The sequence below is a fragment of the Microcebus murinus genome, chromosome 10 (assembly GCF_040939455.1).
Source record: "Microcebus murinus isolate Inina chromosome 10, M.murinus_Inina_mat1.0, whole genome shotgun sequence".
Classification (NCBI taxonomy): domain Eukaryota; kingdom Metazoa; phylum Chordata; class Mammalia; order Primates; family Cheirogaleidae; genus Microcebus; species Microcebus murinus.
The window spans coordinates 54,137,871-54,206,283 of NC_134113.1; the positions used below are offsets into that span (position 1 = coordinate 54,137,871).

Genomic DNA, 68,413 nt, shown 5'->3' on the forward strand with positions numbered 1-68,413 from the left:
TAGGGCTGGAAGAGGCCTTAGAGAGGATCCTGTCCAATTCTCTCATATTGCACATTTGGAACCTGGAGTCTGAGGAGGAGAAATGACCATCTAAAGTTAACATAGCCTATCTTCTGTTTCCCTATATTAATAACATGTCAGGAAAGGACACAACATAAAAAGAAAACTACAGACCAATATCCCTTATAAATATAAATGCAAAAATTTTCAATAAAATCCTAGCAAGTCAAATTCAGTGGCATATCAAAAAAATAGTTACAACCAGGGAGGCTTCATCCTAGAGATTCAAGAGTGGTTCAATGTATGTAAATCTATAAATGTGATTCACCACATAAATAGCAGCAAAAACAAAGACCATATGATCCTCTCACTAGTTGCAGAAAAAGCATTTGACAAAATTCAGCACCCTTTTATGATAAGAACTCTTAACTCTTAGATATAGATGGAACATACCTCAAAATTATAAAAGCCATATATGAGAAACCCATAGCCAACATCATACTGAACGGGGAAAAATTGAGAGCATTCCGCTTAGAACTGGAACCAGACAAGGTTGCCCACTGTCACCACTCCTACTCAACACAGTGCTGGAAGTTCTAGATAAAGCAGTCAGGCAAGAAAAAGAGATTAAAAGTATCCAAATGGGCTGGGCACGGTGACTCAAGCCTGTAATCCTAGCACTCTGGGAGCCGAGGTGGGAGGATCACTCAAGGTCAGGAGTTTGAAACCAGACTGAGCAAGAGTGAGGCCCTGTCTCTACTAAAAATAGAAAGAAATTAATTGGCCAACTAAAAAAATATATATATATAGAAAACATTAGCCAGGCATGGGGGCACATGCCTGTAGTCCCAGCCACTTGGGAGGCTGAGGCAGAAGGATTGCTTGAGCCCAGGAGTTTGAGGTTGCTGTGAGCTAGGTTGATGCCATGGCACTCTAGCCTGGGCAAGAGAGTGAGATTCTGTCTCAAAAAAAAAGTATCCAAATGGGGAAAGAAGAAGTCAAACTACCACTCTCTGTTGATGATATGATTTTATATTTAGAAAATCCCAAAGATTCTGCCAAGAGACTCCTGGAATTGATAAATATTGTAAATTCAGCACAGTCTTGGGTTACAAAATCAATGTACACAAATCAGCAGCATTTCTATACACCAACAACAGTCAAGCTGAGAATCAAATCAAAGACTCAATACCTTTCACAATAGCAACAAAGAAAATAAAGTATCTAGGAATATATTTAACTGAGGAGGTAAAAAACCTCTACAAGGAGAACTATGAAACACTGAGAAGGAAATCATAGAGGATGTAAACAAATGGAAAACCATATCATACTCATGGATCAGCAGAATCAACATTGTTAAAATATCCATACTACCCAAAGAGATTTACAGATTTAATGCAATCCCCATTAAAATACCAATGTCATTTTTCACAGAGCTAGAAAAAATAATTCTATGCTTTGCATGGAACCAGAAAAGAGCCCAAAGAGCCAAGGCAGCCTTAAGCAAAGAGAACAAATCAGGAGGCATCACTTTATCAGACTTCAAGCTATACTACAAAGTTATAGTAACCAAGACAGCATGGTACTAGCACGAGAACAGAGACATAGACCAGTGGATCAGAATAGAGAACCCAGATATAAAACCATCCTCATATTGCCATCTGATCTTTGACAAAACAGACAAAAACATACACTGGGGAAAAGAATCTCTATTTGACAAGTGGTGCTGGGAAAATTGGATAGCCACGTGTAGAAGACTGAAACAGGATTCACCACTCATAAAAATTAATTCACAATGGATAACAGACTTAAACCTAAGGCATCAAACTATAAGAATTCTAGAAGAAAATGTTGGAAAAACTCTTATAGACATCAGCCTAGGCAAAGAATTTATGAAGAAGATCCCAAAAACAATCACAGCAACAATAAAAATAAATAAATGGGATCTGATCAAATTAAAAAGCTTCTGCACAGCCAAGGAAAATATCAATAGAGTAAATAGACAATCTACAGAATGGGAGAAGATATTTGCATACTATACATCTGATAAAGGGCTTATATAACCAGAATCTAAAAAGAATTCAAGCAAATCAGCAAGAAAAAATTAAACCATCCCATTAAAAAAGTGGGCAAAAGACATGAACACAACCTTTTCAAAAGAAGATAGACTAATGGCCAACAAACATAAGAAAAAATGTTCAAGATCTCTAGTCATCAGGGAAATGCAAATCAAAACCACAATGAGAGGTCTGGTGTGGTGGCTCATGCCTGTAATCCTAGCACTCTGGGAGGCCAAGGCGGGAGGATTGCTTGAGCTCAGGAGTTTGAGACCAGCCTGAGCAAGAGCGAGACCATGTCTCTACTAAAAATAGAAAAAGTTAGCCGGGCATGGTGGTGCATGCCTGTAGTTGCATCTACCCAGGAGGCTGAGGCAGGAGGATCGCTTGAGCTCAGGAGTTTGAGGTTGCTGTGACCTAGGCTAATGCCACAGCACTCTAGCCCAGGCAAGAGAGTGAGACTCTGTCTCAAAAAAAAAAAAAAAAAAAGCACAATGAGAAATTACTTAACTCCAATGAGAATGGCATACCCAGGTGTACCTAAATGTTTATAGCAGCACAATTCACTTCACAGTTGCAAAGATGTGGAAACAACTCAAGTACCCATCAATACATGAGTGGATTAATAAAGTGTGGTATATGTACACCATGGAGTACTACTCAGCCATAATAAAAATGGTGAACTAACATCTCTTACATTAATCTGGGTGGAATTGGAGACCATTCTTCTATGTGAAGGATCAGGAATGGAAAAACGAACACCACATGTACTCACCATTAAATTGGAACTAACCAAACAACAGTTATGTGCACATATGGAATTAAAACTCATTGGAAATAAAGCAGGTGTGGGGGAGAGGAGGGGATGAGTAAATTCACACCTAACGGGTACAATGCACACTATGTGAGTGATGGGCACACTTATAACTTTGACTCAAACTGTACAAAAGCAATTTATGTAACCAAAATATTTGTTTTTTTTTTTTTTTTTTTTTTTTTTTTTTTTTTTATTTATTTTTTTGAGACAGAGTCTCACTTTTGTTGCCCAGGCTAGAGTGAGTGCCGTGGCGTCAGCCTAGCTCACAGCAATCTCAAACTCCTGGGCTCAAGCGATCTTCCTGCCTCAGCCTCCCGAGTAGCTGGGACTACAGGCACGCGCCACCATGCCCGGCTAATTTTTTTTTTTGTATATATACTTTTAGTTGGTCAATTAATTTCTTTCTATTTTTAGTAGAGACAGGGTCTCGCTCAGGCTGGTTTCGAACTCCCAACCTTGAGCAATCCGCCCACCTCGGCCTCCCAGAGTGCTAGGATTACAGGCGTGAGCCACCGCGCCCGGCCAATAACCAAAATATTTGTATCCCCATAATACTTTGAAATAAAATAAAATTTTAAAAATTAAAAGATAAAAAATAAAAAAGAAGAGAGAGATCACAGCCAATTTTCCAAACAGGCCAGTTTACATTTTCAATGGGCATGATAATGATAATGCAGTTCCTTCTTCTTTAATTCTTACACAAAAAAGGTAGCCTAAAGTAACCTGATGTTGTTAACTAATCAGTTATTTTTCTATTGCTCTGTCTAAAAGTAACTAATAACATGCTTTGTTCTTTGCTTCTTCTTTCTTCAGCTTTTCTCTGTCTATAAAGGCAATCTCTTTGGCTCAACTCATTGAAATACCTATTCCAATTTATGGAATGAGCTGTTGCCCAGTTCTAGAATTGTGAATAAAGCCTACTGATATCGTTAAATTTAAAAAGAAAGGGCTGTGGGGAGGGGGGAAGGAAAATAAATTAATTAATTAATTTTAAGGCCAGGCGTGGTGGCTCATGCCTGTAATCCTAGCACTCTGGGAGGCCGAGGCGGGCAGATTGCTCGAGGTCAGGAGTTTGAAACCATCCTGAGCAAGAGCGAGACCCCGTCTCTACTACAAATAGAAAGAAATTAATTGGCCAACTAAAAGTATATAGAAAAAATTAGCTGGGTATGGTAGCACATGCCTGTAGTCCCAGCTATCTGGGAAGCTGAGGTAGCAGGATTTCTTGAGCCCAAAAGTTTGAGGTTGCCGTGAGCTAGGCTGACGCCATGGCACTCACTCTAGCCTGGGCAACAAAGCAAGACTCTGTCTCAAATAAATAAATAAATAAATAATTTTTTAAAAAACCTTAACATGTTTTTAGTAAATTCTGGAAATTTTTAAATTACAAATTTAGATCAGTTTCTGCCTCTCCTCACTCAGTAATTTTTAGATTCATAAAGATCTGTTTACATAAAGGTTAAATTTATATATTTTCTTTTCTTTATTTATTTGGAGACAGGGTCTCGCTCTGTGGCCCGGGCTAGAGCACAGTGGTGTCATCATAGTTCATTGTAACCTCAAACTCATGGGCTCAAGTGAGCCTCGTGCCTCAGCCTTCCAAGTAACTGGGACTAAAGGCATGCGCCACCACCCCTGGCTAATTTTTAAATTTCTTGTAGAGATAAAGTGTTGCTATGTTGCTCAGGCTGCTCTCGAACTCCTGGCCTCAAGCAATCCTGTGTCAGCCTCTCAAAGTGCTAGGATTACAGGCAGGAGCTACCTGGCCCAGCCTATAAAAATTAAACTTTTGGCCGGGCGTGGTGGCTCACGCCTGTAATCCTAGCTCTCTGGGAGGCCGAGACGGGCGGATTGCTCAAGGTCAGGAGTTCGAAACCAGCCTGAGCAAGAGTGAGACCTCGTCTCTACTATAAATAGAAAGAAATTAATTGGCCAACTAATATATATAGAAAAAATTAGCCGGGCATGGTGGCACATGCCTGTAGTCCCAGCTACTCGGGAGGCTGAGGCAGGAGGATCGCTTGAGCCCAGGAGTTTGAGGTTGCTGTGAGCTAGGCTGACGCCACGGCACTCACTCTAGCCTGGGCAACAAGTGAGACTCTGTCTCAAAAAAAAAAAAAAAAAATTAAACTTTTAACTGTCCACCCAAGAAAGAGATTTTTCCCAAAAAAATTCCAGCAGGGGGCAGCAAACTTAAATATATATCCCAAGGTTTAAAATAACTTTAAAATGCATCCTTCATCTCTAATTTTATCCACCATGACCACTTCCAACAGTAACAGCTACAGCTACAGGCATTGTGTATGTGCTATGTAGTATTTACCTCATTTAATCCTCACAACAATGTATATCACTTAAGAGTTATATATTAATGTTATCCCATTTCATAAGGGAGGAGATTTAGAGAGCACAAGAAATTTGCCCAAGGATCAGGAAACAAAACGCCAGAATCTAAACTGACGTCATTACAACTACAAAGTCATTAAACTAACATCTTGCCTGCTTGAATATGAGGTAGTAGCAGGTAAAAGGAAGAAAAATAAAGACATTTTATCATTGAATTAAATAAAAACAGAATCAAAAATACTATTATTATTAATATATATTTTTGATCATCTTCAATTGCTTATTAGGTATGAATTTTACAAACATTATTCTATTAGCAGTAATGGTGGAGCTGGAGAGTGTTGCACCTTCTCGAAGCTGCACGGCCGAGAACCACCAATAGTGTGGTGGAATTTATGGCCCTTTCCAAGGCCACCACTCTTGCCCACGCATCTTGTCAGCCCATGCATCTCCCTGTGTTTGTGTGCCGGTTTGGTGACCCACTGGGTGTCAGGATTTCTTCTGACAGCTTTATGGAATGGATCAATGATAACCTCCAAAAATTTGTATGTGAAATCTTCACCAATCCAGTAAGAATTCAGGACTCTTAGAACCCCCACAGTGTTGTCCTCATCTAGCTCACTCCTCGGCAACAGACTGAAGGTTTCAAGCAAACTTTAGCTGGTTAACACCATGATGGACAGCCTTGCCATAGGTTGCACCCTTAGGAACTGGGCAGTTGTGGCCATCATGGGGCACATGAATCCTGTATATGACATAACCTTGCTTGGCCTTGTATACCAGTCTGCGTGTTTTATCTGGCTGGGTGGGGCAGGGAGCCCTGTGGAGCCCAGGGAGCTGGCGGTATTGCCAGCAGCAAAAGCTCAGAAGAAAGCACATTACATCGGACTGCTTCTTCCTCCATAGCTCCTGGATGTACTTGTATTCATCCATCTTGGCTTACCTGATAGCTGTCGCCAGACAGAAAGGTAATATATATATATGTTTATATATATATATTTATATATTTCTATTTTTATATATATATATCCCCATGCTTAAAATGACTTTAAAATGCAAGAGAATGCATCCTTCATCTCTAATTTTGTCCACCACGACCATCTCTAACAGTAACAGCTACAGCTACAGGCATTGTAGTATATATATATATATTTTTTTTTTTTAATTTTTATTTTTAATTTTTATTTTTTTTTTTGAGACAGTCTTACTCTCTTGCCTGGGCTACAGTGCTGTGGCGTCAGCCTAGCTCACAGCAACCTCAAACTCCTGGGCTCAAGCAATCCTTCTGCCTTAGCCTCCCAGGTAGCTGGGACTATAGTCACGCACCACTATGCTTGGCTAATTTTTTCTATTTTTAGTTGTTTTGGCTAAGTTCTTTCTATTTTTAGTAGAGACGGGTTCTCACTCTTCCTCAGGCTGGTCTCGAACTCCTGAGCTCAAGCAATCCACCCACCTCAGCCTCTCAGAGTGCTGGGATTACAGGCATGAGCCACTGTGCCCAGCCAATATATATATTTTTAATGGAGACAGGGTCTTATTCTGTTGCCCAGGCTAGAGTGTAGTGGCATCCTCATAGCTCACTGCAGCCTGGAACTCCTAGGCTCAAGCAGTCCTCTTGGCTCAGCTAGCATTTTTATTTTTTGTAGAGACAGGGTCTTGCTATGTTGCTCTGGCTGGTCTCAAACTCCTGGCCTCCTCTTCTCTTTTATATATACACTCACTCCTTTGATGATCTAAGCCAATGTCATGGCTTTAGGATGTATATCTGTAGCCCAGATCTGTCTCCCTTGAAATCTTGACTCATTTCCAGCTGTATACTGTTCATCTCCACCTCCCTGTGGAAGTCAACATGTCAACTTAACATAACTGAAAACAAACCCTGATATCATCTCCCTCCACTCCTGCCCCATTTGCAGCCTTTTGCATTTGTTGATGGCAAATCTATCTCTCATTCACTCAGGCAAAAACTCTAGAGTAATTTATGACATCTCTTTCCCTCTCCTGTGAGGCTTTAGGAAATTATTTTGGCCCTATCTTTAGAACATAGCCAACTCTAGCCCCTTTTCATCACCTCCTCTGCTACCACTCTGGTCTGAAACTTCATCTTCCAAAGGCACTATTACAGTGAATATCACCTTAAGATGTCTCCCTGATTCTACCTGCGCCCTCCTATAATCTATTCTCAATACATCAACCAAAGTGATCTTTCAAAAAATTAATCAGGTCACGCTACTTCTCTTTCTCTATACACATCGGCTCCTCATGTCAGAGTGAAAGCCCCAGCACTTGCAGTAGCTTGCAAGGAGGTAGAAGACCTGCCTCTTGTTTCCTCTTCAATGTCATCTCTTACTATTCATCTTTTCCAGCCAGCTAGCCTCCCAACTCTTCCTTCCTGGAGCACAAAAGGCTCACTCTTGCCTGGAGACCTTGGCTCCAGCTTTTGGGTATTCTGAGACTACTCTTCAGAGTTAACCCCTTCAAGTCTTTGCTCAACACCCTCCCCCACCCCCAGCACTCTCATTCAGCTTTACTTTTGCTCTATATTTTTCTATAGCATTCTTCACTTTCTAACATATGATATATAACTATTTATTATGTTCATTGTTTGTGCTTCTTTCCTATCCCTCTATAGAATATACACCCCATGAGGCAGAGATCAGTTCATTTTGGTCACATATATATTCCTCAAGCACCTAGACGCTGTGCTAAATATATTTGTGGAATGAATGAAAAAGTTGACAAGCTCTAATAATTAGGACTAAAATTTAACAACAGACTAAAATGCTAGTTATTCCAACTTTTAGAATATCCTCCTATGCAATTTTTCAGTGCTCAATAATTTTTTTGTTTTGTTTTTTGTTTTAGAGGCAGGGTTTCTCTCTGTTCCCCAGGCTGGAGTGCAGTGGCATGACACTGTGGCTTCAAACTCCTGGGCTCAAGCAATCCTCCCGCTTCAGCCTCCTAGGTAGTTGGGACTACAGGTGTGGATCACCATGCCTGGCTAATTTTTTTCATTTTTTTTGAGACATAGTCTTGCTATACTGCCCAGGCTGGTCTTGAACTCCTGGCTTCAGGCAATATTCCCACCTCAGCCTCCAGCTAATAAGCATTTGATGAACAAGGGAACTATGCACTGTAATTTGAAAAGGAGTCCCCACACGTTTCCACAAGGGCCATTTTGTGTGTGTGTGAGCTGGAGTACATTTTGAGTTCTGCCTTTTCTGTATCCAAAACCCATTTTTTGTTTCATTTTGTCTTTCCTACTTCAGGAAAAAGCCCTGTAACTTCTATTCTGTAGAAAGTTCATTTTGGTTCCTCAATATTTCCACAAACTCTATCTCCCAAAGGTGTTTAAAGAATATATGATCTATCACACTCGAGCTTCTATCTAAAAAAAAAAAAAAAGAAAAGAAAAAAAAAAAAGAAAAGAATATATGATCTAAGATAACATGATGAAGTTGCAGAGAAACAAAAACAACACCAATAAAGTAAAGGATGCTTCTGAGAAATAAACTTTTGCAGAGATGGTCTGAGAGGTATATTTAGTAAGAGGCAGTACAAGTTAGTGCTGAAGAGCAGTCACACCTAGCTGGGTTCTAGCTCCTCCTCTTCCACTGTGTGACCTTTTAACTATTTAATTCCACTGAGCCTTAACTTCCTCATCTTTAAAATGGGGAAAAAAACTCACAGGGCTTGTCCTATGGATGAAATAATGTGAAAAGCCAACTATTCTGCATAGTAAGCAATCAAAAAATGGAAGCTTTTACTACAAAGAACTGAAAATTGCTTTTGCGCCTACTGGGAGAAGATTGTTGTTACAAACCAAAACAGGAGTTAAGTAAAGGGGCCAGGAGTGGTGGCTCACGCCTGTAATCCTGGCACTCTGGCAGGACGAGAAGGGAGGATTGCTTGAGATCAGGAGTTCCAGATCAGCCTTAGCAAGAGACCCCTCGTCTCTACTAAAAGTAGAAAAAATTAGCCGGGCGTGGTGGTGCGCGCCTGTAGTCCCAGCTACTCGGGAGGCTGAGGCAGGAGGATTGCTTGAGCCCAGGAGTTTGAGGTTGCTGTGAGCTAGGCTGACGCCAGGGCACTCTAAGCCGAGTGACAGAATGAGACTCTTGTCTCAAAACAAAAACAAAAACAAAAAACGGAGGTAAGTAAACGAGTAAGAAAAGCAGCCAAAGAGGTGAGAATAAGGGCTCAAGGCCCGTTTGTAGTAATTGAGGTCTAGGGTAGGGAACAGGCCTTCTCCCTGGACACCCTCAGCTGCGAGGGGAGCGGGCGCCCGCCGGCTGGGTGCCAGGCAGCTCCGGGACTCCGCGGGGCAGAAGCGGCGGCCGGCGGACCCAGCGCCGGCACCTCCCCGGGCGCCCGGCGGGCGCTGCAGGCCTGGCCTTGTAGGGAGCCGGGCGGCGGCGACGGGCCGGGCGGGCGGCGGGGGCGGGCCTCCCTCCCCGGGCGCGGCCGCCGCCCCCTCCCCGGCGCCTCCCCTCGCTCGGGCTGCGCCCCGCCGACGCCCCGCGCCCACCGGGGACGGCGCGGACGCCTCGCCCTCCTCCTCCTCCCAATCGCCACCTCATCCCCTTCCCTCTGCCCCTGGATGATTCCGCCCCTTCCCACTTCTGGTTCCTTCCGGAGAGTTTGGTTTGAACTTTTGAATCCGCCAATCGGCACCGCGCGCTCTCGCCCTCCCCGCCGGCCCGGGCTGCCGGGCGTCGGGCCAGCGGCGGCCGGGGCGGGGTCCGGGCCCGCCCTCCAGACACGTGGCCCGGGACGGGGTATATAGGGCTCCCCCGGGCCCGCCTCTCCCTCACTGCTTCTCCCCCGGACTCCTTGGCGGTCTGTTAGTGGGAGGTCCTTGTTGCCGTCCCTTCTCCTCCAGCGCCGCACAGCCCTCCAAGGCCCCGTCATGGTGAGTGGGGCCGGCCGGTGGCGGGGGCGGGCGGAGTGGGCGTCCGACGGGCGGCGGGGCGTGCGGAGCGGACGGCTGCCCCTGCGGCCGTGCCCGAGACGGCTCCCGACGGCTCCGGGCTCCTCCGCCCAAACTGGCTTCTGGTGGCCGGGCAGAGAAAGCCGAGTTCACCGGGCAGACCCCGCTTCGGGCTCGAAAATGTGGCGCGGGTTCTGCCCTCGGTGGAAATGGAAAGCCCTCTTGATCCTAGTGAGAGGGCTTCCCCGCCAGGGCCCGCTTCCGCCCTACGAAGGTCGAAGAGCCTTCTCATTGACCCCCAGGAACTTGAAACTAAAAGTCTGCGCTCCCGTCTCCCAAGTGACCTCACCTTCCCACTGCCTCACACACTGGCCTGCAGGACCTCGTGCGCCCGCACGGACGGCGCAAACACTTCCTGGCGCCCCCTCTCCAGCGCCCTGTGACTCGCTGCTGAGTCACCTGTGGCCGAGCTCTGGGGAGACCTTCCAGTTGCACCAATGCACCTGAAGGACGGAAGCGGGCTCCTCCTCTGAAGGGAATAATTAACTGTCACTTTGTGTGATCCTGCATTTCTAATGGGAGGTTTATAGCTGAAGCTTTCTACTCAAGCCGAGTTTTAAAAACAAGGCCATAAAAGGATGTTTTCTTTAAAAACTACTGAGTAAACTAGTCCTGACAACGAATTCTTAGGTTCCGTTTTCAAGAAACGTGAAATTATATACAACTTGAGGATTTTCTGTATAGCTTCCAGAGGTATTGAAAACAACTTAGAGAACATCTATGGGAAGGTTACCTAAAAGAAACCATGTTTTTAAACAAGTATTCATGTATCAAATGTTTCAAAATAGTATCTTAAGAAAGAATACAGTCAATAGTTACTTGACTGGAGACTCCTCTGAGACTACCACGGTTATCAAAAATATGTCTGATTATAACAACTTCCCTATGCTTTTTACCAAGCAAGACCAAAAAGATAACTGGTAAAAATGTGATTCAGAAAGTACTGGGACCGTTGAAAGGGCAGAGAGCAGCAGCAGCAGATCAGTTTAGGCAGACACTGGTCACATTGGTGCATTTCTAGGAGAGACTCCATCACCGATGCCTCACTACATCTCCCAGGTGGCCAGGGGAGTGGAGGGCAAGCAGTGGCCACTGGCTTTGCCAACTAAGCTTCAAGAAAGCAGTTTAGGCTGATGAGCAATGGAAGAAAAGTTGGGGGCTCAAAAGGTTTCAGTAGAAGAATCACTTTATAGAATGAATGGATCTTCTCAGGTCCTTCATCTCCTTGGGCCTGGTGCCCTCGTGGACAGATACCTGGTTCTCTCCAGCCGTTTGGGGCTGTGGAGTTTCCAAAGTCCAGTGAAAGGTAAACATGATGCAATGATAGATAGTTATGGGCTCATTAGAACAAACAGCTCCAGTTCTCCCACAGCCCTAGACCTGGGCGAGTAGACACAGGCAATAGTGAGCTTGCTGATGTGGTCAGAAGACCTTGATTGTTTTATGGGAAGTGTGGGTGGAAAGGAGGTGATCATAAGTCAAAGATTGTGAATAATTGGGGTTTTTATGATCCTGAGTTATGAAACTAGGCCCTTTGAAAACTTAGCTAGTGTTTTCTTTGACTTGTTTCCTATTAGTGGCTTTTATTTTTTTTTTTTTTATTTTTTTTTTTTTTTTTTGAGACAGAGTCTCGCTTTGTTGCCCAGGCTAGAGTGAGTGCCATGGCGTCAGCCTAGCTCACAGCAACCTCAAACTCCTGGGCTCAAGCAATCCTCCTGCCTCAGCCTCCCAAGTAGCTGGGACTACAGGCATTCGCCACCATGCCCGGCTAATTTTTTGTATATATTAGTTGGCCAATTAATTTCTTTCTATTTATAGTAGAGACGGGGTCTCACTCTTGCTCAGGCTGGTTTCGAACTCCTGACCTTGAGCAATCCGCCCGCCTCGGCCTCCCAGAGAGCTAGGATTACAGGCGTGAGCCACCGCGCCCGGCCCTATTAGTGGCTTTTAAAAAGTATATTATTGGGGGGGGAAATGTAATGGGAGAATTTGGTGTTGATATTTTGAAAGTCCTCCGCCAGTCTCCAAAGTAGATCATCTGACTTATGACGAAATACAATGAACACCTTTTGTTTCCCTCTTAAGTCTGTGGGTACAGATTCTGTATTCATTGCCTTATTTTACTAAGCAGGAACAGGTTTGGGGAACTTCTAGGTGATCATGTTCAGCAAGTACAAGAAAACAAATATTTCCTCATAATCATTAAATTTTTGAAACCATAGACTTTTTTCCATAGTGCCAGATATATATCTACATTTTACTGGGAAATAGCTAATTTCTAATAGCTAATTTCTTAAACTATCAGTAAAGTCTCAGTAATACTTATAAGCCTTTGTTAACATATCCCCCCCCTCCCCAAAACTTGTTGGTGGTGAAGGAAAAATGTTCTTCCTAAAGATTAAATTCTTCCACAGGGTTAAAAAGCTGCTTCTGACCACAGTTTTCAAAATACAGCTAACTGCTGCTTATCTAGCATTTTCTCCATGAGTCATATGCCTGTAGTTTGCTGGTTTAAGCTGGTTTTAAAGGGGAGAGGGACACTCTTTTGTCTTGTAAAGAATAGGATTAAAGAGGGACCAGAATGAGCTCAGTAGTTACACAATCACACAGGGAATGAATCAGAGCTGGAAGGCGGAATTTTGCATCAGTTTAAGGAATCACTAGGCACATTTCCCAGGAGCTGGGGAAATATATTGCTACAGAGCAGCTTATGTCATTCTAAAATGGTAGAAACCCAGCCTTGAATATCTACTGTGGCTAGAAAGCAAGGGTTTGGTCTTGCCTAATAGTTCATTAACATATCTTTGGTTTTCCAGAGCATTTTCTCTGAATTAGGTCTTTAACAAGGATTTTTGCTTGTGAAATAGTCCCTGGGCAGGAGTGGCCTGCAAAAAGGTGGTTGTCTATCTTGAAGGTTAATTAGTCACTTAGGTGTGAATCATTCCTAAGTGTCTATCTGATGTGTCATATTCTGACATTTTCCTTTCTTCCTTCCACAGCGTGAGTGCATCTCCATCCACGTTGGCCAGGCTGGTGTCCAGATTGGCAATGCCTGCTGGGAGCTCTACTGCCTGGAACACGGCATCCAGCCCGATGGCCAGATGCCAAGTGACAAGACCATTGGGGGAGGAGATGACTCCTTCAACACCTTCTTCAGTGAGACGGGCGCTGGCAAGCATGTGCCCAGGGCAGTGTTTGTAGACCTGGAACCCACAGTCATTGGTGAGTTGACTTTAGTAACCCAAGTGAGATGGGACAGGAAGTCTGTCCTGGGGGCTCCATTGATTATACACACACAGTGTCTCCACCATCCCCCGCCAAGGCTGAGCAGGCCAGTGCAGGTAACTCAGTGATGGGTAGCTGGTTTGTTTCCCTTTTCCAGACGAAGTTCGCACTGGTACCTACCGCCAGCTCTTCCACCCTGAGCAGCTCATCACAGGCAAGGAAGATGCTGCCAATAACTATGCCCGTGGGCACTACACCATTGGCAAGGAGATCATTGACCTCGTCTTGGACCGAATTCGCAAGCTGGTAAACACAGTATTTTATTTAAAGTGGAGTGAGACTTCTCTCCTGTAGTTTTAAGGTAGACCAAACTATAAGGTCCATTCTTTCATCTAAAATGAGATTTAGGCTGCTCACTAAATAAACTAAACTTCTAAACCAAATGGTCCTGGGTTATGGGACAACTATGTGGTGGGGGTAATTGTTCTTTTGCCTGTTTGCTTCAAGCGGAGACACCCCATTTTCAGTCATCTTAGTCTCAATGAGTTAGTGGCTGACTCCTACAGGGAACTAATTGGTCAAACTCATTAAAAAAATAATCTGGGCTGGTGTCTTATGTTAATAGAGAAAGTTCAGAGGACAGGAAGCCAGTGTAACACTGACTAGAAACAGCCACCCTGGGAATTTCCAACAAAGCTGAAAGTGGAGTCAGGGGAAAACTTCCTTATGAAGTGTGCTGTTCAGATCATTTTAATTAAGAGCCAGGTGATCAGAGGACGCTTTGGTCCTTAGGCATGTGGGCAGCTGGTAAGTAATTAACTAAAAATTAAGCATGAAGGTCTCCGTAGAGTAACTTGTCAGTAAAATCACATTATACTAAGCCTAGCCACAACTGGTCTATTCTAAAAAGAATGGTCTTGCATCATTCATGGCTTCATACCTTTCTCAGATGTTTATCATAGTCTTCCTAGCAAAAGTGGATTAGTGGTTCCTATGCCTGGAAATTAAGCTTCACCTATAAGCACTGACTTGGAAATCAGGACCTGCCTTTAGGGACAAATAAACCTAGTAGAAACCATTTAGAGTTCTGGAGTGAAGTTCATTGACCACCAAAACAATTATATTTGTCCTTGGTGTTATTACTGTGTCCACAGGTGGCTTAGTGGATGTAATTGGTATGTTGGAGTCTGCCTCAGACATTGATCTCATGTAATTACTCAGAGTAGGGACCCACAGGATAAGTGAACTGAGAGGTCCTTGGAGATTGTCCAAAAATCTCTGAGCACCTTGGAAAAGTAAGGGTTGTCAACAGGCTGCTTTGTCTGAAAGGTCAAAGTCATCCTTTCACAGAATAGCAGCTTGCTAGCCAAAATAACCCGGCAAGGTGGAAAGCCCCAGTGATCTTAGGTCTTGACCTGAATTGTGGGGGAAAGTCACCTTGCCCAGAATGAATAAGCTTCCCATTACCTAATGGCATATCCTGGGTGCTTCCTGTGCCAAGCCCTATTCCAAGTACTTATTTAATTCTCAAGAACCTGTGGTAGATTACTATTTTAATTTAATAAATGAGAGAACTGAGATAGAGAAATGCATTTGGTCACAGTCACCCAGCAAGGAACTGGTAGAGCCGGATCCAGACACAGCCTGACTCCAGTACCAGGCTATTGGAATTTGGCTATGTATTCCAACTTGGAAAGCAGCTATCAAATCTTTGTAAGATACCTATTGTCCTGGGCTGGTGGTCCTGGGCCTGCCCCTTGGTAGCTTTCCAGCTGATAAGGAACTGCCCTCTTCTATGGCCAAAGCAATGGCAAAACTCAGGCCTTGTATCTGTTCCAGACTTTGTGATTCCTCTACCTGAGGAAATGAAAATACTTTTTAGATAGTCTTTTTAGCAGATTTGTTCCCCCAAGGAGTTGATTATAAAAAGTTTTTCTGAGTCACTTAGCCCTGAACAGTTCTTTATGACTGTTTTATTACAAATATTATTCAGAAGAATTTTAAGATCTCTATCAGTGTAACCATGGATTCCCAGAAATCCATTGCAGCTTTCACCAAATGTCTGTCAACACTAAAAACTCTTCTTTTGCAGGCCGACCAGTGCACAGGTCTTCAGGGCTTCTTGGTTTTCCACAGCTTTGGTGGCGGAACGGGTTCTGGGTTCACCTCTCTGCTGATGGAGCGCCTCTCTGTCGATTACGGCAAGAAGTCCAAGCTGGAATTCTCCATTTACCCAGCCCCCCAGGTTTCCACAGCTGTAGTTGAGCCCTACAACTCCATCCTCACCACCCACACCACTCTGGAGCACTCTGATTGTGCCTTCATGGTAGACAATGAGGCCATCTATGACATCTGTCGTAGAAACCTTGATATTGAGCGCCCAACCTACACTAACCTGAACCGCCTTATTAGCCAGATTGTGTCCTCCATCACCGCTTCCCTCAGATTTGATGGAGCCCTGAATGTCGATCTGACAGAATTCCAGACCAACCTGGTGCCCTATCCCCGCATCCACTTCCCTCTGGCCACATATGCCCCTGTGATCTCTGCTGAGAAAGCCTACCATGAGCAGCTTTCTGTGGCAGAGATCACCAACGCTTGCTTTGAGCCAGCCAACCAGATGGTGAAATGTGACCCCCGCCATGGTAAATACATGGCTTGCTGCCTGTTGTACCGTGGTGATGTGGTTCCCAAAGATGTCAATGCTGCCATTGCCACCATCAAGACCAAGCGCAGCATCCAGTTTGTGGATTGGTGTCCCACTGGCTTCAAGGTTGGCATCAATTACCAGCCTCCCACTGTGGTACCTGGCGGTGACCTGGCCAAGGTACAGAGAGCTGTGTGCATGCTGAGCAACACCACAGCCGTTGCTGAGGCCTGGGCTCGCCTGGACCACAAGTTTGACCTGATGTATGCCAAGCGTGCCTTTGTTCACTGGTACGTGGGTGAGGGGATGGAGGAAGGAGAGTTTTCTGAGGCCCGTGAGGACATGGCTGCCCTTGAGAAGGATTATGAGGAGGTTGGAGCAGATAGTGCTGAGGGAGAAGATGAGGGTGAAGAGTATTAACCTCTCTGCCATAATTTTACACTCCGTTGTCTTGGGACTGTCTTATTTCTGTTCTGTGAAACTGTCTGTTGTGGCCCTAAACTGTCAATAAAAGTGATGTTTCCATTTTAAACGTCAAACTGGCTTCTCTGTCATAATAAATACTTGACCCACTTGATCAAGACCAGTTGGGGATGTATTTGGCTGGCAGATGAGCCACCTGATCCCTGTTCGATCAACATACAAGCCACTACTGTGTGTCATGTCTGTGCTGACTGGTTTATCTATGTTTCATTTAGACCCTAATTGATGAGTGTGATAAAATCATTTCTTAAGTGAAGCAACAGGCTCAGATAGTTTGGGCCAGTGCTTCTTCATCAACTAAAATGGATGTGAGTCACCTGTAAGTACTAAAACGCAGGTTCTAATTCTGTAGGGCTGAGATGGGTCTTCAGGTACATTATAAAATGAGCTCCTAAATCATGCTCTTGGTCTGCTTTACCACGTGCACATATAGTAGATGGGTAGGTAACAGCTAGTAAACACTGAAGCCAAAATTCAAGTACCCAGCCACACTGAGAACTATGGCTGCCAGTCTTTCATATGAGAGTCACATGGGAACAGCTTGGAATCCTGCTAACTTATGCCATACTTAGCCAAAGCCTACAATGGCAAGTAAGATGGTTTCTGCTAAAGGCGTTACTGCTTGGAAAAAGTGGGGACACAAAATTGCAATAGGCACTGGCTGTTAATAGTATTGGTACTAGACCCATTGCATGTCATGGAGAATTTATGAAGTAGGAATAATAAAATGAGTGATGTATGCATAGGAAAGGGGAGGGTTCCCTGATTTGGACCTTCTTCCAATCACCTATTGGGAGCATTGTGGTTCTTGGGGGCAAAAGGGAGTTCAGGAGAGGGTGAAGGCCAGGGCTAGGGGGCTTGGTGCTTGGTATTCGGGTACCAGTGGAGTGGCCTGTAAGGTTAAACTAAACAATGGGAAAGGACAATAGCCAAAACGCCAGGCCTTGTGTAGAGGGAGAAACCAGTTTTGGTGCTTGGGTGCTTGCCAGCATGAGAACACACCTAGCAAGTGGCTGGAAATGGGGTCTGGGGCTGAGTGTCACACTGCTATCTTGTTCCCATGGTACCCTGTTACCATCTCTCCCACTGATGTTTTGTACCCCTTGCTCTTTGAAGAAAACAGCTAAATGTGCATGTTATATCTGCAAGCACAGCATGACATGCTTTTACAGCCTGAGATGCTACAACTATGAGCTCAGGAGGGTTTTATAGCATTTGTCATGACAGCAACCACAGTTTTATGTCCTTCAGGGCAAAGCAAGACTCCAACCCAGCCCTGTCTTTTTTTTTTTTTTTTTTTTTTTTTAATAGAGACAGGGTCGCTCTCTGTTTCCCAGGCTAGAACTCCTGGGCTCAAGCAATCCTCCCTCACCCTCCCAAGCATCTGGGATTAACAGGCTCAAGCCAGCACATCCAGCTGATTTTTCTTGTGGTTTTTTTTTTTTTTTTTTTTTTGTAGAGATGGGGGTCTCACTATGTTGCCTAGGGTGTTCTTGAACTCCTGGGCTCAAACGATCATCCCACTCTGGTCTCCAAAAGTGCTAAGATTACAGGCATGAAGCACTGTGTCTAGCCTGGTCCCATCTTTAAGCACAAATTCAGCTATTGCTACTTATCAGATGGGCCAGGTTCTTCCTGCAGCCTGAGCTGGGGGTGGGGGTTGGGGATGAAAATGAACTTTGCAGAGAGCAGCCAGCCTGCCAGAGGGACCCTCAGAGACCTTCACAACCGAGGAGATCTGATTGCCACAGTGCAAGCACTGGAGGAAAGGGGCACGGGCACCGTGTATGCAAAGGAGCAGATAAATCCTGCAGCTTCCTTCACGTTACCTGAGGGGTCTATGCTCTGAGCCAGCGTTTTCCAAGCAGGGTGCCTTGAGAAGGGGATTCAGGGGTGCCCACATAGGATTCCTTGGCCTTTAGAACAACATAGTGGAAGCTGGAACGCCTGACCCCCTACCCCCTGCCTGGGGGCCAGTCCCCCCTGGCGAGGAACAGCCCCTCCAGTTACCTCAGTAAGCCTTACAGATGAAATACTTTCTACCTGTGCCAAGATGTGAAAAATTGAAAAGCTTTAAGCAGCCACAAAGGTATGGGGTGAAGGAAGGTGAGAGAAGAGTTTAGCTGAGAAGAAATATTCCGGTAGAATAGAGCCTGGGGGATTGGAAGAGCAAAGTGCCTGTGCTTGGGGAGGGATCTGTCCTTGTAATGATGATTTCCCCCCTCCCATGTTGGAGGGAGAGTGAGGAGAAGTTAGCCTGCAGCAAGAACAAATATACCCCAAGGTCTAGGTCACTGCTTTGTGGCTGACAATCATCTGATCTGCCCTTGAGCACAAATGGAAAGTCTGGACTCAGAACTGCAGCCTGAGCTGAGGCTGCTGCAGTTTGATGGCGATAAATGCACACAGCCTAAGAGGGTGCGGGCTCCTGGGGGTGGCTGTGACCTCAGACTCTGGCTGTCTGGACCGAGGGCTTAGACAGCCCTCACCTGACCTGGCCCAGCAAGAGACCTACTTCCACCACATGGAGGCCGCTGGCCAGCGAGAGGTGAGTGGGTCTAGGCAGAGGTGCTCTGGGCTGGGGCGAGGGAGAGAATGGCTGCAAGGGGCCAAGGGCCTGCCTGGCCACTTATTGCCCTGAGTGTTTGGGAAGCAGCTGACACGTGCTCTGCTCCAGCAGGAATCTGTTAGGCCAAAGGACAGCCAGGTGGGTTAGGAAATCACAACTCCAGCCTGCAGAGAGCCCCGTCTTCAGGCCCCTGGCTGCTGGAAGGCTGTGTGGCAGCCTCGGGCGAAAGAGCAGGGAGGCCCTGTCAGGGCAGGAGGAAGGGGTGCATCATCGTCACGACACCCTGGGCAGTGATGTTATTATACCCATTTCCACAGCTGGGGAGAGTAAATATCTAGCCTACAGCTACAGAACAAGTGGTGGAACTGAAATTTCACTCCACTCTGCTGTGCAGCCCTGGGGGGTGGCGCCATATCCTGGGCAGGGCTGGGCGGGAGGCCCACAGAGGCCACTGAATGCAACCATGGCCACAGAAAGGAGATCTTGTTATTCCAGTCATTGTCAGAAAACCTCCCAGGAGCCCCATGCCTGGGCCTGGGTGGCCGCATGCTGATCCAGAATGGCAAAACCAGCTGGTCCCCACTGTCCAGGCTGTGGCTTTCCTAGTGAGGGGGCATTTTCGTCCAGGCCTCCCTCTAAACTCAGTGAATCAATTCTCAGATCAGGGGGATCTACGGTGTCCTTGCAGGATAGCTGCTGCCACCTGCCTGGCCTCCTGCTGAGAGGACACCAGCTGATGTGCAGACAGGACAGCTCACACCTGGAGCATCGCTCCCCTCGGCCCTGGGGCAGGATAGTCAGTGCCTGTCAGCTGAGGCCACAAAGTGAAGCTGGCTGAGATGACCCTGGCAGATGGCTCCTGGGGCCCAATGCCAGGGTGGCCATCTAGGGGACACAGGGCAGCAGAAGCTGAAGGGAAAATAGACCCCTGCGTGTCAGGGTGTGGGGTGGGAACCGGCTTTTGGCCCTCGGAGAAGTCCCTCGTGGCTGATGTGTCATTAGCCTATCACTGCCCCATTCATTCCAAGAACATGGCGTCCCTAAGTTTGTCAGCCCTGAGCAGGTTTCAGGAAAACAGTTCTTTCCTCCTCTGACACTCCCAGTCTGCAGGAGAAGAATACCCAGAATCGGTGAACCTTACAGAGCTAGAGACATGTCTGCCTGAGTCACAACACAGACGGTGCTTCTAAACACTTACTTCACCACAGAAGATTGCCTTCTCTCTTTTAAAAATTAGAACAGACTATAAAGGTTTTACAGAATATAAGGGCTTCCTAATGATGCAAAAGTTTTGTCTGCAAATTAGTGTAGCTCATGGAGGGGGTGGGTGTAAACTCAACCTCACTGCTGCCCCTTCACCTCTCCCCACGTTCCTCTGTTCTGAGCAAATATCTCATTTGGGTCTCAGGAGATGTCTAGCTCAACAATAAACTAATACTGAAATGGCCCTGGCAAAGGTAACGGAATTATATTCTATTATAGCTATCATTTCCAGGTGGGTTTTTTGTTTGTTTGTAGAGACAAGATCTCACTGTATCACCCAGGCTGGCCTCAAACTCCTGTCCTCAAGCCATCCTCCTGCCTCAGCCTCCCAAGTCACTGTGATTACAGGCACCACACCACCATGCCTGGCTTCATTTCCACATTTAAAATTTCATTCATTTGATATTTTTGGATCACCTATTTGGTGCAAGTCACTGGGATGGGTACTACAGGGAATATATTTAGTTTTTTTCCCCTTCACATTGTAGAGACAGACCGCACATGCATAACTTTAATTTGAGGCAGTATATGCCACATGTCACAGGAGAGACTGTCACAGGTGGCAACTACTATCGCATATCTACCCTAAAGCCATTCCCAGCTTGTTGTTTTACCTGCCAACACAGCCCAGTGCTGCCCAGGTGCTGAGCACCCATGTGCATCAGGGTGGCTGGGCCTCTCCACCGCCAGGGCGAATCTTCGTCTACGCTGCTGAAGAGAATTCTAGTTCTCTTGCCAGTGATCTGTTAAGGACCCAGCAAGTGATGTAACTATGGAAATGAGAGGTGAGGTAATGTCTGCTGCTTGGGGGTTGAAGGGAAGGTATTCTTGGAAAAATTTCCTCCTCTTGAAAAGGAACTCGGGGAAAGGATTTTTTCCCTTGCAACCATGGGACATTACTGTGTGAGTGTGGGACACTTGTGCTTGAAGCTCAAAGTCGTTACAGTCATCTTGTGACCAGAAAGGGACAAACATAGGGAGGAAAGCTAACACTCTGAGCATGGCAGCTCAGAAAAATGAAAAAAGAACCTGGTCCTTGGTAGAGCGTTCGGCCTCTGAATTAGCCAGGCCTGAAATGGCTCTGCCTCTGCATTTTTTACGTGAGATTTTGAGTCCTCTTATTGTTTGGGACATTTTGAGTTGGGTCATCCTGTCAAAGCATTCTAACTGACATTGAAGCCTTATGCAATAGTTCATAGAAATTTTTAATAAAGCAATTAATAATAAAAATATTAAGACCCTTTTAAACTTGTACAACTCCTTTTCCTGTGCAACATTGCCCTGGGGGAGTAAAGGTCTCGATTCCCCTTCCTTTCCTCATTTCTTGGCCTCCTTCCTCCTGCATTCCTGGTCAGCTTCCTTCCAGTCTTCCCAGGAGGGTTGGCCAAACTTGAACCAGAAAGCAAAAGAACACAGAAACACCTGCAGGTCCAAAAAATGTGCCACCTTCTCCTTTGCACACGCAGGGCCGAGACCTGGGTGGGGAGGTACAGGAGCAAAGAGCTGCCCTGAAGCAACCTCCTGCTCCCAGGGACAGAGTGCGCCTGGCACCAGGGCAGTCCCAAGTTTCCCAGAGCCCCCTGCACTATGTCACACCAAGGATCTTTGAGCTGCTCCTGTAGACAGCGGGTGTCTCTTGGAACAAGAACCAGTCCAGACTCCTAGGGCTCCAGGGTGTGAACACATGTCACCTGACTAGTCAGTCCCCTGTGTCAAGGCTCTTGGGCCCTTGAGTGTCCTTCTCTGGCCCATGTGGTTTCCTCTCTCCACCCTCCCTTCCCGTCTCTTTACCCCACCCCTCACCTCTACCCTTTTCTCCTCTTCTCCTTTCCTCTCCCTCCACCCCCACTTCTCCCTTCCCTCTCTCTTCTGCTCATCTCTCCCTTTCCCATCTCCATTCCTGCATCACCGTCCTCCCCTCCAGCCAGGCACCAGCACAGCAGCGCCCTGCAGGGAGAATCCACCTAGAGAGTGAGAGAAGGTTCTGACAGACACTGACAACCAGACCCTCTAGCTGGGAGAGCCAGGGTTCTGGATCTCAGGCCGGGCTCAGCTGCCAGATGAGCACCTGTGCGGCCCACAGGCAGAGGGCAGGCAGGGCAGCTGATAGGGCTTCAGCCCCTTTGAATTCATCTCTTCAGCTGTCACTAACTTCTCCCTGCAAGAGGAAGGGTGAGATGGACACTCTGCAGAGTGTGAGGATTTTGGAAGAGCCTCACACAACTGGCCTGATGGGCCCAAGCCCCTGTCTCGGCCCATCTCAGGGTTGCGCATGTGCCCCTGCCTGGGGAGCAGGAGCGACCATGAGCCAGGCTGGTATCTCTGCACAGGACCGCAAGTGCTGCTCCCATCTCAGCATCTTCGTCAGGAAATAGCAGAGCTGAGAAGTGGTGCCTGGATGATCCCAGAGTTTCCCACCTGTTCTAATCTTTTGGGGTTCCAGGCTGAGAAGAAGTTCAAAGAAGTCGTGCGGAAGAGGAAGGGAGACTGCCAGGTGGGCAGGCGTGAGGTCTGCACTTCCTCTTGGACAATCTGGGTAAACAGAGTTGGCAGAGGGTGGGGAGGGCCACCGACCTCTTTGTTTTTTGTGGGTTTTTTTTTGTTTTTTTGAGAAAGAGCCTGGCTTTGTTGCCCAGGCTAGATAGAGTGAGTGCCGTAGCGTCAGCCTAGCACACAGCAACCTCACATTCCTGGGCTCAAGCAATCCTCCTGCCTCAGCCTCCCGAGTAGCTGGGACTACAGGCATGCATCACCATGCCCGGCTAATTTTTTCTATATATATTAGTTGGCCAATTAATGTCTTTCTATTTACAGGCTGGTTTCAAACTCCTGAGCTCAAGCAATCCTCCCGCCTCGGCCTCCCAGAGCGCTAGGATTATAGTCGTGAGCCACCACACCTGGCCCCACTGACATCTTTGGATGCCCTGACTATAGTCTACTCTAAAAATGAGCCCTTCACCTAGCAATGAGAGCACATGTACATCCCGTTGCCCAAATACTCCAGCAGGCGTCGCCTAAGGACTACACAGCCTGCTCAACTGCATTCCCATCTTTACCCCTAAAACAGCAAAAATAATTCCATAGCAACCAATTCTCCCCATCCTCCCTTGATAAGAGGAAGAAGAGAAGACGTGGACAAAGAAGGAGAAGGCCACGTGAAGGCAGAGGCAGAGACAGAGATAGGAACGAAGTGGCCTCGAGCCAGGGATGCCTGGAGTCACCAGACCCTGGAAGAGGCAACAGAGGATTCTTCTCCCCTAGAGCCTTTGGGAGCAGAGCTCTGCCAGCAGCTTGATTCTCTAGATATGACTTCTCAAGATCTATGAGAAAGTAACTTTTTCTTGTTTTAAGCCAATAAATATGTGGAAGTTTGTTGTGAAAGCCTCAGGAAACTAATACACCCACGTCAAAAAAAAGAGATTAACTTTTTAGAGTCTAGGAATACTTGTTTTATAGAATGTCCCAATTCTGAAATTGTCTTTAGGTTGACCTTTTACAATCATAAATCAGATCAAGTTATTCCCTGCTTAAAAGCCTCCAATGGCTTTTCATTGCATTTAAAATAATCTCAACTCATTACTCCGATTTAAAAAGCCCAGGGAGCTCTGACTCCTTCCCACTCCCAACCTCACCTTTCTCATCTCCTCCCTGGCTGCCTCGCTCCTCGGCCTCACTGACTTTTCCTTCAGTTCCTCAACCACGCCAGGCTCTTCCCTCTGCCCAGGTGACAACCAAATACAATTCATGATCTTTGCATCCTGGACTGGGGGAAATAGCTATAAAGAATGCTATTGGAGGCCGGGCGCAGTGGCTCATGCCTGTAATCCTAGCACTCTGGGAGGCCAAGGTGGGAGGATTGCTCGAGGTCAGTAGTTCAAAACCAGCCTGAGCAAGAGCAAGACCCCGTCTCTACTATAAATAGAAAGAAATTAATTGACCAACTAACATATATATATATAGAAAAAATCAGCTGAGCATGGTGGCACATGCCTGTAGTCACAGCTACTCGGGAGGCTGAGGCAGCAGGATTGCCTGAGCACAGGAGTTTGAGGTTGCTGTGAGCTAGGCTGACGCCAGGGCACTCACTCTCGCCTGGGCAACAAAGCGAGACTCTGTCTCAAAAAAATAAAATAAAATAAATAAATAAATACAGTAAATAAAAGTGAAATGGGGTAGAAGATGGGAAATTTAAATAAAAAATATCTTAATTCAGGAATATTAAAAAATCACAGGGGAGTTTGTAAAAATGCACATTTCTAGAGATTCAGAAGATCTGGGTGGAACACAGGACTTTGCTTTTCAGCGGCCCACAGTGATTCTTCGGCAGGGCCCAGGCCACACCCTGAGAAGGCTCACTTAGTGCTCTGCCATGAAGTGTGGCTCTCAGGGTACAGGTAGTGCTCCCTCTGTTTCCTGCTGAGGATGAGCTGGTGGGAAAAGTCAGGCAGGCAGACAGAGATGTGAGTTTACAGTGAGGGTGGGACTGGACGTTGTGGGCACAGTGAATATGAACGTGGAGTGGGTGAGGGGAGCTGAGGACAGATTTTGCCCTCTTGCCCTGGCTTTTGGCTTCTGGGGGAACAGAGAAAGATCCTAGAACCCAGGGGAAAGATAGAATCAGGGCTCTGAACTCCTAATATTAGCACAGCTCTGACTCTATATTATACCCACTTCAATCAGTCTCCTCATCTGACAAAAAGAGGTCACGATAAATAATTCTGAAGCATCCTCAAAATTCCAACGTTCTAGGAAGCCTTCGGTTTTGCATTCAAGCATTGATGCGTTCAGACTGCAACATGTCATTCTGGCTTATGACCAGAAGGTGGCAGCAATACATCTCTCTTTATTTTGAGACTAACAACCAACCAAGAGAGATGTTTCAGTTGCTCCAAAACATTTAGTTCAAATGGGTCCCACCCTAGACACCATGGACACAAATATGAGTGAGACCAGATCATTGCCCTCAAATATTATATTTTCAGAGAGGGGAGAGTCAGACACATAAACAGACTACTGATTTGCTTGCTGTGTGACCTTGGGCAAGTTGCTTAACTTCTCCGTGCCTCCGTTTCTTCAATTGTAAAATGTGACTATTAAAAGTACCTATGTCACAGGGTTAGTGTGAGGATTAGAAGTGATAAAATGTGTTAAATGCTTATCACAGTGTTTGGCACATAGGAAGTGTTAACTATTACTGCATGATACAGTGAGAGAAGTGATGAGATGGCAAAGATGCCCAGCTGCTCCCTAACTGGGCAGGGCAGAGCCCCCAAATGGAGATAATGGGGAAAGGATTCCACCTTGGTGAAGCCACTCTGTCGGTGGGGAGTCTGCAGCCAGACCGGGCAGGGAGAGTCTACTTGACAACGTGGAACTGGATCCCTCTGGCTGAGGTTCAGCGTGGGTCCTGCAGGCCCAGAGCACGGAGCACCAGCAGGGCCACCCAGTGCCTGACCACCCGGGACGCACCCTCCTGGAGAGGAAGCTGCCACTGGCTCGCTGAGCAACTCAGACAAGTAACTTGGTCCCTCTGAGCCTCAGGTCCTACCTAAGTGATGGGGAGACAGAACTATGGGGACCAGGGGACAGTGCTAAGTTACACTCTAGGACATTTCAAGAGCAACTGTAAAGTCAGCCAATTCAGGGGCAGCAGGGACTCGGAGCTAGGGACTTAAAGAGGAAGCACCTAGGAAAGCAAAGGAATGTTGGGGAGGATGCTTAAGCCAATCCTAGGCCTTGAGGGCCAGGGAGACCCAACTGACACTTAGTTACAAGTAACTGGGGATACACTAGAGCAGGGGGGTAAGGCTGGGATGAGCTTGGCATGTCTTTGCACTATGACTGGTCTTTGGCCTGGCTGCGAGTCCAGCTGTGGATCTCTTTACCGTCCCCATCTCCCACCCTCTCTTGCCTACATGCACCTCCTAATCCAGCTTTGAGGCCATAGCCTGTCATTTACTTTCTTTTCTTTCTTTCTTTCTTTCTTTCTTTCTTTCTTTCTTTCTTTCTTTCTTTCTTTCTTTCTTTTTTTTTTTTTTTTTTTGAGACAGAGTCTCACTTTGTTGCCCAGGCTAGAGTGCTGTGGCATCAGCCTAGCTCACAGCAACCTCAAACTCCTGGGCTCAAGCAATCCTCCTGCCTCAGCCTCCTGAGTAGCTGGGACTACAGGCATGCACCACCATGCCTGAATAATTTGTTCTATATATTCTTAGTTGGCCAATTAATTTCTTTCTATTTTTAGTAGAGATCGGGTCTTGCTCTTGCTCAGGCTGGTTTTGAACTTCTGAGCTTGAGCAATCCACCTGCCTCAGCCTCCCAGAGTCTTAGGATTACAGGTGTGAGCCACTGCGCCCGGCCATAGCACTCTTGCCAATAACATAAACTCCCTTGCTCACCTTCCTTGTAACCCCCTGAATGCATCCAACTGTTGTTTCTCTCTAAGCCTCCACCAGAGCCACAAGGGAGGCAGGATGGGAGGGATGATAATAATACTGGCTAATATTTCCACAGCATGTACTATGTGCCGACGACTAAGTGTCTCACGTATTGTAACTCATTTACAACGCTATGAAGTAGGTCAGTGGTCCCCAACCTTTATGGCACCAGGGACCAGTTTCATGGAAGACAATTTTTGCATAGATGGGGGTGATAGTTTGGGGATGATTTAAGTGCATTATATTTACTGTGTACTTTATTTCTATGATTATTACATAATAACATATAATGAAACAATTATACAACTCACCGTAATGCAGAATCTAATGCTGCCAGTAATCTGACAGGAGGAGCTCAGGTGGTGATGGGAGGGATGGGGAGCGGCTGTAAATACAGATGAAGCTTCACTCCCCTGTGTGCCGCTCATCTCCTGCTGTGTGGCCTGGTTCCTAATAGGCCACAGACCAGTACCAGTTGTTGGCACCAGGGTTGTGGACTGAAGAGGTAAGTAATAGTATTATCGTTCCCACTGATGGATAAAGAAAATGGAGTGAACAGAGGTTGAGTCATTTACTAAAACCCAAAGCACACAGCTAATTAAGTGGAGCAGCTGATTGAACCAACGCAGTCTGTCCGGAGTCCCATACGCTAAGGAAGGATGAGGCCGCCTTCGCCTGCACCCATCAGCCAGAAGTACTTGGCTCCTCCCACCCTGCAACCAGCACTGCTCTCAGCCACTAGTACGGACAATTCAAAAGAAACCCAGCTCCTTGGAGGCTGAAAATATCACCCAGGAGGTTAATAATAATAATAGTAATACTAAAACTAGCTTACATTTTCAGCCTTTGCAATGTGTGTCCTAAGCGTTTTCCATGTGTTTATTCATTTAGTCCTAGCAACAGCACTATGAGGCAGAAGCTACAATTATCCCCATTTCACTGAGGGTCATGGCCGGTCATAGCCACGAGCCTAAATTTCTACCATAGAGAGTGCTGGGATCAGATGGCAAGCGTGGCAGCTGCATGTGGAGCCCCAGCTCTTAACTGAGACTCTTTTCTTACCTCCCCCAACAAGACCTGCCAGGCCTGCTCCTGCTGAGTAAGGAGGAGCTTCCTCTCCTGCAGCACCCAAGCTCCCAGAGCCCCGCTGAGGAGGCCCCCTGGTCCCCTCTCCTCTGAGGCATCTGGGCGTGAGCTGGGCAGTTATGCAGGGAGGGGATGGGAACTCCAGGCCCACTCCCAGGACCAGCACCTCTCAGAGGTCCAGGTTGCCAGCTGCTCCCTATAAAGACAGGGCAGGAGTTGTCCTCCCCACGCCCTGCCTGTCCCTCTCCTGCAATGTTGGCTGCCAGAGTGCTCCTGAGTAGGAGGCGACTCTGGGGCGGATGGGGCTCCAGACTAACAGCCTCTGGGGCTCGGTGCCCAGGGCTTTGGGAAAGCAACAAGGCTTCTCTAGCCCCTCCTCACACCTGCCAAGCCCCCCACCCCCATCCCAGGCAGGACCCTCCGCACTCCCAGGAGTTACTGGGGGACAGACCTTGGTTTATCCATCCCGTCCCCTCTCTCCCATCCTCCTTTTCTCCATTCCCCTGGCAACCAAACCAGACCCATCAAGGAGAAGGACCTGGCAGCTGTGCAGGGAGAGACTAATGGCCCGGAAGGAAGGAGGGGCCTGGAGAAAAGGCGGTGGGGATGTGAGCAGAGCGGCTGCTAGCGCAGAGGGCGTTGGCCCTGGCCCATCTCAGAGGACACACAAAAGGGGGAGGGATCCTCTGCCCTGCAACACAGAGGAGCTGGCCAGCCAGGGAGCCACCTTCCTCACCCCCAGACAGACATCCAGCCTGGAGCCCCAGCCTGCTCCCCCGGACACCCAGCTCTCATCCTCAGGTCCAGTCTGAGGCAGACCTGTCCCACAGGAGAGCCCTAGAGTTCAAGGCGACAGCAGCAGCCCCAAGCTCCTCCGTGTTGCAGACCCAACAGGCCTCAGCAACCTGACTCTTGCAGACTATCCTCGCTGCCTATCCACTCCTGGGCCGCCTGTGCTTGTGCTCTGGAAGCTGTTTGACACACAGAGGCCAGACATCAGCCTTCTGGCTGACTCCGGGGTGGGGGAGGATATGAAGGGCTGCGTGGTTGTGTTTGTGAGTAGAATGTGAGTTCACATAGGTACACGGGGCTATGCATGTGCATCTGTGTGCACAGGTTTGTGGATGTGTTCTGGGCCTTCTCTCTCTTTTTTCAGCCATTGGGGATGGGCACCTTCTCCTTCCCCATCTCTTCCCCGTCCAGCCCCACCCATCCCTGGGTACCTGCAACTGCTCAGTACTGGAAACCGGTTCCTGCCAGTCCACCCAGCGCTCAGCCTTGGCAGCAGCTGTTGCCCCTCAGCCCCCTCCCCTCCCTACCTCAGCAATCAGTCTGGTTCCCGGAAGGCTCATGACTGAGCAGCAGTCGGTGGGGGGAGGGAGAAGCCAGCAAACCTGGACAGCACACAGGCCCCACTCAGCCCAGCCTCTGCATGGCACAGACCCTCTCCACGGGGGCCCTGAGCTGGACCCAGCCTCCCTCGGCCCCTGTGATGTTCCCACCCTGTTGGAGCTTGGGGTAGTCCAGGGTTGGGGCTGTGTCTTTAAGGCCGAAACATCAGCAGGCAACCTCTGCTGGGCCAAGTGTTCAGGAGAGGGGGAGGGGAACTGGTCAGTCCATTAGCGGCAAAGCTGGCGCCAGGCACCAGCCCTTCCCAGGGCTCTGGGGATTAGGTAGAGACCAGCCCTTCCCCAGCCCCTCTGCCTCTGCTCTCCTGTGCCCCGTTTCTCCCTGGGTGTGGTGAAGGAGGGGGTAACTGATAGCAAGTGAAAGTAGAGCCCAGCCTTTAGGGGACAGGTTGAGGCACAAGCTCTGGGGCCTAAACCAGGCCAACTTTCCCTCCACCTGGCCTCCTCCCTATTCATGTGCCAGAAGCCTGCGTTTTAACCTCAGCAGCTGCTGTCCCCTAATTTTCACCTGCTCTTTCGGACAGAGACCCCAGCTCTAGGCAGGCCCTCCCATCCTAGGCTCCAGCTTCCTATGCTTGCTGGAAGGTGCTGACCCTACCCGGGGCCTGCCTGTGGCTGCCATCCCTGCTTTCTTCGCCGCCAGCAACAGGGAGACTCCAGTAGGCAGAGCACCAGCAACCAGGGAGGCGAGGGCGCGGCGCCCCTGCTGTTCCGCAGGGGTGGGGCATCCCCCTCCCCACCCAGCCCCACTCTCCCGGGCCGTCAGGCCAGTGGGAGGAGCTGCCCGTGCCCCCCCTGAGACCACAGGGCTATAAAGCCGCCTGACAGCGGTCTGCGGCTTCTTCCCAGTCCCTGGCCTAGCTCGGCCCACGGTGACTGCCCACCCTCCGCCATGAGCCACCACTCGTCGGGCCTCCGGGCCGGCGTCAGCTCCACCTCATACCGCCGCACCTTCGGGCCACCGCCCTCACTATCCCCGGGGGCCTTCTCCTACTCCTCCAGCTCTCGCCTCTCGGGCAGTCGCCTGCTGGGCTCGGCGTCCCCGAGCTACTCCGTGCGCCTGGGCAGCTTCCGTGGCCCGCGGGCGGGTGCGGGCACCCTCCTGCGCCTGCCCTCCGAGCGCCTCGACTTCTCCATGGCCGAGGCCCTCAACCAGGAGTTCCTGGCCACACGCAGCAACGAGAAGCAGGAGCTGCAGGAGCTCAACGACCGCTTCGCCAACTTCATTGAGAAGGTGCGCTTTCTGGAGCAGCAGAACGCGGCCCTGCGCGGGGAGCTGAGCCAGGCCCGGGGCCAGGAGCCGGCGCGCGCCGACCAGCTGTGCCAGCAGGAGCTGCGGGAGCTGCGGCGGGAGCTAGAGCTGCTGGGCCGCGAGCGCGACCGGGTGCAGGTGGAGCGCGACGGGCTGGCGGAGGACCTGGCAGCGCTCAAGCAGAGGTCAGGGGGCAGGGGGCAGGGCTGGGCGGCGGCCGTCGAGGCGGCTGCTCCTCCCTCCCCTCCCTTCCCCTCTGGCAGCCCAAGGGTGTGGTTCCCCTAGCCAACTCGGAGGTGTGCAGGCAGCATCCTCACCCGCGGGCTCCAAGCCCCTCCCCCACTTTGCTCTGAGAGTCTGGGGAGGTGTGGGTGGGGTGTCTATGCCTCCCTTGTGAAATAAGGAGACCTTCTCAGCTCCCAGCCTGTTAGTGACAAAGGGGGGTCAAAGCCATCAGGCAGCCAGAAACCCTCCCAATAGAGTCCTGAGCAGCAGCACCAGCGTGTAACCTGATCCTGGGGGGCGCGGTCTGGGGAGAAGGCGCGGCCCTAATCCTGCAGCTCGGCCTCTGCGCACTCTACCCACAGGTTGGAGGAGGAGACGCGCAAGCGGGAGGATGCGGAGCACAACCTTGTGCTCTTCCGCAAGGTGAGCGGGGGGGCCCCACGTAGAGTTCTGCCTCCCCATCCCTACCCCGGCCTGTGCATCCAGGGGTGGCATCGGTGGGTGCGCGGGGTGGGGGCAACCAGACACCTCTCGAAGCAGGCAGGGAAGGCCTGGCCCTTCCTCTGCCTAAGCAGCCCCTCCCTTCTCTTGAACCCCACTGCCACCCCACAAAGGACGTGGACGATGCCACCCTGTCCCGCCTGGAACTAGAGCGCAAGATTGAGTCTTTGATGGATGAGATTGAGTTCCTCAAGAAGCTGCACGAGGAGGTGGGTGGACCAGGGTTTCAGAGGTGGCTTTGGGGGTTGTGGGGTGGTCTCGCCGAAGTTGCGCAGAGGAAGCTCTGGAGGAGGCTGGCGGGTGGAGTAGAGGAATCCTCCTGGGGGTGAGAAGTGAGATTGGCTGGGTAGACGCTGTCACTCCACCCCCTTCTACAGGTGGTTTGACTCCCACCCTTGCGCCACCTGGTGGCAGGCAGCGGGGCTGTACCCTAGTGACCTGGCAGCTGGTTTAGTGAACACCAGGGCTCAGGTCGCGTATTTCTGGTGTCGCTGCACTACCCAGGGGCCCCCTTCTGTTCCTTCAAATGTTTCTTCTCTTTTCTGTGCGCGAACTGCGTGGCCTGCATGGGATTTGCATCTTCGGCTTGTCATCTGCCTGTCCTGGGCCGTAGGAGCTTCGAGACCTACAGGTGAACGTGGAGAGCCAGCAGGTGCAGCAGGTGGAGGTGGAAGCAACCGTGAAGCCGGAGCTGACGGCGGCGCTGAGGGACATCAGAGCACAGTACGAGAGCATCGCAGCGAAGAACCTGCAGGAGGCGGAGGAGTGGTACAAGTCCAAGGTGCGAAGAAGGCCGGGAGGGTCTGGTAAGAGGGAAATGCGGGGTGGGTGTAGCACGTCCCTGCCAGCTCAAGCCCAGGTCCTCCCCCACCGCCCCCACATCACTTGGCAGTACGCAGACCTGTCCGACGCCGCCAACCGGAACCACGAGGCCCTGCGCCAGGCCAAGCTGGAGATGAATGAGTCCCGACGCCAGATCCAGAGTCTGACGTGCGAGGTGGACGGACTGCGCGGCACGGTGAGGACGAAGCTGAGCGCCCGGGCCCGGGGAGCGGACGACGAAGGGTTCCCTGACTGCCCCTCCTGTCCCTCACCCCAGAACGAGGCGCTGCTCAGACAGCTGCGGGAGCTGGAGGAGCAGTTCGCCCTGGAGGCGGGCGGGTACCAGGCGGGCGCCGCGCGGCTCGAGGAGGAGCTGCGACAGCTGAAGGAGGAGATGGCGCGGCACCTGCGCGAGTACCAGGAGCTCCTCAACGTCAAGATGGCCCTGGACATCGAGATCGCCACCTACCGCAAGCTGCTGGAGGGCGAGGAGAGCCGGTGGGCGGCGGGCGGGCAGGGCGTGGTCGGGATGGGGCGTGGGGGCGGGGCCGGCGGGGCGCTGACCGCGTGCTTCGTCCCCAGGATTTCCGTGCCGGTCCATTCCTTTGCCTCCTTAAGTATAAAGACCACCGGTGAGTCTTCCACGTCTGGCTTCCAGCCTGTACGTCCCCTGTCCACTTCTGCCCTGATCGGTCTTTTGCTCTGGCTCCCTCAGGGCTCTGTTCTCTCCACAGAACAGTCCTGGCCTGTATCTGTCCCTACCCGCTCTTCATGCCTCGCCCCTCCCCTGCCCTTGGGGACGGGAGTGGGAGCGTGAAAGGAGAGAGATCGCAAGCCTTCCCCCTTCCATCCCTCATCCTGTTCTCTCCAGTGCCTGAGGTGGAGCCTCCCCAGGACAGCCACAGCCGGAAGATGGTTCTGATCAAGACCATTGAGACCCGGGATGGGGAGGTGAGACAGGTCCTCTGATTCCAGGACCCCCTCACTTGTCATGTTATTTCTGAGCCACAGCCTGGCTGCAGCTGATCTTAGGGTGTTGTGGGTGGGTGGTTCTTGGGGAGAGACAAGGAAACAGAAAAGGTGGGTGGATAAACTGGAGCCAGCACCAAAGGATCTGGAAGGAGGGTGGTGTTGAATGGTCCATGCCCACCATATGCCTTGGCCCCAGCAGGTGGTGACAGAGTCCCAGAAGGAGCAGCGCAGTGAACTGGACAAGTCTCCTACTCACAGCTACTGAACCCCTTGGTCTGAAGACTTCTGACCCTGCCCTATGCCTGCTCTAAGCCCAAATCCTAACAGCAAACAGCAATCCTCAATTTGTCTCCCCTCCCTCTGCATGTGTCTAAGGGGTGGTATCAGTCCTTCCTTTCCTGGCACACCGCCAAGCCCTACCTGACCAGCCATCGCTGGCCGTGTCCCTGCCTGACACAGATGTAACCCAGGTGCTCTCCTTTTCCTGTCCTGGTAAAAGGCCGATAACCTACCAGGACAAGTCTACTGCAGCCATGATCCTAGGACCAGTGGGTGGGCCAGGATCTGAGTCTCACTTCTGAATCAAGTAAAACTGCTGTCAAGAGAAACCTCTCCAGTGCATGTGTGTCTGTGGGAGTGGGGGCAGTTTCTGAGGGGAGGAGCCTCCGTCGTTCTTCCCTTTGTCTCTAGTCATTTCTTTTCTGACTGCCACTCTCTTGGTGTCCATGACTCCTCCTTACCCTCCCAGGTTTTCTGCTATCTCTCCATCCACTCCTTCTCAATGTCTAGCTGCCTGCTGGGTGTCCCACAGGCCACTCAAACTCAGCGTGTCCCAACAGAGCTCTCACCTCCCTCCATCTGCTATCATGGTCCTCTTAGGATTCCCCACCCAGGGAGAAGGCACCGCTAGGACACCTATTGCCCAAATTAGAACTCACCTCAGCGTACACACCTTCTTTTCTTCACCTACCCGCTAAGTCTATGAAGTCTACTTCCTAGCTCTCTCGCAAGTCTGTGTGGTCTCCCCATCCCCACTACCGCCCTGTAGTCCAGACACCATCAGCTCTCGTCTGGGTTATATTACCTGGCTTATCAGTGGTTTTCTTCCCCTGGTTTTGCCATGCTATCCACCCAAATCTATTCAGATTCTGCTACCACCCCTGCTTGAAGGTGTCTATTTCCACGGTGTCCACCACTTCCATTCCACGATACACTTGCTTTCATGTCAAAATCCACTTCTGGATCTAAGATTATCTTCTTTACTCAATTATGGTGCTGGAGGCAGGGACTAATCCAGAGTCCCTGTTCTCAAAGAGCTCTCAGTCTGGGGCGGAGGAGGTAGGCAAATAAGCAGACAATTGCAACCACATGCTGACTGCTCTGTCTTGGATAAGCAGATGGTGGGGTGGTAAAAGGAAGAGGAATCCCGAACCCAGTATTGTGGGGTAAGGATGGCTACCCAGGGGGGTGACATCACACTGAGCACTCAAGGATGAGCAGGAGTTAGGTGAAGCAGGGAGAGAAGAATGAATTTGTAGGTAGAGAAATCATCCAGGAGGTGAGAGAGCAAGTTTGGGAATGGAAAGAAGTCCTATAATGCTGGAGTGAAAGACAGAATGGAAGGAATGGTGCTGAGGCTGGAAAGATGAAATAAGGGTCCAGCCACGGAGGCCTTGGTGAGCCATATTAAGGCATCCATATTTTATCCCAGGGAAAAGGGAAAGAAATTTAATGGTTTTAATCAGGAGAGTGAAGTATTCAGATCTGCATTTTAGGAAGATCACTGTGGCTGAAATGTGCTGAAGGAATTGGAAAGAGATGAAAGACCCGTTCAGAGGCTTTTTCAGTGAAACATGCAAGAGATGATGGTGGGTGGGGTAGCAGGAGATTAGTTTGAGGATAGAATCTGCAGTCCCTAAGGATTGATAGGCAGTATAAGAAAAAGGGAAATAGTAAAGATGACCTGGTAGGTCTTGAATAGCCAGGCAGATACGTGGTGGTATCTTTCACAGAAAATGGGAAGATTGGAGTAGGGGAAGGTGGGAGCCTAAGACAGCAAAGTCAAGTTAAGATTTATTGAGTGTGAGTTGCCCTGGAACATCCAAAAAGAAGAGATGGTAGGCAGTTGGATCCACTGATCTGGAGTTTAGGTGGGATTGGATATTTTGAGACACTGAATTTATCGGAATGCTTTTTATTACAAGTAACAGATAACCTCTTTATATTTTAAATTTCAAAATATTAATTAAGGGGGTACAAGTGGTTTCTTACTACATGGATATCTTGTGTAATGCTTAAGTCAGGGCATTTGGTGTGCCCATCACCAGAATGCTGTTCATTGTACCCAAGAAGTAAGTTTTTGTCCCACATCCACCCTCCTGCCCTCCCCCTTCCTGGTTTCTCATTCCCTTTATATTGCTTTGTGCCTGTGTGTACCAATCTATTATTCATGAGAACATGTGGTGTGTGGTTTTCCATTCCTGAAATACTTCACTTAGGATAATGGTGTCCAGTTCCATCCACATTGCTGCAAATGACAATATTTCATTCCTTTTTATGGCTGAGTAGTATTCCATAGTATTACTTCATTTCAGTTGGGCAAGATGGCTCTCACATGTAATCTTAACACTCTGGGAGGCTGAGGCAGGAGGATCACTTGAAGTCAGGAGTTCGAGATCAACCTGAGTAAGAGCGAGACCCCATCTGAATGAAAAACAGAAAAAATTAGCAGGGCTTAGTGGCACATGCCTGTAGTCCCAGCTACTTGGGAGGCTGAGGCAAGAAGATCACTTGAGCCCAGGAGTTTGAGATTGCAGTGAGCTATGATGACACCACTGCATTCTAGCCAGGGTGACAGAGCAAGACTCTGCCAATAAATAAATAAATAAAATAAATTCTTCATTTCCTTTGCGTAGACACCCAGCAGTGGAATTGCTGGATTGAATGGTAGGTCTACATTTATTTCTTTGTGAACTCTCCATACTGTTTTCCATAGAGGTTGTACTAATCTGCAGTCCCACCAATACTATGTAAGCCTTCCTTTCTCTCTGCATCCATGCCTGCATCTATTGTTTTATAACTTTTTAATACTGGCCATTCTAATAGGGGTAAGGTGGTATCTCATTGTAGTTTTAATTTGCATTTCCCTGATGATTAGTGATGTTGAGCATTTTTTCATATGTTTGTTGGCCATTTATCTCTCTTCTTTTGAAAAACTTCTGTTCATGTCTTTTGCCCACTTGTTTTTTTTTTTTTTTTGAGACAGAGTCTCACTCTGTTGCCCCAACTAGAGTGCTGTGGTGTCAGTCTAGCTCACAGCAACCTCAAACTCCTGGGCTCAAGCAATCCTACTGCCTCAGCCCCTCAAGTAGCTGGCACTACAGGCATGCACCACCATGCCTGGCTAATTTTTTCTCTATATATTTTTAGTTGTCCAGCTAATTTCTTTCTATTTTCAGTAGAGATGGGGTCTTACTCTTGCTCCGGCTGGTCTCGAACTCCTGAGCTCCAACTATCTGCCCACCTCAGCCTCCCAGAGTGCTAGGATAACAGGGCCACCATACCCTGCCTTGCCCACTTTGTGATAGGGTTGTTTAATTTTTTTCTTGCTGATTTGTTTGAGTTCTTTGTAGATTCTGGATATCAATCTTTTGTTGGATGTACAGTTTGTGAATATTTTCTTTCAGTCTGTAGGTTGTTTATTCACTCTGTTGATTATATTCTTTGCTGTGCAGAAGCTTTTTAAATTTAATTTGGTCCCATTTATTTTTATTTTTATTTATTTATTTTTTTTTGAGACAGAGTCTCATTTTGTTGCCCAGGCTAGAGTGAGTGCTGTGGAAGTGGTGTCAGCCTCACTCACAGCAACCTCAAACTCCTGGGCTCAAGCAATCCTGCTGCCTCAGCCTCCCGAGTAGCTGGGACTACAGGCATGCACCACCACGCCTGGCTAATTTTTTCTATATATATTAGTTGGCCAATTAATTTCTTTCTATTTATAATAGAGACGTGGTCTCGCTCTTTCTCAGGCTGGTTTTGAACTCCTGACCTTGAGCAATCTGCCCGCCTCAGCCTCCCAGAGTGCTAGGATTACAGGCATGAGCCACCACCCCTAGCCTGGTCCCATTTATTTAATTTTGTTATTGCTAAATTTGCCTGTGGGATCTTTTTTTTTTTTTTTTTTTTTTGAGACAGAGTCTCGCTTTGTTGCCCAGGCTAGAGTGAGTGCCGTGGCGTCCTAGCTCACAGCAACCTCAAACTCCTGGGCTCGAGTGATCCTTCTGCCTCAGCCTCCCGGGTAGCTGGGACTACAGGCATGCGCCACCATGCCCGGCTAATTTTTTATATATATATCAGTTGGCCAATTAATTTCTTTCTATTTATAGTAGAGATGGGGTCTCACTCTTGCTCAGGCTGGTTTTGAACTCCTGACCTTGAGCAATCCGCCCGCCTCGGCCTCCCAAGAGCTAGGATTACAGGCGTGAGCCACAGCGCCCGGCCTGCCTGTGGGATCTTAATCATAAATTCTTTGCCTAGGCCAATGTCTGAAAGAGTTTTTCCTACATTTTCTTCTAGAATTTTTATGATTTTATGCCTTACCTTTAAATCTTTAATCTATCTTAAGTCTTTAATCCATCTTGAATTAATTTATTACATCTTGAATTAATTTTTGTATATAGTGAAAGTCTTTAATCCATCTTGAATTAATTTTTGTATATAGTGAAAGATAGGGATCCTGTTTCATCCTTCTCCATGTGGCTGTCCAATTTTCCCAGCACCATTTATTGAATAGGGCTTCCTTTCCCCAGTGTATATTGTTGTCCGCTTTGTTGAAGATCGGTCGGTTGTAGGTAGATGGTTTTATTTCTGGGTTCTCTATTCTGTTCATTCGTCTACATCTCTGCTTTTATACCAAATACAATGCTGTTTTGGTTACTATAACCTTGTAGTATAATTTAAAGTCAGGTAATGTGATGCCTCCAAATTTGTTCTTTTTACTTAAAATTGCTTTGCCTGTTTGGGCTCTTTTTTGGTTCCAATGAAGCTTAGGATTATTTTTTCTAGATTTGTGAAATATAAGTTTTTGAACTTTTTAGATAGGGTCTTGCTCTGTCACCTAAGCTACAGTGCAGTGGCATGATCATAGCTCACAGCAACCTCAAACTCCTGGGCACGAGTGATCTTCTTGCCTCAGCCTCCTGGGTAGCTGGGACTACAGGTACACACCACCATGCCTGGCTAATTTTTAAAAAATTTTTGTGGAGACAGGGTCTCATTCTGTTGCCCAGGCTGGTCTCAAACTTTTGGGCTTAAGCTACTTTCCCGCTTCAGCCTCCCAGAGTGCTGGGATTATAGGTGTGAGCCAGCATGCCTGGCCTAGAAAGGAAATTTTGAAAAAGGAGAGACTGGACCAGAGTTTTTGAAACTACAGGTCATGAAACATTGTAATTTAAATTATAGGTCAAGGCTGAGAGAGGCGGCTCACACCTGTAATCCTAGCACTCTGGGAGGCAGAGGCAGAAAGATTGCTTGAGGCCGGGCGAGGTGGCTCACGCCTGTAATCCTAGCACTCTGGGAGGCCGAGGCGGGTGGATTGCTCAAGGTCAGGAGTTCAAAACCAGCCTGAGCGAGACCTCGTCTCTACCATAAAAATAGAAAGAAATTAATTGGCCAACTAATATATATAATATAAAAATCAGCCGGGCATGGTGGCTCGTGCCTGTAGTCCCAGCTACTCGGGAGGCTGAGGCAGGAGGATTGCTTGAGCCCAGGAGTTTGAGGTTGCTGTGAGCTAGGCTGACGCCATGGCACTCACTCTAGCCTAGGCAAGAAAGCGAGACTCTGTCTCAAAAAAAAAAAGAAAGATTGCTTGAAGTCAGGAGTTTGAGAGCAGCCTGAGCAAGAGCAAGACCCTGTCTCTCTAAAAATAGAAAAATTAGCTGGGCATCATGGCATGAGCCTGTAGTCCCAGCTACTCAGGAGGGTGAGGCAGAAGGATTGCTTGAGCCCAGAGGTTGGAGATTGCAGTGACTACCTGGTGTGTCCCTAAATAAATAAGTAAATAAATAAATACATACATAAATAATTGAGTCAAGACTAACCTTTTTTTTTTTTTTTTTTGAGACAGAGTCTCACTTTTGTTGCCCAGGCTAGAGTGAGTGCCGTGGCGTCAGCCTAGCTCACAGCAACCTCAAACTCCTGGGCTCAAGCGATCCTCCTGCCTCAGCCTCCCGAGTAGCTGGGACTACAGGCATGCACCACCATGCCCGGCTAATTTTTTGTATATATACTTTTAGTTGGTCAATTAATTTCTTTCTATTTTTAGTAGAGACGGGGTCTCGCTCAGGCTGGTTTCGAACTCCCGACCTCGAGCAATCCGCCCGCCTCGGCCTCCCAGAGTGCTAGGATTACAGGCGTGAGCCACCGCGCCCGGCCTAAGACTAACCTTTTAAAAGAAAGAAAGAGAGAGAGAGAGAAAGAAAGAAAGAAAAAAAGAAAGAAAGAAGGAAAGAAGGAAGGAAGGAAGGAAGGAAGGAAGGAAGGAAGGAAGGAAAGAAAGAAAGAAAGAAAGAAAGAAAGAAAGAAAGAAAGAAAGAAAGAAAGAAAGAAAGAAAGAAAGAAAGAAAGAAAGAAAGAAAGGAAAGAAAGAAAGAAAGAAAGAAAGAAAGAAAGAAAGAAAGAAAGAAAGAAAGAAAGAAAGAAAGAAAGAAAGGCCAGGCGTGGTGGCTCATGCCTGTAATCCTAGCACTCTGGGAGGCTAAGGCAGGAGCATCACTTGAGGTCAGGAGTTTGAGACCAGCCTGAGCAAGAGTGAGACCCCGTTTCTACTACATATATATATATATATATATATATATATATATATATATATATACACACACACACATATATTAGCTGGGCATGGTGTTGTGCACCTGTAATCCCAGCTACTCAGGAGGCTGAGGCAGCAGGATCACTTGAGCCCAGGATTTTGAGGTTGCTATGAGCTAGGCTGATGCCACAGCACTCTAGTCTGGGCAACAAAGTGAGACTCTGTCTCAAAAAATAAAAACAAAAAACAAAAAAACCTGAAAAAAACCACAATTAAACATGCTTAAATGCTGGAGAGAATTAAAAAGAATCAAGTTGTCATGGCTGAGCTCAACCATCTATTAAAATGATATACCTCAGACTTGGCTGTGATGGAAAAGTTTTAGGAAAACCCCAAACCCAATCTTAATCAGGGGATCTGATGTTAACCTCAAAAAGAAGGGCTGGGACTTGATTGTTAAGAACGCTAATACCACATTGATTTTATTATAGTCTGCTTGTTAGAAGAAGGTTAACTGAAGAGAGACAGTTTTCGTAACATCTGTAAAAAGGTCATCTCAAAGGGCAGATGTGGCCACACTTATTTAGTACTGTTCCTGTAGAGGAATGGGACTGGGAAGGAGACATGTATCCTGGGCTCCACCGAGGTGCCACTGCTACAGCAGGGATAATTCATCAGGGGCCACCTGCAGAGGGTGGAAGAGGAAGTTCAGTTATTTCAGTTGCAAAGACCAGAGACTAATCAAATATTTCAGGCAAGTGGGAGTTAATCGTGAGGTTACCTGTGGAAATAAGGAGTACAAGAACTGCAGCTGCCTGGGGTGGGAGTGGAGATTGCTTCCCAAGAACCCAGAAACACCTGTACCACCTGGCCTCATGGGAGGAATGAACCCAGTTGGGTTTCACAGAGCCTGTGAGGTGACCAATAGTGCCCATAGGACCCTTAGCAGGAGGGGAACACTCCTCGCTAGCCCAGGGACCTATGGCTTCTATTGCTCCTGTCATGATGAATTAATGACCATGCTCAGCTAATTTTTAAAATTTTTTATACAGATGGGGTCTCACTCTGTTGCTAGTCTCAAGTGATCCCCCTACTTTAGCCTCCTGGAGTGCTGGGATTATAGGTGTGAGCTACAGTGCCTGGTCATTCCTACTTATGGCTTCAATTGCCCCATGGCATCCATGGCTTTGATGACCTAGTAGCAGCTGCACGCTGACTTCTGGGGCTTTAGTTTGGTTCTGCTCTCATGTCCCATCACAGAAGATGAGGACTGCACTAGTATTAATTGATACTCCCAGCTGGGCATGGTAGCTCATGCCTATAATCCTAGCACTCTGGGAGGCTGAGGAAGGAGGATCGCTTGAGGTAAGGAGTTTGAGACCAGCCTGAGCAAGAGCGAGACCCCGTCTCTACTAAAAATAGGAAGAAATTAGCCAGACAACTAAAAATATATAGAAAAAATTAGATGGGCATGGTGAAACATGCCTGTAGTCCCAGCTACTTGGGAGGCTGAGACAGTAGGATTGCTTGAGCCCAGGAGTTTGAGGTTGCTGTGAGCTAGGCTGATGCCACAAAAAATTGATACTCCCCATCCCCTCTGCAAGACATACCACCTGATATCCAAAACATCTAAGCTCTTGAGACTGGCTGGCTGCTCTAGTTCCCTAAGCACTTTGGCTCCCACAGGTTGAGTTAACAAATGTTAAGTGCATAACAAATGCTGGTTGTATTTGTTCCTTAACATGTTTTTGACACTTATACTTGTTACATAATCCTGTAGTTTAATATTTCTGAAACTGTTGAAAGAGTATGAAAAGTATAATTTTTATTTAACAGATGGCATACTGGTTAAGACTCTCTGCATTTGAATCTCTGGTCTTTTGCTTAGTATATGCATGACCTAGAGAAATGTACTTCACTTGTTTTTGCCTCAGTTTCCTAATCTGTAAAATGGAGACAACAATAGTTGTATAACAGTAACTTTGTAGGATTTCTGTGAAGATGAAATAAGATGATTCATACAGATCTGGGTGGACTTGGCTGTCCTGTAGGCAGAATAGGGTGACATTCAGAATATGACTTCCTTGACTCCTTCCCTTGTTGTGTCCAAGAATTCTGTATCTCAGAACAAAATGTCAGAGTAACAAGCTCACACCAACGTAAGCAATAAATGGGGGTTTATTTAAGCTAGCTCGAGCTAGAGTCCAGGTCAGAGCACCAGCTCAGTGGTCTCTTTAGACAAGGACTCTTGGAAAGGTTTTAGCACAGGTTTTATACTTTTAGTTGTTGTGCAACTCAGTTTACTGGTTACAAGTGGTATCCGGAGCCCACATAGCACCCACACATCCCACTCAAGCTGTTCACGCACTGATCATGCTGGCCGTGTATTGATTTATTGATTGGTTGGCTAGGTCCCAGGGACTTTGCACTAACTTATCAGGTAGTGCCTTACCGGTTTCCTCCCTGGGGCCTTGTTTGTTCTCTCTCTCTCTCTCTCTCTCTCTCTCTCTCTCTCTCTCTCTCTCTCTCTCTCTCTCTCTCTCTCTCTTTTTTTCTTTTACTTTGTAGAAGCCTGTCATGGCTTCAGTCAGGCCAAGTGGCAAGCAAGCAAGTGAATTACAAAAGGTAAGGTAGGGAAGCCAAGATAGTGGTAGCTTGTATCCTACACCCTCAGCAGGGTAGTGTGGGATTCATCATAAACTATGAACCAAGGATTACAGCTCTAGTCATTCTTCAATAGCGTAAACATCAAAGAATTTTTCTGTTTCAAGTAGAAAACTTTAACATGTGATGCAGCCTTTTTCATACTACATTAATTTCTTACCAGTGTTATGACAAATTACCACAAACTTAGCAGCTTAAAATGGCAGATCTCTTATCTTACAGTTCTGGAGGTCAGAAGTCTAAAATGGGTCAGAAGAGCTGCATTCCCGCTGGAGCGTGAGCCACTGCACCTGGCCTCAATATATTTGGATATAGAAATATTATAGATGTGGCTGGGCGCGGTGGCTCATGCCTGTAATCCTAACACTCTGGGAGGCCGAGGCGGGCGGATTGCTTGAGGTCAGGAGTTCGAAACCAGCCTGATCAAGAGTGAGACCCCGTCTCTACTATAAATAGAAAGAAATTAATTGGCCAACTAATATATATAGAAAAAATTAGCCAGGCATGGTGGCGAATGCCTGTAGTCCCAGCTACTCGGGAGGCTGAGGCAGCAGGATTGCTTGACCCCAGGAGTTTGAGGTTGCTGTGAGCTAGGCTGACACCACAGCACTCACTCTAGCCTGGGCAACAAAGCGAGACTCTGTCTCAAAAAAAAAAAGAAATAATATAGATGTAAATGTGGTGTATGTGTATGTGTGTGTGTGTGTGAGGGGGTGTAGAATATATCCCATAGCTCTGTCCACTGAGAGGGCCTGGGAGTGACAGCACCCTAACAGCAATGAGCACAATTAGTGTCCAGATTTTGGTTTCTCAATAACATTCTCCACTAAAAGGAACCAGAGCTCCTTGGAGAAATGGCTGATTCCAGAGCTGTTGCACAGAAAGTATAAACTGGTCCTGAAAGGTGTTGCTCTGCCAGAAAGCACAGAATGCTAAACAGTGATGAGGTCATGCTAAAAGGGTACAGAAGACAACTTGAAAGGGCTCCCCACTGACCAAATCTGAGAAAATGTGTATCAAAATAAACAATATTAGTAATTACATAGTAATCCACTGACTAGGAATTTATGAGTTCATAATGATATAATTTTAAAAATAGCAAAATTTTGATGAGGGATGAAATATTTACATAATCTCGAAGTACCCCCTGCTGCACAAAATACTTCTTAATTCCAAAGGTGAAAAGTAATTTACAGTGAAGAAACTTGGCAGATACTACTTTAACCAAGTAATCAAAGTAATAGGACAATTTGAAACAGTAGCCACCCGCTAGGATACAGTAGGAAGAAAACAGCATCCCTCTGTAACAGTCCCACCAAAGAGACTAATCTGAGTCTACTCATAAGAAAATATCTAGGCCGGGCGTGGTGGCTCACGCCTGTAATCCTAGCACTCTGGGAGGCCGAGGCGGGCGGATTGCTCAAGGTCAGGAGTTCAAAACCAGCCTGAGCGAGACCCCGTCTCTACCATAAAAATAGAAAGAAATTAATTGGCCAACTAATATATATATATATATATATATAAATCAGCCAGGCATGGTGGCTTGTGCCTATAGTCCCAGCTACTCGGGAGGCTGAGGCAGGAGGATTGCTTGAGCCCAGGAGTTTGAGGTTGCTGTGAGCTAGGCTGACGCCACGGCACTCACTCTAGCCTGGGCAACAAAGCGAGACTCTGTCTCAAAAAAAAAAAAAAGAAAAAAAAAAAAAGAAAATATCTAAACCCAAATTGAAGGAAATTCTACAAAATAACTGGCCTGCAATCCTCAAAAGGATGAAGGTTATAAAAGTCAGAAATGAACTGTTCCAGGCCGGGCACAGTAGCTCACGCCTGTAATCCTAGCACTCTGGGAGGCTGAGGCGGGCAGATTGCTCAAGGTCAGGAGTTCGAAACCAGCCTGAGCAAGAGCGAGACCCCATCTCTACTATAAATAGAAAGAAATTAATCGGCCAGCTAATATATATAGAAAAAATTAGTCAGGCATGGTGGCGCATGCCTGTAGTCCCAGCTACTCGAGAGGCTGAGGCAGCAGGATTGCTTGGGCCCAGGAGATTGAGGTTGCTGTGAGCTAGGCTGATGCCATGGCACTCACTCTAGCCTGGGCAACAAAATAGAGACTCTGTCTCAAAAAAAAGAAAAGAAAAGAAAAAAAAGAAATGAACTGTTTCAGATTGAAGGAGACTAAAGAGACATGACAACTAAATGCAACATGTGACTCTGGACTGGATCACCTTATAAGAGACATCACTAGGAAACTGGTAAAACTTGAATGTGTGTCTGCATTAGTCATGGTTGGAGATAGACTGGATTGGATATAGGAGAGGAGTTTTATGAGGGATTGGCCACATGATGAAGCAGAGAAGTTGACGGTAGGCCCTCTGCAGGCTGGAGAACCAGAGAAGCTGGTAGCATGGCTCAGTCCAAGTCAAGAAGCCTTAGAACCAGGAGGTCACGGGTACAAGTCTAAGAGTCCAAAAGCCGAAGAACTTGAAGTCTGATGTACAAGGGCAGGAAGTGACAAGCATCTTACTGGGGATGGAGGGGGAGAGCAAAAGAGGAGGAGGAAGAATCCCCCCTTCCATATGTTTCTTCCAACTTGGGCCCCCAGCTGATTGGATGGTGCACTCAGATTGGATGATACCCTAAGATTGGATGGTACCCATCCAAATTGAGGGTGGCTCTTCCTCTTAGTCCAGGGACTCACAGCCAATCTCCATGTCCCCAAACACCCTCACAAGCACACCCAGAAATAATGCTTCACCAGCCATTTAGGCATCCCTCAATTCACACCAAATGGACACCTAAAATTAACCATTATAGATAGGGTCTGAGGGTTAGAGGGTGGTAATGTATCAATGCTATTTTCCTGATTTCGATGATTGTATTATGGCTATGTTAGGATAATGTCCTTGTTTGCAGAAAATACACAACAAAGTATTTGGGGGAGATGGGGCACTATATTTTCAATTTACTCTCAAATGGTTGAGGAAAAATGTTATGTGTATTCATGCAAATTTTATGTAAAGTTGAGATTGTGTCACAAAAACATGAAAAAAACAGTTACTCTTTGGAGAAACTTTAGATATTTTCTCACAAGTCAAGGTTAACCCTGGCACTACTACTGTTAATACAATACTGGAATTTCTGTACAATGATGTAGGAAAAAAAGGGAAGGAAATAGACTCCCTTGAAGACTCCAGAAGGAACAGAGTACTGTCAACACCTTAATTTCAGACTTCTGACCTCAAGAACTGTAAGAGAATAAATTTGCATTGCTTTAAACAACTAAATTGTGGTAATTTGTTATAGCAGCAATAGGCAATGAATACACAACTGTACATATTTTCTGAGCATGCATGCATAGTTAAGAACATCTATCAAGTATGTTAGAATGAATGTCTATGGGAGAGGGGAATAGGAGAACAGATAGGGAATGAAGGGGGGGTGTGATAGAATAAAACAAGAGGGGTGGTTTGCATGTCAATGAAGGTACTATGAGAAGTAACTCAAATCCCTGCATGGAAGGTCCAGCAAAGACAAACAAGGTCACTCTGGCTGCTGTGTAGAAAACAGATTGGATGCTCTGATAGGTGTGGCAGGTATTCCAAGCACTGGGCTCTTTTAAAGACTTTTCGGATATAAAATCAGTCTCCCTTGTATTTTGATTTTTGTGAAGGTGATACCCTCAAGAGCAGGTATAAATATTTGGGTCATTGGTAAATAACTCAATTTCTCCTATGAATTTGACTAGCGTGAGTCAGTCCCATGATCTACTCTGGGTATCCTGGCAAACTCAAGCTTCCAAGTCCATGAAGCTGAAGACAAGACCTGAACTGTGTAAACTACCTTAAAAATCACGTGAAGCCACTGTGCAGCCAATTTCCATCCTAGGGCTTGCCTATCCTTCAAACTTCAGCCATATTCCTCCCTGTAACCACAATGACTAGCAAATAGCCTTACAAGTAGTAGTTGCACCATACTTGGTAGTAGCCATCCCTGCTGATCTAGTGTTTAGAGTTTGGTACATTCACAATACCTGTTGGTGGAATGAAGTGACTCCTCCTTTCCCTTAACTCAGACCATCTCTCTAGTTTTATTTCCTACTGTTCCCTACATTCCATCTACCCCCAAGGGCTCACTATTCTCTGAACACTCCAGATTCTTTCATGTTTCCTTGCCTTGGCAAGTACTATTCCTAGTGACTAGAATAGAGTGCTTTCTCTCTTTTATTTATATTTATTTATTTATATTTTTATTCTTCTTATTTATTTATTTTTTGAGACAGAGTCTCACTCTCTTGCCTGGGTAGAGTACCGTGGCATCAGCCTATCTCACAGTAACCTCAGACTCCTGGGCTTCAAGCGATCCTCCTGCCTCAGCCTCCCGAGTAGCTGGGACTACAGGTATGTGCCACCATGCCCGGCTAATTTTTTCTCTATATTTTTAGTTGGCCAATTAATTTCTTTCTATTTTTTTAGTAGAGACAGGGTCTCGCTCTTGCTCAGGCTGGTTTCGAACTCCTGACCTCGAGCTATCCGCCGACCTCGGCCTCCCAGAGTGCTAGGATTACAGGAGCGGGCCACCCCGCCCGGCCCTCGAGATTATCTCTTAAACAAAAAGTAAAATTTGTAAGAGTGGACAAAAGATGAGATATGGAAAGGGGTGGGGGCAGTTCAGGAATAACTAACTCCCAGGTTACCGGTTTGTGTAATAAGAACAGCTGTGGTCGGGGGAAAATCTATCCAAATCCTGTAAACTTGACACTACTGTCCATTTCCCATCCTCCATCAGGGGCTACCCCTTCCATTCTAAGCAGGATAGGATCTCACAGCCTCACACCCCTACCTGCCAATAACCAGCCGGGAAGCTCCCTCTACCCAGTTCTCTAGGCTGCAAAAGGCAACCCAAAGGTGAGGAAATTCCCAGCTGTGAGTAGCCATTCCATTCTGCTGTGTTGACAGAGCTCAACATCGAGTCTTACTTCTTTTTCTTTCTTTCTTTTTTTTTTTTTTTGAGACAGAGTCTCACTGTGTTGCCCAGGCTAGAGTGAGTGCCGTGGCGTCAGCCTCGCTCACAACCTCAAACTCCTGGGCTCAAGCAATCCTCCTGCCTCAGCCTCCGGAGTAGCTGGGACTACAGGCATGCGCCACCATGCCTGGCTAATTTTTTCTATATATTTTTAGTTGGCCAATTAATTTCCTTCTATTTCTTAGTAGAGACGGGGTCTCGCTCTTGCTCAGGCTGGTTTCAAACTCCTGACCTTGAGCCATCCTCCCGCCTCGGCCTCCCAGAGTGCTAGGATTACAGGCGTGAGCCACCGCGCGGGGCCCTTATTTCTTATCGGTGAAATGGAGCCCACGCCTCACTGGGTTGTGAGGCTCCAGTGAGCAAACGTTCTTGTTAGGCTCAGCTGAAGTCCCTTCAGCCCTTTCTGCCTGTTTGGAGGCAGTTTCCTGTCCCGAGAGTAACTTGCATATGTTTTCTAGAAGCGACTGCAATGGCGCCCCCAAAGCGTGGCGCCTCAATATGGTCAGAGTCGGGTCAGCGGCTGTGGCCAGCCCCCAATACGGTCAGGGGCAATCACCATGACCAGCCAGCCCTTCCCACAATGCCCAGGCCCTTCTTGTGAGTGGTCCATCCGTCGCCGGTCCCGAGAGCTCGCGAGAGTACCAAGCTCCGGTTGTCGTCCAGCCTTCAAGCGCCACGCCTTTCCCGACCCCAGAACCGCCTCCTCCTTTCTCTTTCCCCGCCTTCCACCCGCGCTCCGCTCTCGGATTGGCTGATTGAGCTAGGTCAGTTTTTTCCTGGCCAGAAAGCGGTTCGACCGCCAGTCCTTCTTTTGGCCCCGCCTCTGAAACCTGCGGATTGGACGGCTGCGTCAGAAGTTACGCCCCTCCGCGGGAGCACGGACGAGCCAATCAGGAGCTTCGCGTATTTTACAAACTGGGGAAGTAGCTGCTGCAGCAGGAGCTGAGAGAATCAGGGCAAAAAGCGAAGAAAGCGGGGGCGACCGTGAGGGGTTCCGAGAAGGTGCGGCATGCGAATCTTGGAGGAGATGAGGGCTTCGGGGGCTCTTAGGGAGGAAAGTAGTTTGGGGTCCGGGAGTGAAAGAGTAGATTTGGTGTATCTGGAGGTGGCACTCAGAAGAGCGGCCTTGCAGGCGCTGGAGGCTTGTGGACACATGGATTTGGGTGGAGGTATGAGGGGTGTCACGACCGGGAACCCGAGAACTGGTTGACCTTTGATCCCTGATCTTGCCTGCCTTCTTCCCTATCTCAATTGTAGCCGTCATGACTACCCTCCAAGCCATGAAGGACCCCCTCCAGGGAGTGTCTCCCACCCCTAGCAAGATTCCGGTACGCTCTCGGAGACGCCCGCCTTTCCCTACAGTCAAACCATGTGCCCTGGACCAGGAGAACCAAGATCCAAGGGTAAGAGGGGCCTGGTGGGTGAAGACAGTAGCTACAAGGAGACAGCATATACCAGCAATGCACCCCAATGATGAACTCCAACTTTTTGTCCTTTTTCTCTCCCCCAGAAATGGATGCAAAAGCCAGCTCTCAGTATTCAGCGCCCCCTCCTTGACTCAGCAGGCCCTAGGCCAAAAGCCACACACCAAACAGAGACATCACAAAGATTGCAGGGGATCACTCAGCTCCGGAACCCCCTGGAAGAGCTCAGGCCTAACCCTGGGGGTCAAAATGTGGGGCCTGGGCCCCCTCCTCAGACAGGTACCTGTTGGAGGCCTAGGAACACAGCCTCCATGGCTAAGTGAAGGACTGGGGAGGGCACAGTGGAGGGCACAGGGGGCTTTGCACTCCCCCTGATCTCCTGCTTACTGTAAGAGTTCTGGTCCCTGCTCCTGGAAAGCTCTTTGTTCTTAGGAGACTTTTGTTTCCTTCAACAAAATGTTTCAAGCCTTTACCAACACCCCCCCCCACCCCCAATCAATTACTCTGTGTCCTAATACTTTGCAGTACTTCTTTTATAACATGTCCATACTTTGGCTTGAGTCTTTCACTTCTCTATAGTTTAATGATAGCTTCTTGAGGATAGGAGATCTGTCTTATTCATCTTTGAGCCCTGGTGCTTAAAATTGTGTCTTATGTAAAGTTCTGTGAACATTTGGGGAGCTGAGTGCAATTCAATGAGTCTTTTTTGCTCATTCTTCCACCTCAAGGTGACAACACTAGGGTCTCTACTAGGGTCCCTAGCCCTCATCTTCCCCCTTCCTGTTCCTTCTTACCTTCCCTTTTTCTCTTTCCTTGTAGAGGCTCCAGGGACCATAGACTTTGTGGCTGACCCTGCAGCTCTGGCCACCATCCTGTCAGGTGAAGGGGTGAAGAGCTGTCAACTGGGATGCCGGCCCAGTCTGGCTCAGAGAGTACTGGTTCGAGGGAGTCAGGGAGGTGCCATCCGGAGAGGCCAGGTAACGAGACAGGATTTGCGGAGATTGGCTGGGGTAGACTGAGGAGGGAACCTTCAGCCTGTGCTGATAGCTTCTGTTGGGGTCCTAGGGTGCTCGGGCCTCTGCATATTTGGCCCCCAGAACTCCCACCCATCGACTGGACCCTGCCAGGGCTTCCTGCTTCTCAAGGCTGGAGGGACCAGGACCTCGAGGCCAGACTTTATGCCCCCAGAGGCTACAGGCTTTGGTGAGTGCCCTTGAGGGGCTGATTCTCGGTGCTTGTGGGAGCTCCTTCCAGGGACAAAGCTGGACCCTCGGAGAGAAGGTACCTCATAGTGAGCTAAGGGATTCTATGAGGGGAGATGGCATTGGTGGTGAGGCCTGAAGGCTTGGGGCTGATGTCTGAGTCTGCTTTTTTCTCTTGTTCCTATGGATCAGATTTCACCTTCAGGATCTTCCTTTCACTCCTCCACTCGCCCCAGTTTCCAAGAGTTAAGAAGAGAGACAGGTGGCAGCAGCCGGTGAGAAGGAGAGGGTATGGGAGAAGGTCATTTGGAAAAGAATGAACCAATGTCTGATACAGGGGTCCCCCAGATCCAGGGCCTTCCAGTAGCTTTAGGACTCCCTGCCAACCTGGGAGGGAAAAGGGGAAATCTGTGACTGCCCTGGGTGAGCCCTTGGAATAGGGTTCAGGCCTTCATAGCCAGGCCTTAGTATGACATCAGTTTCTTTAGGAAACTGGGGGGATGAAGAGGACAGAAATATGCTCTCTCTTTTGTTTAGTGTCTAGAGCATAGACTATGGCAATATGTGGGATTTGGTTTTAATTCCTAACTCTTATCACTTAGTAGTTGTGCAGACTTGCCTTAACCTCCCTAAGCTTTGGTTTCTTTATCTGTCAAGTGAGGATAATATTTGTACCATCATTAGAGGTTGCCATGAGAATGAAATGAGATGATGTTTGTAAAGCACTTAGCACATGCCCAGCTCATACTTGGTACTCAGTGACTGCTAGCTGCTGTCCTTATTATCATCAGGACTTCAGTGAGTGAAGCCTCAGGATTCCTCCTGAAGACCCCAGGCCAGCCTGGTGAGTATGTCCGGCTGTGGGGAGAGAACAGGAGCAGGCGGGCTGCCCACAGCAGGGGACAAGACAAGAGAAAGCTCAGCAGACTGCAGGGAATGTGGTGGGTGAGGAAGTGGGGAGGAGTAGAAAGGGGATGGTCCCTGTTTCTGCCCTCTCCCTACCACTTTCTGCAAGATTTACCTTCACTCACTGTTCTATCCGCAGCCCCTAAGGGCTGTCACCACAGCCCTAGCCCACTGAGGGTATTCAAATTAATAAGTGTTTACTGAGATAGTGTTGGGCTTTGAGGTGCTGCTGGATGGGTCTCTCCCCCTAATGGTGCAGTGAAGGCTGTTAAACTGGTATACCCTCTTCAGAGGTCACAAAACCCTGTACCAGACTTTGGTGGGTGTTCTAGACACTACAGCAAATTTCCTATTTCTTCCCAGCTTCTTCTCTCCCTAAAGGAGAACATGAAGTTGTCACTCACTCAGATGAAGGAAGAGTGGCCTCCCTTGGTCTGGCCCAGCGAGTACCATTAAGAGAAACCCGAAAGATAACACACACCAAGGTGAGCTGGACCCCTCCTGGGTTAGGAGGTGGTAGGCACAGGAAATGCCTGGGGGAATTCCACAGTAGCAGCCAATACTAAGGATAGTGGGTTGAACCAGGCAGTCCTGGGCCTTGGGATGCTATCAGGTCTGGGTTTGCCCCACATGGGCCCAAGCCTGCTCTAGTGTGGGACTCTCTTTACCAGGTGTCTGGGGCCTGGGGTGAGAGGCCACAGACTGATATGTATCAGATTAGTGCGGAGGGTGAGACAGATCTGGCACTTGTATGCCAAAAGCATTCATCCCTTCACTCCAGAAATATTTACTGAGTAGCACCAGCCACTAAGTGCCAGGCACTGTTCTAGGATCTGGACAGATATAGTAAGCAAGTTCATATTCTAGAAGGGAGAGACAAAAAATAAACACATGTGAAATATATAGCATGTCAAATGGTGATAAGTTCTTTGTTAAAAAAAGATGATAATGATAGTGCCAAGGCACTGACGGGGATTGGGAGTAGGGGAGCTGCTATTGCCCTTTACAATAGACTGGTCAGGAGATTCTTATTGAGAAGATGATGTTTAAGTGAAGAGCAGGAGTTGAAGGAGTGAGCCATGTAGATATCTGGGAGGAGAACATTCCAGGGCAGGAGAACTGGGGAGGCAAAGGCCCTGAGGAAGGAATGTGCCTAGTGTGTTTGAGGGTCAGCAAAAAGGAAAGGCGAGATTGGAGGACATTGGGAAATGAGGTTACAGTGATGACAGGATCAGACTGCATAAGGACTTGCACACCAGTGTAAGTCCTTAGTTATTTCTTAGAATGAGTGGAAATCCATGGGGACAGGGGATGAACAAGGGAGTGATGTGATTTGACTTGGGCCTTATAGAATCATGCTGGCTGTTGTAGTGAGAACAAGACATAGAGAGGCAAAGGGGGACGGGGTCACTCTTCCCACCTTTTTCCTCTCCACAGGACAGCTGTGACTCCCATCTGATGCCTTCTGTTTCCCCTGTGGCCCAGCCCATGCCTGGTCATGAAGTGCCACCTTCTGTTACCCGTCCGTCACCCTTTGGGCGGGCTCAGCGTGTAACCTCCCCTGGCTTCTCAGCTCTGGTTTGTATCAGCAACTCCTAGCAGCTGGGCAAGGCCAGAACATTCTGGCTGGAAATCTCTGCTAGGTCTAGGTTTTGTCCTTACTCAGCCACCCATATCTCTCCCCAGAACTCATATTCAGTGTTGCGTCGTCTTGCTGTTCGGCCCAAAACCCGGTTCACACCCATGCCATCAGCCCCCAGAGTTCAGCAGGTAAGAGAGGGCACGGTAGGTACTGGTATTGGCCAGGGCTGGAGGAGGGAAGGGATGGATGGGTACAGGGGGAGTTAAAACAGTCAAGGAGAGATTGGGTCCCATCTGTGGGTGCTAGGCCTTGCTGATATCTCACTTCTGTCCCAGGCCCGATGGTTGAGTGGCCTCTCCCCTCAGTCCTGCCCTGAAGAGCCTGCCCTGCCCTGGGTAAGTGGGAGAAGCCTTTCTGGGCTGAAATCCATCACTCTGTCCTCTTGGCCTAGAGGTCTAGCAGTTGAGGCAAATGTGCTCTCTGGAAAAGCTATCTACATCTCCAGCACTCTCGGCTTCTCTGCTGCCCTAATCAAAGTCTAGGGCCTCTCAGTCAGGGCTTTGATCCCTTCTTCATGAGGGTGGGACTCAAGCTAGCCTTTTTGCTGCCCCAGCCTGGCTTCCTCATATGCTTCCTCCTCTATGACAGGAACAGATTGCAGTGCGGTTGTTTGACCAGGAGAATTGTATAAAGTCGCTGGAGGGACCTGCAAAGCCACCTGTGGCCACCCCTTCTGGACCCCACCCCAGTAGAACCCCCCACCTCCAGGAGTTGAAGATGCAGGTGGATGTGTGTGCTCAGCAGCTTTGACATCTGATGGGCAGTATTCAGGGATGGGGAAGGGAGAAAGGAGAGGAGGTTGGGGTATGGGAAGAGGACAGTGGGAGTAAACTACTTAAACCTACATCTTAATGTCACACTGGGGTATTCTCTCCCACGACAGCGCATCGGTATCCTGCAGCAGCTGTTGAGACAAGAGGTGGAGGGGCTGGCAGGGGGCCAGTGTGCCCCCCTTAATGGAGATACCCCTCTGGATATGGTGGAACTTCAGTCCCTGCTGACGGAGATATCTAGAACTGTGAATGCCCCAGAGCATAATTCTGGGACGTCCCACCTTCCTGGACTGTTACAACACCCTGGGCAGGCAAAACCCTGCCCTCCAGAAGAGCGTGGGGGACCACAGCCCTGCTCTCCAGCACAGCCAGGGCCCACAGAGTCCTACTGTAGGACTGAGCCTGAGGTCCCAGAGCCCTCTGCCCGGGAACACCTTGAAACATCAGAGCCCTGTCCTCTAGCAGAGCCGGAACTACTCCAGCCCAGCCCCCAGGGGCAGGCTGGACCCTTAGAGCCCTGCCCTAGGATAGAGCCTGGGACATCAGAGGCCTGCTCCCTGGGTCCTAGATGTCCAGAATGCAGCCCACCATCCTGCTGCAGTCAGGGGGCTCCAGCGACCACCAGCCTGATCTTCTCTTCCCAACACCCACTTTGTGCCAGCCCCCCTATCCGCTCACTCCAGTCTCTGAGGCCCCCAGCAGGCCAGGCAGGTAAGGAGTTGGTTGGGAAGGGGTGTGAACAAAGGAAGTCCTCATCTCTCAGTGCAAGCTGGGCCCCTGCCCTGCACCAGGTAACCCCTGCTTCCTTTCTTCTGCCTGCTACCCTGCTTTCCTGCTCTCCTCAGGAAAGGGGAGGGCACTGCACCTCTAGCCCCATGCTCCTAATTGGCTGGACCCTGGGAGAGGGAGGGGAACGGTGGGGAGGGGGAGTAGTATAGGACTCTAGAGTCTCTACACTCTCCATGGCCCTCAGGCCCCGGCAGTCTGGCCCCTCGAACTCTGGCCCTGAGGCAGCGCCTCAAATCATGTCTAACCGCCATCCACCGCTTCCACGAGGCTCGTCTGGATGATGAGTGTGCCTTTTACACCAGCCGAGCCCCTCCCTCAGGCCCCACCCGGGTCTGCACCAACCCTGTGGCCACGTTACTTGAATGGCAGGATGCCCTGGTGAGACTCCAACCCAACCCACAGCCTGGCTGTGTCTGCACAGCCAGCTTTGTAGAGGGAGGGGGCAGGGGCCAAGCCGGCCTTCTTTATGGAAAGGTCAGTGGGAAGGGTTGGCTACAGTTCAAGAATGTCTGGGCTGTGACACGTTGTTTTCTCTCTCCAGTGTTTTGTTCCAGTTGGTTCTGCTGCCCCTCAGGGCTCTCCATCATGAGGCACCCACTTCCACCCACCCCTGCCCTGCATTGCTTTTTACTTTTAGCTCTTATTTATTGTTCGTCTGCTCCATGGTACTGGGAGATGACACCCTTTTGTTCTTTAATAAAGTTTCTAAACTGTCTAAATGTCCAGCTGATAAGTTTTAAGTGTCCAATAGGCCAGAGATCATTGTTGTTCTCCAATGGCCCACATGGTGTCAGTGTGGTCCAGCTTAGACCCAGCCCTGGGCTCTCAGGATCCCCCAGGCACCGTCATCTAGAAGCGGTCCTGAAGGGAGAAGTCATCCCACTTCTGCCCAGGCCACCCCCTCTGCAAGCTCTGAGGATGCTGGGTGGCAATCACAGGGCCTGCTCTCCTTGTTCCTTGACATCAGTCCCTCTTCCAGGAGCCATCAGCTACTCCCTCCTCACCTAGATCTCCTCTTCTAGAACCCTCTCCATGCATTAGGCAGAAGAACAGAAGCACCAGACCTAGACCTTTGGACTCCTCCCTTGCTATTAGCATTCTGGTTGGCATCTTCCTCCACCTACAGTGTGAGGCCTGAAGCTCATACCACCGCCCCTCTTTCCCGTATCAGGGTAGAAGCCCTGGGCTGCCCGCTCCTTTTCCCCTCAGAGTCAGGCCTTGCCAGGAATTGACTAAACCTTTGCTTTTAGGGGGTGTGAGGGAAAGGGTCAGCCACTTTGCTCCCACTCTGCACCAAGTTAAGCAGCCACACACAATCCCCCAACCTCACTTTATTGGAAGAGGCAACAGCAGCTGTAGCCCCCGAGCCTAGCCCGGATAGGGGTGGAATGGGGACTGTACAGAATGAGTTTTAAATGCCAGGAAAGAGTTCACTGGTTCTTCCAGTTCACAGAAAAGCTGCCAAGGCTGGAGCCTGGAGCCTGAAAGTGGAGATGAGGGGAGGAGGGCATGGCAAGAGAAAGCTGTCATGACAGAACCAGCCCTACCCTGCCTTAATGTCTCCTCTCGCCTAGGTGGGCTCCTTCTGTTTCTGTTCTTTCCCTCCCAAGCTGCCAGGGCTTCCCTTCAGCTTTCTGAGCCCTGGCTAGTGAAACAGCTGCCCATCTCTGGACAAAAGAGACAGCCACCACCTCCACCCCGCTCTGGACCCGACTTTCACAAGCGCACAGTGGATGCTGGCAGTCCCTTGGGATGCCCTTCTGCTCCTCCTCCAGCCCCGCCCTCTCCCCTCCCCAGCGACTTCTACCCTTAAGCACCAAGTCTGTCCATTTAGGCCACCTCTGGGAGCAAGAGGGTCCACCCCACTGCCAGGTTCTCAAAGGATGGGGTGGTGCCTTGGGTGGGGCCAGCTGGAGATGGGTAAGGAAGGGAATGAAAGGGGGAGCGGGGCCGGAGCGGGGCGGGGGTGGGCAGCTCAGTCTGGGTAGATGATGAAGCCGGAGAAGGTGCTGTACTTGTTGGTGTTGCCACCGTGCACCTTCCCGCCGTCCAGCTTGATGAAGACCTCGTCTCCCACATCCAGGTGTAGAATGACGCTGTTGCTGGCGTAGTCGTAGTTCTGGTCTGCGTCCTGGGCAATGGCGCTGGCCCGGACCTAGCGAGGGAAGAGAACAAGACGCCCTGCTCATGTCCTGTGCTGAGCACGGGTAAGGGTAAGAGGGGTCGGCCCCAGTGGCGGCTGGGCGTGTGGAGGTAGCAGGCAGCGCGAGGGCAGCTGGCTGCAGCGCTGGGGAGGACAGGGAGAGGGTAGGAGACGGCTGAGCTAATCAGGCTTTGTCATTCACTAGCTATATGACTTGGAGCAAATTTCACACCTTCTCTGGGCCTCAATTTGAGCTATAACGTGAGGGAAAATAATAGAGCCTACCTCATAACATTGTTAGGATTAAATGAGTTACTATATGTGAAGTGTGTTTAAAACAGCGGTTTGCCTGTAATCCTAGCACTCTGGGAGGCGGAGGCGGGCGGATCCCTCAAAGGTCAGGAGTTTGAAACCAGCCTGAGCAAGAGTGAGACCCCCCCGTCTCTACTAAAAATAGAAAAAAAAGAAATTAATTGGCCAACTAAAAATATATATATAGAAAAAGTTAGCCGGGCATGGTGGTGTGTGCCTGTAGTCCCAGCTACTCTGGATGCTGAGGCAGAAGGATCGCTTGAGCTCAGGAGTTTGAGGTTGCTGTGAGCTAGGCTGACGCCTAGCCTGGGCAACAGAGTGAGACTCTGTCTCAAAAAACAAACAAACAAACAAAAGACAGTGGTTTGCATTCTCAAATCATCATTTTCATTTTCAAAATAAAATTAGCCTGTAGGATGATTTCTAACATTCCATACCTCCTCAGGCTTCCTGTTAGTTCTAAATTTGGGTTCGATTCCCCAGGTGATGGGGCATAGGTGTGTCTGTGCTTGTGCTGCAGGGCGCTGGCCATGGGAAGGTGCACTTGCGCTCTCGTCTGTGGGGAGCGGATTTCCCGCTGCTGGTGCTTGGACCGGGGGTTGCCTTCCACTGAGCAGGGAGCCAGGTCCTCCCCTCTGACTCACAGCAGTCTCCTCGGCCACCTCGGGCCGCCAGCCCCACTCTTCCCGTTCCACAGGGGCTGGTTATTAACTCATTAATTATTCATCATTATTCTAATCACTATTTACCGTCCCCAGGGCCGCAGCGCCCGCACAGCAGAATACAGAGTGGGAGCCGCGGGGGCCCCCTCCCCCTTGGAAACCAAAACCGACACACACTAGTTACACACTCGCCCCCTCCGCTTCCTCCCGGATACCCTGCATAGAGCAAGCACACCTACTCGGTGCCACACGCAGATAGACACCTCTATTCTCACCTTCACACTCACACACTCACATTAAGCATACACACACGACTACCTCACCCCTATACACATGCACACACTCTCTCACTCCCTTTGTCCGGGTTCCTGGGGTGATCCTGCTGGAAGGAGACCCCAAGGCAGGTCAGGGGACAGGCAGGCTCTGCAGTGGTAGCAGGGCTCTAGGCTCTATCAGGGAGGAAGCAGGCCTGGTGCTCCTGGGTCCCCACCACCTCCATTGCAGGGGAAAGGGGGCTTTCAGAGCTCACTGCTCAGCCCCAACCTCACCTTGAGGCCTGTGGGGGGAACCCAAGCACCTTCTCCTACACTACCCTACCCCATACCTGGGGCCTCTGAGTCCTGCTATTCGTGGTTCTGGTCCTCAAGCTGAGTCCTTGGGGTTATTCCCCCAAATCAAGCAGTGACTCCCACTCTGCTCACAGGGACAGGGAGTGGTGTAACCTGGAGACTGAAAGGTCCCTGGGGAGGACGTGGGGCCTAGAGGACCAGGCTAGGTCCTGTTTCTACTTGTCCCTTTCCTCCTTCCTCCTCCAAATCTGTTCCTTCCAGCCACCTGGCTGGCCCCTGAGCTGCCAGACCACTTCCCTCCTCTGCCTTTGTATTCAGTATTAGCTGAGAGCAAGACCCATTCTAGCTTGGTTGAGTGTTTTCTTTTCTACCTTTTGCTCAAAAAAAAGGGAAAAAAAATCCAAGCCCAAGCTGCTGAATGTCCTCGGTATAGGAACGGCTGCCAACTGCCCACTGCCTGAGACATGGATTCTACTCTAATTGGAAGGAGCTGAGGCTCCAGGTAGTTTGCCCAGCCCAAGGCTGGGAAACCTTTGAGGCAGGGGGACTGCCTCAAAAGAGAAGGTATCGGAAGATAGGACAGAAAAGAGGCTAATTGGCAGGCCTAGACTCTAGACACCAATGACGTTTGGTGTGGTTGCCCACAGTTGGAGTGTGAGGTCACAGCTACAGAGACATTAAGCTTTGAGTCCTGAGTTCTAATTCTGACACCATTTCTAATATGAAATGAGACCCTGGATAGATGGTTTTCTTTCTTTGGTCTCCAATTCCTTTTTCAGTAATGAAGCGATTTATAAGTTTTTGGCACCCTCCAGTCCCTGGATTCAATGACTCCATCACGGGGAAGGAGTCCAGTTGTGGAATGAGTGCGGGGAAGTTTGGAAAGCTACCAGTCGGCTGTGGGCTGGGTGGGGGAGGGGCATCTCACCTGTCCGTTCTTCATCAGGTCTGCCCACATGCTGGTGCCATCGCCGCCGCGCATGAGCACGTGGTAAGCGAAGAAGTAGACACCCGGCATGGGGCAAGTGAACTTGCCGCTGGCTGCCTCATACGCGTTGCCCACGTTAGTCACCACGTCGTCGAAGCGCAGCACCTCGTAACCTTCATGAGGCCGCCGCAGGCCAGCGTAGAAGGCAATTCGAGGCACGTAGCCAGCAGCAGGAACCACGCCTCCTGGACCTGGGCCGGGAGGACCAGGGGGACCTGGCCTGCCTGGCTCTCCTGGGGGCCCTCTGGGGCCTGGCGGTCCCGGGGGCCCCCGCAGGCCTGCCTTCCCCCGCCGGCCCACCTCTCCCTTGGTGCCCGGCGGGAAGGGGGGCACGGAAGCTGGCGCGCTGTCGGGCCCCGGGCCTCGGGCCCCGTGCGGGTCGCACACCATACGGCAACGACCCAGCATCTCGTAGTGCGCGGGCCCGCGGGAGCTGTGCACCAGCAGCGGGATGGCCACTAGCAACAGTAGCACCATGGCCACCCCGACGGCCGCTCCTGCCACCCGCTTGCGGCGGCTCAGCCGGGACGCGGCCAGGGCCAGCAAATCTTCCTCGCTCTTGGGCGCAATGGCGGCGGAGGCCTGGGGCTTTCCGCGGGCCCAGGAGTCGGTAAACCGGCTTGAGCCTGGATGTGGATTTTCCCCGACGGCTGCACTCGGCCCCCCGCCCGTGCGTGCTCCCGCCGCAGCGGTGCTGTTCCCCAAACCGTCCGTCAAGGCGGACGGAGGTGCCCCGTGGGTTATACGTCAAGCACAGCTCCCGACGGTTCAGAGCCTGTGGTCCTATATTACCCTCCTGTTCAGTCCTAACGATCCTGGGCACCTGAGATCCGCGGCTTCTCGGACGGCTGGTTTCTTACAGATCTCGGATGACTGCTCTCCAGACAGCTTCTTTATCACGGATGGTGGTGCCTGGGTCCCAGGCTACCCAGACCGATCGCTCCCGGGCTGGCGCGAGGCTGGAGCGAGGATTACTCCCCGCGCTCCGGACGTCCCGGACTCTCAGCTGCGGGTGGCGCCCACCGGACGCGACCTGCTCTTAGGTTTGGCGCTCTGGCTCTTGGCGAGCACTGACTCACCTTCTTACCCCAGCCGCGGCCCCGGCCCTGGCCCCTGCTAGAGCCCTGGCCGGGTATCTCCAGCGAGCGCTCTCCCTCTCTGCGTCCCTAACCTTCCTCCCCTCCCTCCCCGGGCGGCAGTGCGGGTGATGTGAGTCGCCGCGCGGCGGGAGTCTCTATAAGCGGCTGGAGCCGGAGCGACCCCTGGCGCCTAGAGCGGGAAGCGCGGGGGCGGGGCAGGCAACGGCCCCCACCCACGTCCCCCGGCCTCTGGGTTCCTTCCCGGCTCTGAGCGGGTTCTGCAGGGTTTCGCAGCACCCCACCCTATGCTTACTTTCACCCTTTACACTGAGTTTGGCACTCACAGAACCCAGAGGAAACCAAAAACAGCGGCGGTATAAAGAGGGAGGGGTCGAGATACAAACAGAGAAAGAGGTAGCTTCCTGAGCTAAAATAAAGGGGCGGGGGACCTCACAAACAAACAAGAAACAAAACAAGAAGGGCGAGAAAAGATAGAAATTCGCCACCCCACGCCCCGCAATGCCCGTGACCGAATGACATGGTAAAGGGCTCAACGTATACTTGTTGGCCTGAACTGGAAAAGGCAAATCTCCAGCCATCCCCACCCCACCCCGTCAGTGTTGGGGGCGCCGAGCAGAGCCGTGTGTGTGTGTGTGTGTGTGTGTGTGTGTGTGTGTGTGTGTGTGTGTGTGTGTGTGTGTGTGTGTGTGTGTGTGTGGAGAGAGAGAGAGAGAGAGAGAGAGAGAGAGAGAGAGAGAGAGAGAGAAGAGGACAGACCTGGGGGAGCGAGCAGGAAACAGACAGGAAAGCACAGAAGGAGCGACAGAGAAATCAAAGAGACGGAAAGCCAGATAGAGATACAGAGACAGAGACAAAGCTTGGAAAAGAGACTAACTGACAGCCCCAGAGGGGAAGAGGGAGAGACAGAGACGGAGAGAGAGAGACGGGAGCTGAGACAGGTTGACAGATCGAGAGAGAAATGTAAATGGCGCGCTGCAGAGAGACACCCAGGTCCGTGTTTGGACTCCAATGTGACATATCAACTGTGGGAAGACGCGGGGGCAGGGCGGTCCTGCGAGCAGAGTGGTAGGCTCTGGGCCTGTGCATTGTGACAGTGTGCTGGAAAGTGTGAAGGTGGCCATGGGATCCTGGCCTTGTGTGTTCCTGGGTGAGTGGGGTTTCGGATTGTATGTTGTCTTTGTGTATGTATGTGTGAGGGCTGTTTCAAAGGGGACCTTTGTATTTGTCTTCCTCTTAGTCTCTAAATTTGGGGCCCCACAAATGCCATTTCTCCTACCTCAGGACTGAAGAGCAGGGAGTCTACTGGGGAGAAAAAAAGAGTCAGAAGACAGCTCTAGTCCTATTCGTCCAGTCCAGCCTACCCCCACCTCCACCCCACCCTAGTCCTAGACCTGTCCAGCCCCAGTGGTCTCTGCCCCTTCCTCAAGGATTTGTTGTTAGATGAAACCCAGAGAAGTTGGATCCCACATAATGAGTGTTTGGGGTGGGGATTGAAGTTGGTATGGAAATTACCATTAAAGTGCAGATTAGGGGCTAGGCACTCTCCTGTTAGAAATGACTGTGTCTATCTTTCAGAGTGACCAAGAGGGAATGCAGTCTTCAGGCTTTGATAGATCAGAGTCCAGAGAAAAAGCTATTGGCTGCATCTTTCCCTGCCTGGGCCCTCTGGGGAAATTTCTTGCTCATAGGGACCCCAGGGCCCAGGGCTAGGAGAAGAGGCTCTGGGACTGGTGAAAGTTGAGATGTTTGGAGACCCTGGAAGTACACAGCTGCAAGGGCCTCTTAGAGACCAGGATAAGCCAGGACTGTACTGTGTGGGAGAACATTGTGTGAAATGGAGGGCATGGGCACACCAGGGCATGATGATTGGGTGGAAGGTTATTTCCTCATCTCTCTTTTCCTGTACTCCTTCTCTGCACACACCCACACACACCCCTCCACCTCCTAATGATGCAGGAAGAGAGAGGTTGCTGAGGCTGGGCCTGTGTCAGGGCTGGGGGAGGCCCCTATATGCCTGAAAGGATTGGGAGAGAAAGGATTGGCAGTCAGTGGGGGAGGGGCATCCTCCTCCAACCATAAATACAAATTTTATTCAAGGTCTTTGTCGCCATTTGTCTTCCTCGGGGGGGGGGGCTGAGAGCCGTGTCAGCCCCGTGCATGTCTAATTCCAGATCTGCTCCCCCAGGCTGGATGATGGATGGGTCAGAGAGGAGAGAACAGGCCTGGGCTCACACCAGCCTCCTCTGCCCAATCCTCAGGCCCTGTTCACCCCAGGGCCTGCCACCCCTCTCCTTCCACCTCTCCTCCCTCCACTCACCAGAAGCCCTCTCTGCCTGGCCACTCCCCACCCTACTCGTTCTACTCACCGGGGACCCCTTTTTGAGTCCCTCACTTCAGGCCCTTTCAGGTCCCAGTCCTCTTCTCTCTAGAGCTTCCCCTCTCCTCCCATCCCCAGCCTGGGCTGTGAGCTGCGGTGACCAGCAGGGCTGCAGGCTGCAGCGGGTGTGTGTGGTGGGGGGGAGCAGGCTTGGCTCACAGGGAGCTGAGGGGCCAGCTCCATGAATTTATTCATGTTCTGTTGCTCTTTCCCCACGCTCTGGAATGAAGCTGCCAGCTCACCAGGTCCTTACTGCTTCCCCTGCAGCTGTCACATTCGGGCCGAGGAGGGACCTGGGTAGGACTGAGGCTAGCCGGTGCTCCTGGGGCCAGAAGCCAAGTGTCTGGGCTCCAGGGAATGCTAGGGCCCAGGCTGGGGTCCAGACAGTTTACACAGTGCTCTTCTGGCAGCCAAACTGGGAGGGCCCAGGGAAGTGGTGTGGTTGGGAAGTAGGTAGAGAAGGGTGTGCTGCAGGACAAAGGGGCAGGGAGGTGGCAGGCAGTCTTTAACAGTCTCCTAGCCTCCCTCATTTAAAAGCAACACCCAGTCTGGATCCTGCATTAACCCCTACCCTTGACTCCGTACTAACCCTGCCTCTAATCCCATTTTATACATTTGACTCCTCTTCCATCCTAAAATAAATAAATTTCAACTCCATATAACCTGACTCTAGATGGAACCCACCCCCAGCTGTCCTGGAACCCAGGGGTATCCCCAGAATTTCACCCTAGGGCTATTGCTAGGTGTATGTCAGAGTTCTGAGGGCCAGACTTCAGATTAGCATGTGATTAGCATATGATTTGCATGTGATATGTGCCTTCTACTCTGCGGAAGTTTGCATGTTAAAATTTTATGAAGTCTAGCGAAAAGGTCCTGGCTCCTTGAAGGTTCTCTCTTTTTTGTTCCTTCTCTCACACTTCTTGTCACTGACCCAGACCCCCTCAAGGGAAGAAAGGGGGTGAGGAGGTGAATAAGAGGGCTCATGGGAGGGAAGACTATGGCAGTGACATGCCTCCATCACTTGCCTAAGCCTCAGTTTCCTCATGTGTAAGAAGAGAGGAACCTGCTCTTTGATGTTCCATTAAGATCTTAGAGAGGACTTTTTTCCCCCTTGCACTCTCTCCTTCCTCTCCTTTGGGCCAGTCATGGTGTGTTTCTCCCCACCCCTCCCACACTCTGGCTTTCCATTCCACATGGAAAATCACACAGAGCCTGAAGCAGCCTGAGTTGCCCAGTACCAGACCCCTGGTATGACGAGAAAGGAACTTTGCTCACCTGAGAGGACAGGGGATAGCATGGAAAGGGAAATCACGAAATTGAGTGCTTATTGTATTTTAGGGCTTTTAACATGTAAGCACTGATTGCATCCTCACATAACCCTGAGGGGCGGATATATTGTCCCCACTTTACAGATAAGGAAAGGGGAAATGGCTTGTCTAGTGTCAGCCTGTAAAGGGGCAGTGCTAGAATTGGAGTTATGATCTCCTAGCTTCTCTCTCAGTGCCTTGGAGGAGACAAAAGGCACCTGGGGCAGTGGAAGGGTGAGACAGGCAGGACAGGGATGAGCATTGAGATTTGAATGGGTCTTGAGGAAACCTATCTGTGTGAGGCCAACAGGTAGGGTCTTGGTTTTGGGTGCCCCCCAACTTCCAGCCCAGCTCTGTCAATCCTGACACCCAACAGGCGCTCCACTATCGGCTAATGGGTGTCCAAAGTTGGTTGCAGAGAACTGTTCAGGTGGAGGAGGAGAAGGCGGAGAAATGGGAGGGAAAGGAACACGAAGCAAGCCAGAGGAAAATTTACCTAAGTGGCGAAAAGGAGGGCTGAAGTGGGCTCTCCTCCTTCCACCTCGGGTGGGAAAATAGTCGTAGCCCAAGACCTGCACACACTTTGCCTCCTTGCAAAGACTACCGACATGCCTCGCCGCCGCCAGGTCCAAGGCTGCCACTTATCTGCCAGCGTCCCTGGCCCCTCAGTGCAACCTTGAGTTCAAAGAGTAGCATCAGGGCCCACAGAGCTAAGGACAAGCTCTTGGCTCTGCAGAGAGAGGGTAAAGATTGCTTCCAAGGTGTTAGGCTAGAGGGCGAAGCTGATTTACTTCCACTGGCCCGACCCCTGGCCAGGTGAGGCTCCTAACCTCCTCCTCCTTTCTCTACCTCCCTTTGCGCCCCCTCCTGGCCCCCACTGCTCACCTGCTCCAGCCTCCAGTTAATGAAATGTGGGGATAGGCTGCACAGACCGCTTGCAGACCCCTCATTTCTCTGCTGGGATATCTGATCCCGCTCTGGAAGACAGACAAGTGGGAGGAGGGAGCCGGGAGCCGAGGGAGGGGCGCGGACTGGTGAGAGCCCGGAGCTCAGGAGGTAGCGCTAAACTTCAACTCTCCAAGGCTCTACTAAGCGAGGTAGGCCCTAAGATACTCTTTCTTCCTGGGGCCCCTAGCTCTTTCCATTTCTCCGACTAGCAGGAGACTTAACGAGCCCCACACCCACTGCACCCAGACCCAGGTGGACCCTGGACTCCTGGTCCCGCAGCCCAGGCAGACCCGGAATCAGTGCGCCCCATGCACAGCACCTCGGAGCCGGCGGCCCGGGCCGGGTGCTTCCGCCCGTCTCCTTCCATCCCTTCCCTATTGCTCCCCCTCCCTACTGCACTCCCTCCCCGGCGGCCGCGGCCTTTATTAGGGATTCCGCGGCTGTCGGTCCCGCCATCCATCCTGTCCGCCGGCAATTAGGCGGCCAGACAAAGAGCAGCTTCGGATGGATGAGGGTCCCGGCGGATCGGAAATGTGAAGGGTCAGCGCTGCCGCCCGCGGCGCACCCGGCTCCCCCTTCCGCATAATCACGGGCCGCCCGTCACTCAACCGGCCGCCCGGGGAGCTCCCGGGCCCGGCCCGGGAGGGGGCGGGGGCGCGACTGCAGCCTAGGTGCCTAGGGCAGGGCGAGGGCGGACCTGCAGCAGGGGCGCCTCCTGCCGGAGAGCAGAAGACCTGCAGCCCCAGGCTCCTGGAAAGGGGAGTCGGGGTGAAATTATGGCCTTGGGCGTTCCCTGAAGGGGGACTGGGGGCCAGCGGCCTGGGGCCTCCCGGTGAGAAAGCAGGGGACAATAGCTGCGGGAGACAATAGCTACTATCCAAGAGGATACAGTTCCAGGGCGCTCCCTGCTGCGAGGCTTGGGGACGAAGCCTCAGGGTCGAAGCCGGATGCCCAGGGCGACCCCTCTCAGGGCAACTCTAGCCTGCTGCGTCTCCTATCGGAATAGAATGGCACTGCACGTTTATTCCCTGTCTCTCTTTAGTGAAATACAACGCATCCACATCAAGTTAAGAAAAGCTCCAAGTCCTGAAAAATCCGAGTAGAGCAGAGAAGTTGTTCAGGGAGTCCAGGTTTTACTGTGGATTCTTTGGCGCTAGCTCCCAGCTGACAAATCAACATCTCAATCTGACAATTAGTGGTCCAGGTGGGGGGAGAGGGGCTCTCTCACAGCCCGGGCCCGCTTAGCCCTCCCCGGCGGGAGGCAAAGAGGTGGGCTGGTTCTGGCAGTGATGAACGACTCCAGGGGGGCCGGGCCCCGAGCGCGCATTCATTACTCGACTGACAGGCGGGCCAGGCGGGCTGTGAGTGGACTTGTCGGAAAGAGGCCAGGGGCAGAAGGGGGAGTGAGGGAAGCATTTAACAGTCCCACCGCTCCCCCTGCTCCCAGTTCTTCGCCTCAACCCCGGTGCTTCCTCGAGCTCCGCCTTCTAGTTGTTGGAAAATTTGGGAAGCAGGGACGGGGACCTAAATCCCTCTCCTTGGGTTGGACGACTTAAGGTCTGAGACGTCAAGAAATGGTGTAGACAAGCCTTAGGACTAGGCACTTCGGCATGACCTTTGAGGAATTGTGCGTGATCGCGCACTCAGAGATGGTGTATGCGACAGGGATTGATGGGTGTGAATCTCGCGTGGGGATCAGTGACGATGTATGTCAGAGCTAGGGATGTGTTGGCCTGATTTTGTCAGTGGAGGTGTGAGATTCGCGTGTCTGAGGATGAGCCACCACCTCTCCCTGCGTGTATGTCCCCTCACCCCCCCCCCCAGTTTGCTGTCAGCTCTGTCTCCAGTTCTGGAGGAAATGGCAGTGCACACAGTGACAGCTGAGGTGTGCTGCTGGGGGGGCGGGTGGTGATGGATGTTAACTGTGAGAGTGCTGGTCAGGACAGCTGTTCCTTCTACCACCTTCGCCACAAACATCACCCTTTCCCCAAGCACCTTGCAAGTAGTGGATGGTTTTTTCCCAAAGTCTGGAGACCTAGTTTCTGAGTCCTGGGGAAGGCAGTGATTACCATCAGAGTTCTCTACAGCCCATATCCCAGCCCCCTACCCTACACAGTCTCCAATATAAGATGTGATCTCCAACCCATCTAGCCTCCTGGTGGTAGTCAGAGAGGAGGAGGTAGATGTTGAGCAGACACAAGGTGATGCTCGGGAAGGGAAGGGAAGGGGCAGACCTTCAGACCTGTGAGAGAATTCATCTCTTTGGGGCCTGGACTAGCAGCCTCTGGGACCCTAACCTTTTGGATGTCAGGTCCAGTTCCTTACCAGTTGACACCTTTGGGAGGATAAAGCTAACTGTACTCTAAGTCCTCTCCCTAATAACTCTTTCTTTGTCTAGGTTTGTCCCCACTCTCCTCCTCCGTTCTCAAAAACACCTAGAAGTTGAGCCTGGCTTCCTCCCCAGCCCTGAGTCTCCTGGGTCTATAGAGCAGACAGTTGGGGTGACTCTGGTCTCTGGCTCCCTGTTTTATTCAGTGACTCTATGACATCTTCCCTTTTTGCCTTGCTGTTCCTTAGAGCTGGAATACTTCTTGGAGCTTCTATATCTTTATCTCGGTACCATTCTTTATGGCTGCATGTTTCCACCTTTAGGGATTTCTTCCAAATTAGTCTCTCTAATTTGGGGGGCTCTCTTTGTTCCTCTTGGTTCCTCTAAGAATACCCTAGCCCAGCAGTGAGTCCCACAGGGATTGGGGTAGAGAGAGCAGGGTTTCCTTCCTGCTCCCATCCAGAGGTGATCGCTAACCCAATGACAGTCAGGCCCTGTCAGGGCCCGGGCACGCCTGGGTCACTTCTCATTCTGGGCACAGGCGCTTGGTCGATGCCCTGCTGTCCGTCCCCCCTCCAAACCGCCCTCCTCCTGGCCCCCGCCCCCTCCTCCCGCCTGGAAAAGGCAAATTTGACATTTTTAAATCCCGAGCCTTAGAGGGATCGATGCGGCCCGGGGGCCCCGCCCGGGGTCGATATTCCTGATTGGGAAGCGGCCGCAGCGCGGAGCCCGCGTGTAAATCACCCCGGCCTGGGGGAGGAGGCGCAGGGAGCCTACAGCGTCCCAGGCACGCTAAGCTTGGCAGGGTCGAGGTCCGGGCGGGACCCTAGGGCGACATAAGGGGAGCACAACAGACCTTAGAGAACCAGAGAGAAGCCCGCCCAGAGCCTCCCCCCTCCTCTGCCAGCCCTGCCAACTCCCCCGGCCGGCTCCAGTCGCGCTTCAGCGGCTGCCACCCTCCGTTGCCCCTGGAGCCGCCCGGGAGGCCAGTGTCGGAGCCAGCCATGCGGCGGCTCCTCTCTGGCCGCTCCCGCGGGGCCGGGGCTTCGGCGGCGGCTGTCACGGAGCCGACAGGCCGGGCCAGCCGGGAAGGGGCGGGTGGAGGGGGAGAGGCGGCGGGGGAGGCTGGCGCAGCTCAAACACTCAGTGGGGGCGCAACAGATGTTTGTCGAATTGAGGGACTGCAAGGTGGTCTGGGATGCATAGCGGCGTGGGGCAAGGGGTCGGAGGGAGCCAGCTGGGGAGGAGGCAGCCCAAACCAGGCGAGGGCCGAAGCCTCACTCTTGGGGTGAGCAGGCACTCAAGGGCGCTCTGGGGACCGCTGGGCTGGGTTAGAGACCCCCA

The 68,413-nt window shown here is 50.0% G+C and overlaps 4 protein-coding genes and 1 pseudogene across 5 annotated transcripts; 3 read left to right on the top strand and 2 right to left on the bottom strand.

Moving 5' to 3' along the window:
- Positions 1-5,525: 5,525 nt before the first annotated feature.
- On the bottom strand, positions 5,526-6,153 carry LOC105869512 (large ribosomal subunit protein eL15-like; annotated as a pseudogene).
- Positions 6,154-9,977: 3,824 nt separating this feature from the next.
- Positions 9,978-16,621, top strand: LOC105869504 (tubulin alpha-1C chain). Its single transcript, XM_012761358.2, has 4 exons — positions 9,978-10,132; positions 13,210-13,432; positions 13,593-13,741; positions 15,528-16,621. The coding sequence occupies exons 1-4, from the start codon at positions 10,130-10,132 to the stop codon at positions 16,500-16,502; spliced, it is 1,350 nt and encodes a 449-aa protein (XP_012616812.1). The 5' UTR covers positions 9,978-10,129; the 3' UTR covers positions 16,503-16,621.
- A 13,546-nt stretch (positions 16,622-30,167) lies between these two features.
- Positions 30,168-33,706, top strand: PRPH (peripherin). Of its 2 annotated transcripts, none has more exons than XM_012761400.3 (9): positions 30,168-30,763; positions 31,166-31,226; positions 31,418-31,513; positions 31,918-32,085; positions 32,197-32,322; positions 32,404-32,624; positions 32,709-32,758; positions 32,998-33,077; positions 33,298-33,706. In XM_012761400.3, the coding sequence occupies exons 1-9, from the start codon at positions 30,219-30,221 to the stop codon at positions 33,361-33,363; spliced, it is 1,413 nt and encodes a 470-aa protein (XP_012616854.1). In that variant the 5' UTR covers positions 30,168-30,218; the 3' UTR covers positions 33,364-33,706. The 2 variants fall into 2 exon arrangements, with proteins under 2 accessions (XP_012616854.1, XP_012616845.1); XM_012761391.3 differs by having other exon boundaries at positions 30,169-30,763; positions 33,295-33,696.
- A 14,813-nt stretch (positions 33,707-48,519) lies between these two features.
- Positions 48,520-55,043, top strand: TROAP (trophinin associated protein). Its single transcript, XM_012761424.2, has 15 exons — positions 48,520-48,600; positions 48,856-49,001; positions 49,109-49,301; positions 49,842-49,999; positions 50,088-50,225; positions 50,417-50,499; positions 51,016-51,068; positions 51,494-51,615; positions 52,568-52,708; positions 52,817-52,900; positions 53,048-53,107; positions 53,361-53,495; positions 53,656-54,256; positions 54,519-54,712; positions 54,876-55,043. Exons 2-15 carry the CDS (start codon positions 48,861-48,863, stop codon positions 54,921-54,923), a joined length of 2,151 nt encoding a protein of 716 aa, XP_012616878.1. The 5' UTR covers positions 48,520-48,600; positions 48,856-48,860; the 3' UTR covers positions 54,924-55,043.
- A 607-nt stretch (positions 55,044-55,650) lies between these two features.
- C1QL4 (complement C1q like 4) lies at positions 55,651-60,903 on the bottom strand. The gene is made up of 2 exons (XM_012761460.3): positions 58,949-60,903; positions 55,651-56,489 (listed from the first exon to the last, which is right to left on the bottom strand). The coding sequence occupies exons 1-2, from the start codon at positions 59,483-59,485 to the stop codon at positions 56,310-56,312; spliced, it is 717 nt and encodes a 238-aa protein (XP_012616914.1). The 5' UTR covers positions 59,486-60,903; the 3' UTR covers positions 55,651-56,309.
- Positions 60,904-68,413: the final 7,510 nt, after the last annotated feature.

Bases quoted from the DNA above. Each gene is read 5' to 3' on its own strand.
- LOC105869504 (XM_012761358.2), top strand. The intron at 13,433-13,592 runs GTGAGTTGACTT...TCCCTTTTCCAG, and splicing joins CCTGGAACCCACAGTCATTG to ACGAAGTTCGCACTGGTACC. The intron at 13,742-15,527 runs GTAAACACAGTA...CTTCTTTTGCAG, and splicing joins TGGACCGAATTCGCAAGCTG to GCCGACCAGTGCACAGGTCT.
- PRPH (XM_012761391.3), top strand. From the start codon at position 30,219: ATGAGCCACCACTCGTCGGGCCTCCGGGCCGGCGTCAGCTCCACCTCA. The intron at 30,764-31,165 runs GTCAGGGGGCAG...CTCTACCCACAG, and splicing joins CTGGCAGCGCTCAAGCAGAG to GTTGGAGGAGGAGACGCGCA. The intron at 31,514-31,917 runs GTGGGTGGACCA...CCTGGGCCGTAG, and splicing joins TCAAGAAGCTGCACGAGGAG to GAGCTTCGAGACCTACAGGT.
- TROAP (XM_012761424.2), top strand. From the start codon at position 48,861: ATGACTACCCTCCAAGCCATGAAGGACCCCCTCCAGGGAGTGTCTCCC. The intron at 49,002-49,108 runs GTAAGAGGGGCC...TCTCTCCCCCAG, and splicing joins AGGAGAACCAAGATCCAAGG to AAATGGATGCAAAAGCCAGC. The intron at 50,000-50,087 runs GTAACGAGACAG...TTGGGGTCCTAG, and splicing joins GTGCCATCCGGAGAGGCCAG to GGTGCTCGGGCCTCTGCATA.
- C1QL4 (XM_012761460.3), bottom strand. From the start codon at position 59,485: ATGGTGCTACTGTTGCTAGTGGCCATCCCGCTGCTGGTGCACAGCTCC. The intron at 56,490-58,948 runs GTGAGATGCCCC...TTCCCTCGCTAG, and splicing joins ACCTGATGAAGAACGGACAG to GTCCGGGCCAGCGCCATTGC.